A 60,948-nucleotide genomic window follows, 5' to 3' on the forward strand; every position below is an offset into this window, starting at 1 on the left:
AATGTTGAAAGTGTACAATGCAAGCATGAATGTTGATGGATCATGTTGTTGCATTGCTCAGTGGTGTCTGTGCAGAGCATGTGTTGATTATCATAGCACACCTTGCCATCGTTGTTAAACCTCAAATTTGTCTGTTGATGGTCCATTTTCACTGGTCAATTTTTCACTGTCTCTTCAGCAATAGATGGAAATCCGCTTCTCCTTATGGTCATTGATGTGCTGTTGACTGCAAATGTTCTTCTCCAGTTCCTCTGCCCTTTTTCTCCTATAGCTACAGAACAGAGCCTTAGACTGGAGTGGTGGCTCTTACTACTTCTTATATGTCACTGATTAAAATGGGTGGCCGGTCCACTTTTGTTCGGGACTGTGGAGCTAATGAGTGTTCAAATTTCAGCACCTGAGCATACAAAGGAGTGAATTTTCCACCCATTTTAATTACTTCAGGGTTAAATATTTGATCTCTATCCATATGTGTCCAAACCATTGGAAGGGTCCATGTTACTAACAGTCCCAGTGGAGTCTCATGAATTGAGAGCGCTGGTAGGTTTTGAGAAAGCACAGACCCTTTTTCAATGTACTGACACAGTCAGTCTGCTAAAACAATGGCCAGTGAAGGCAGAAATGATCACTAAACTTGCTTAACTCATGATTATGAAGTATTCTTTGCCATATCTTATATAATCATACACAGAGCTAAACTGCATCAAAATAGTCTTAAAAGCTATAATTGTCTTTGAAGGATGTCAGTTCTAAATTTCATTCAACTCCACTAAGGGATGAATTATATTAGGTCATACGTAGGATATCCCTCCTCTCCAAGTCAACTATCTGCTGATGAAAATTCCAAAAGTGTTGAAGGAATATTTAAATGAAATCAAAAACTCCATTGTCTGCCTTTTTCCATTTTGTTGTAGGAAGTTCATTCAAGGTAAGGTGAAAAAATGTGAAAAGAGTATATAATATATTAAATATAAAAAATTATAAAATATTGTACAACTGCACCAATGCTGTACATTTTTTGCCAAAATGTGCACGTGCATCTTTTGTTTACAACTTAAGCACATTTCTTTTCCTTTTATTCTTTGTCTCTTCCCCTCTATTTTCTCTTTTTTGCTTTTTTGTAAAATATGGAAATTAAACATCTTGTACATTATTATGATTATGATTATATAACTATTATTGTTTTTTCCAGCAGTGCTCTTTTAACTGATGGAAAAAAAACAGACAGTTGCACATTCTCCTGAGCATACAATTACTGCGCTACAATGAACAAAAAAGACAAAAAAAAAAAGAAGAGAAAAAAATCCAGACTATTAAATATATTAATAATTACCTGCCTGTTACTTAAGAGAAAAAGTATCTATATATGATGAAAGAACACACCTGTATACTGTAGACTAAACTGTATGGAAATCTAAGAATTTACTGGGAAAATAAGTCAACACTTTTTGTCTGTATAAAAAAAAAACAAAGTATTGTACAATAATAACTTTGACCAGTGTCTGTGGTTGTGTTTCATTGTGTGGCTGTGCTTAATTTCTTTAATAATAGGGGACACACATGCATGAAAATAATAATAATCACGCAATTGTGAAAAACTCAGAAGCAATAACATTACTGGAAAATAAATTCTAATGTCAGAGTGGTTGATTATTTTACAGTATCCTGTCACTAAACTGTAGTTTTCATTGTATACACTGATGATAACTGGCCACTCAGTACCAATTTTCAGGATACAAGAGGAGGGTATTGATGGCATGGGTTACTATCTGTGTGCAGTTTTGCAGGTTCTGCCTGTGTTCATGTAGGTTTCCTCCAGGTTCTGCAGTTTCCTCTCATTTTCAAAATCAGCATTCACATAGGTGGTTTGGCTATGTTAAATTATCTGCATATCCCTGCGATAGACTGGTATTCGAATTCCCCTGTCTTGTGCCCAGTGTTCCTGGGACATGCTCCAGATGCACCCGCACCCTTGAGTAGGATAAAGCATTTACTGAAGATAAAGTGTATACTCATTTTTAATGATGAATGAAATATATTTATTGCATTTAGCAAAGCTCCTTATTCTGAGCAACCTAAGTCCCTTATAGTCTCTCTCAAAAACATCCTCATGTTAATAGAAATATGTTAGGGTCTAAGAATACTATCAAGTTCAAACTGTCAGAGAGGAGTTAGTATGAGTTAATACAGCAACAGTACAGTACAAGTTGAGTTTTGTTTTGTTGTATTATACAAATATGTATTTGTATAGCGATGGAAAGGGGTTTATGGGTAAGCGTGGCACACAGAAACACTTATACTGGTGGCATACAGAAACACCTATACTAGGCTGCTTCCCTCCGGGGTGTAAAGGCTTAACTTGCTTTTTCCGAATTTTAAAATTCGGTAATGTTAATGGAAATGTTTCAAGAAGGTCTAAAAACTCTCTATCACCCTCTTGAGATATGAGCTTTGTAACTGCCACAATAACGCAAGAACACATGTTGAGTATTTACAACCCCAATTCCAAAAAGTTGGGACAATATGGAAAATGCAAAAAAACCAAACAAAGGAACAAAAAGAGTCATTTGAAAATTCAATTCACCCTGTTGTATATTGAAAATGCATTATTGACACATTTGATGTTTTAACTTTGTGAATTTAATTTATTTTTGAAAATATACACTCATTTCCAATCTGATGACTGCAACACACTCCAAAAAAAACTGGGACAGTTGACTGTCTACCACTGTGTAACATCACCTTTTCTTTTAATAACGCTTACTAAGTGTTTGGGCGCTGAAGACACCAGTTGGTTAAGTTTAGCAAGCGGAATTTTCCCCCATTCATCCATTATGCATTTCTTCAGCTGCGCAACTGTATGGGGCCTTCGTTGCCTTATTTTGCACATCATAATGCACCACACATTCTCAATCAGAGATGGGTCAGGACTGCAGGCAGGCCATGCTAGCACCCGCACTCTCTGCTTATGCAACCATGCGCTTGTAATCTGGGCAGAATTTGGTTTGGCGTCCTGCTCTGGATGGCAGCATATGTTGCTCCAAAATGTGTACATATATTTCTGCATTAATGGTGTCCTCACAGATATGCAAGTTACCCATGCCGTGGGCACTGACACACCCCCTTCTGGACAGTGTTGATGTATGGCTTCTGCTTTGCATAGTAAAATCTTAACTTGCATCTGTGGATGCAACGGCAAATGGTGTTGGATGACAAAGGTTTACCAAGCTATTCCTGAGCCCATGTCAGGATATCCATTACAGACTCATGACAGTTTTTAAGAAGTGACGTCTGAGGGATTGGAGATCACGTGCATTCAGAAGTGGTTTTCAGCCTTGCCCTATATGCACAGAGATTTAACTGGATTCCTTGAATTTTTTTTATTATATTATGCAGTGTAGAAGGTGAAATGCCCAAAATCGGACTAGGCCTTTTTTGGAGGCTCCTTATATACTATGATTAGACGATTGCCTCACCTGTTTCACATCACCTTCTTATTTCAACTTGTCACATTGCTATTAGTCCTAAATTGCCCCTATCCCAACTTTTTTGGAACTTGTTGCATGTATCAATTTCAAAAATAAACATTTACCTTAAAAAAAAAAAAAACTATGCAGTTGATTAGAGGAGACCTATTATGCAAAATTAACTTTTACATGGTGTTTGAACATAAATGTGTGTCGGCAGTGTGTGTACACAACCACCCTACAATAGTAAAAATCCACCCACTCCTTTTTTTATACTCCCCATAAATCATAAACAGTATCTCAAAATGAGTCGTTTTCATTTTCTCTCCAATGTGACCTCAAATTTGAACAGGCCCCTTGTAAAAAGATTCATAATAGGTGTCCATTCGGTAAAACATCAAATACCTTGTCTTTATATGTTTTTTTTGTTTGTTTGTTTAAATACAAAGTATATTTGCAAATCACTCCTCTTTGTTTAGTAGCATTTTCTATATTGTGCCAACTTTGGAGTGGTACAACAGGAGAGTGCGTTAGCGTAGTTTTTGACAGGCATTGTCATTTGCGATGCATTCACATGGTGCAATACCAGTGTAAATAATGGGAGGGGACACCCAACATTTGAAACGTACATACTAACCAGTCCCTAATTTCTGCGATTGCAGAAATGAATGCAAAATCAAGCAAACTCTGCAAAATTCTGAGGGGCTTGCAATTTTTCAAAATTACCACAGATTTTATGCAGATTTGGTCCAAGAAGCATCATGTGACATCATCACAATGCGTATTCAACCAAAGCCCTCTTTGATTCAGGTGTGTCAAACATGAGTGCAGCTAAAAGATTGCATTTACCAACAAACATCACTGCAAAAGACCATGCAAAACAATTTTGTGCAATTGCAATTTCACCAATTCAAGGAGTTTTCTGCAAAAAATAGCACAAAAATCGTAAATTTTGAAAAAAAGCTGCAGCAAAATCAAATATTTTTGGCCGCAGCAATCACAAAAAATTCAGCGAAATCCTGTACAGACTGACTTACTTATTGCATACTATTCTAGACCATTACACCGATCAGCCATAACATTAAAACCACCTGCCTAATATTGTGTAGGTCCCCTTTGTGTGCCTAAAACAGCTCTGACCCCTCGAGGCATGGACTCCACAAGACCCCTGCTGGTGTGCAGTGGTAACTGGCACCAAGAGGTTAGCAGCAGATCCTTTAAATCCTGTAATTTGCAAGGTGGGGTCTCCATGGATCAGACTTGTTCGTCCAGCACATCCCACAGATGCTCGATCGGATTGAGGTCTGGGGAATTTGGAGGCCAAGTCAACACCTTGAACACTGTTATGTTCCTTAACCCATTCCTGAACATTTTTTGGAATGTGGCAGGCCACATTATCCTGTTGAAAGAGGCCACTGTCATTAGGGAATACCACTGCCATGAAGGGGTGTACTTAGTCTGCAACAATGTTTAGGTGGGTGGTACGTGTCAAAGTAACATCCACATGAATGCCAGGACCCAATCCCAGTAGAACATTTCCTCCACCAGCTTACCTTCTGCCCATAGTGCATCCTGGTGCCATCTCTTTCCCCAGGTAAGCGTCGTACACACTATCCAAATGAAGTAAAAGAAAACATGGTTCACCAGACCAGACCGCCTTCTTCCATTGCTCCATGGTCCAGTTTTGATGCTCATGTGCCCAATGTAGGTGCTTTCGGTGGTGGACAGGAGTCAGCATGGACACTCTGACTGATCTGCCCCATACACAGGAAGCTACAATACACTGTGTTTGAAACCCTTCTATCACAGCCAGCTTGCGACAGAAACCGATAAAAATGCCTTGTAAAGAATCTCAATGTTGTATATATATATATATATATATATATATATATATATACATACAGTTGTACAGATGTACAGATGTTCCTATTACAGTGAACGGCGAGTATGTGTGTACATATATTATATATATATATATATATATATATATGTAAGCGCGGGTCATAAGCTCGCGTTGATTAAGTCCCTGCCCTTTGTACACACCGCCCGTCGCTACTACCGATCGGATGGTTTAGTGAGGTCCTCGGATCGGCCCCGCCGGGGCTCCTCGCGGGCCTTGGCGGAGCGCCGAGAAGTCGATCAAACTTGACTATCTAGAGGAAGTAAAAGTCGTAATATATATATATATATATATATATATATAAATATATATATATACACACACACACACACATACTCGCGGTTCACTGTAATAGGAACATCTGTACACGTGCTCATTTATGCAGTTAACCAATCAGTCAATCATGTGACAGCAGCACAATGCATAATCATGCAGATACAAGTCAAGAGCTTCACTTAATGTTCAGATCAAACATCAGAAGGGGCAAAAGTGTTTCTTTTCCCCTGCACTTTACAAAAGAAAGTTAGGCCAGTGCTGCATTCCGTTTATTATTCCTACAGAGAAACACGAAACACGCTAATTCCGCCCATTTGTGAAATCCCGCCTAAAGCACCGCCCTCCTCCAAAATTCTGCCTACTTGCTGCGTAAGTACCGCCCACTTGGAGGTCGCCAGGCTGCAGCGGTATATATCCTTGCTGTTATCCGCTATTTCTTTCGTTTTCTGGTAAGGATCATGCGACACTGCCCTCTAGTGGACACGTTGGCGTTAGTTCCCGAATGCGTCCATTACCCGACGTGCTCGCAGAAGTATAAATCATCCCTCAGTGCCCGTGTTTACTAATCAGAATGACTGAAACTGTTGTAATACTCGTGTAACTGTGTATTGAACTGCGCGTTAAACGTCCCACATGCCCATTTTTAAATTCATGCACTCTCGAGAACTTCCTCCAAACATTTCAAATGTCAAGAAATGTTAGAATAATAAGGAACACAAATATAAAGGTCGTCTCATCCGACGTGCTCAAAAATCCCGTCTCCGTTTCTTTTCCTCACACACGAAGGAGCTAGAAGAGAGGAAGTAAGCAGTGCTCTGAGAGAGAGAGAGAGAGAGAGAGAGAGACACACACACACACACACACACAATGGCGGGCGATTCAAAAGAACAACACCTCTCTCTAAGTGTTTACAGCAGCCTTCGGGTAATGTTAATGTTTTAAAAATTGTATATAGCTTGAACATGATGCCATATGTAGTATTGTTTTAACGTTGTAACGGTAGCTATAGTGGTTGTTGTTAATGTTAAATTATGATACTTATAGCCCAGTTAGCTAGCTAGCTGAATAGTTAACAAGGGTCCTATAACAAAACATAACCCGTGTTGCTTTATGCCCATAACTGTGATTTAGTTGACATTTACTTCGGTTTTACTGTTTACTTGCTGCTTTTATAATACGTTTAAGAATTAGCATTACTCATATGTAGCCGAGTGATGCTAGTTAGCTAGCTACCAAGACGAGCAGGCTGAATGCGGAGGTTATGTTGTTTATGTTGTGTTCAGAGGCTCTCCTGTCCCTCTGTGGACGGTCTTTACCTGAGAGAAGCGGGCAGCATGCAGGAGCTCCTCTGCACTCCTTCATTGCACCGCATGGACATACTGAAATGGATTTGTACCAGGTGTGTTAACACAAGTGAACACCGTGAACATTCTTACGAGTTATGTAAGAATGTGCATGCATCTGAAGTAAAACTACATTTGTTTTGTTTATATGTTGTAAAGAATCTGCCCATCCCTGAGAGACAAGTTCTCAACAATCAAATCGTCAGAGACAGAAGAAGTGGCAAAAGGTAAAGATATTCTGTTTATGCCTATAAAAGTGTTAAATAAGTGGTTCTTTCTATTGAGTTATATATGTTTTTTTCACACCAAACATAGAAATCACACGGTTTGGCCATGAAATGCTGTTATGTAAATCGGATGACCTGGAGTTAATCAAGGTATGTCATTTTAAGATAAAATTTTAATCAATTTCCCTTAAAAAAAAAAAAAGTTTATGCCAAGGCATGCGCTGGATAAAGGATCGTATTGCTAATGAAAAGCAATTTAAGCAAATGTCATGTTGGTGGCACTAGCTTGAAAATAGAAACGACTCTCAAGTGTTGTAGATTACTTGTTTGGTGAGAGTTTTTACACCACATAGATTTTTAAACTGGTAGTTTAGTTCCTATTTGATTGTTGTGTTGATGGTCTGTCTCCTGGGTACAGGGCTTTGCCACACCATTACGGCAGCTTTTGTTTTTGGAACAGCTTTTAATGATTGCTGGACAGCAGGACACATCATCTGAGTAAGTGCACTTTTTCAGTAGCATCATGTACATTGTAGTCATATACTGTGTATCCAGGACCATAGTGGTATACGAGTATATGACCAAATAGCGGTCCATTTCTGTAGGTTTTCACAGAACCCATCATCCAACGCATTTGCAGTCAAATTAAATTTATGTTGAATATGTTAAAAAAAAAAAAAAAAAAAGAGTTTTGAATACTGTCCCAGCAACAAGACCTACAGAAACATATAGATACATATAGCTAATACTCTCTTCCACTGCAGAGGGGGGTGTGTGGTGCGCATCAGGACCATGGCACCTAACGAAAGCACATATTAACAGTCAAAATACTGTTATTACATATGGAAATGGGGAAAAAAGATGAGTAGTATTAGTCTAAGTTTAAAGATGTAATCCTAAGTGACACTGTAACCCCTGCTGTATACAATATTTCTGAATAAACATGTTTTCCAGTGACATGTGCAGTGAGTCTTCTGGAGGTGGCAGCGTGACAAATGAGGATCTGCTGAAGGAGCTGATGTCACCTGACCACCTAACTGATCTGATCCAGCTGATGAATCCTGTGTGCAATCCTTGGTCTGCCCACATCCAGGAATACTTAAAAGCAACACAATCAACTCGGGCTAAGCCAAACAGCAGTAAAACCGATGAGTAGGTTTACATCCATCCTGTCTGGATTCAACAGTTACCGGATTATCGAACGCATATCCTGGATTTTAACGTGATTATTTGCTAGGAACACTGAAAATATAGATTGTTTTTGGAAGTTAGAGTACGTCGTTTGGACAATCAAAAATCTTTTTGCAGATAACACTAGTATTCGGAAATGAAAAATTAGGTCTTTTTCACATGAAGTAACACAGTACTACAACAAAAAAGTTCAGCGTTATTTTAGGTGGAAATTTGACTCTGAGCTGAAGACTTCACAAACATCACTTTCAAACATAATCACGAGAGAGAAAGACTTTTAATAAATCGATAACAACATTAGCCCTATTCTAGCAGCCACCGTTTAAAACTGTGTTGAAGGTTTTTTACACTCTTGCAGCGTTTGACTCAAGGATGCAACTTGTAATTTCAAATTTCCGATCAGGAACAGCCATAGGAAAGCATTAATGCATTATTTGCAATTTGCGACCAATAAAAAAAACAAACCTCCCTAATTATGAAATAAAATGTAATTTGAAATTTTGTATCAGACTGTCAGAATACATGAGGGGATGCATTGAATTGAAAGTTGACATAATTTACAGGCAGTTTGAATCATGTCTTGATTAGTTGAATGTTGATGGTCATTTACAGAGCCTGGAATTTTTTTCAACTACACCTCACTGCAGCAAAAAAAAAACCCATGGGGTAGAGTTGGATCTGATCCAGCTCTGCCTCCCTGAGGGGAGCTGGAAGGAGTCAAGCCAAAAGTCCAGGGCATAGAGTGTGTTTCAACCTGGATAAGTGTGTTTGCGTTGTACAGCGTTGTGCAGGGTAGGGTGTGGCTTATAGGAGGAGTAGGGACTTTTGGTTCTGAAGTGAGGAATGTTAAATATTTTGAATTGCTTTGAAGTACTTCTAAGCATTCCTTGTAGTTATCGCATTATTTTGTGCAGGTACTAAAAACTTAATATACACTACAAGCAATTTTAGCCACTTTTCCACTGCATGGTACGGCTCAGCTCAGCTCGCTTTACTTTTCTGAGCTTGCTTTTCCACTGCAGTGTAGTGCCGCCTCAAAGTGGGTGCCATCTTCCACTCGCCTTCACGCAGGAATAATGTCGTATTATCGAAGCTGTGTACAAATACACGATCAGGCTGTGTTCCAAATGCCTTTCCTGTTCACTGAACATGGACCCTATTAAGGATGTAAAATAACTGCGTTCTAGACCCTACATAGTGCTCGATATGACTAAGTTAGATTCAGACGTGACAGGAGTGACTTCGATAAATGCCTGCTTGGAAATCAGTAACAAGCGAGATGTAAAAAATTTAAGACAGAAACCTGTGTTGTAATTTTATCTGTAATGATATAAGTGATACATAATTTTCAATTAATAGAATATTACCTATGCAAAGTATGTATTAAAATATCATATTTATTCAGGCACAATACAGAATCACTCGTTAAGGAGAATTTCCCACTCCCTCAGTGTGTGGCTCACGTTTATTATCGGCTCAGCTCGCTTGGAACCTCGACCGAGGTGGTACTAAAAAAAGTACCAGGTACTATCCAAAAAAGCAAGTCAAGTTGAGCCTTAACATGCAGTGGAAAAGTGCCATTTGTTTGACATTTCTTGGTGGCATTGGCACAAGTAGTTTTTATTTGAGTCTGTCCTCTACCACTTTGTTATTGTACATCGGCCCCCATTTTACACTTCTTTCTACGTACATGTGCGCTAGACAAGATATCCTGACTTTCTCTTTTTGGGTTGAAGGAATCATCATCATCATGATTCAGGATGTGGTAAGCTTAGTAATGACAGCATAGCTGAAGCAACTGCTCTGCTGCAGTCCACTCGGTGTACATTGGAAGAGCTACGTAAAGAGGTGAGCTCTCAAGAAAACACGTTTTTTTTTTTTTTAATATAATAATAAATAAATTAATTAATAATGCACTTTCTGTGCCTTATCTCTTTCTTCGTACTGTTGCCATCCCTCTCTTAAACACCCTCACTAATCTTTTTCTTTAGTGTGAGTTCCTGCAGTTGGAAGCGTCAGGCCCTGCAGCCTCGCTGTCACCCTGTGCTTTAAAAGTGGCTATATCAGACATGGCTCAGCTTATGACGGCCTTCAGTCAGGTCTACAACACGGACTTCAGGGGCTACTGCCAGAGAGCACCTCCTGTCCTTAATCCGAACGCCTGTGTCTTCCAGTCTGTGCATCAGCTCCTGCACCACTGCAATATGGTACTGCTCCATATATCAGAGCACTGAATTAAGTCGTATTTAACATTCAGTCTAACTTTCTATAAAATTTTCCATTTTGATGAAGTTTCACACACGAGGATTACAATTTTCAATTTTATATGAATAACTCTATATGCATATAGTATGACTTTAAAAAAAAAAATTGGACAATGTAGATTTATATGGTCAGATTATATGTTTTTGTCATATAGGAATTAGAAGCACTTCAGCAGCTGTCCAAAACCTCATCCACTCTGACTGGGATTGTGACGCAGATACAGACAGACAGGCAATTTTGGGCCAATGGAGAGAAACATACACTACGTGAGTGCTATTCATTTCTGTGCCCGGAATGTGAGTTAATGAAGATAACCATATTACATATGACAAAAGAGAAAGAACCTGGCTTTTTATTTTTTTTAATTTTTTATACTGCTGATTGTTGAGTACTCTCTGTTTCTATTTGAGGAAGCATGTGCTTTTACCATTTAGTTTTCCCAACAAATAAGTTATTCTGCTTCATTGTATATGCACATTAATTCCATTTGAGTTTCCTGAAATGTGTGTTAATTTGTTCTTGTATTTGTTTCTTTTCAGCCAACCAACTGGAGGCCCTGAAGAATAGATTCAGTGCTTTTTTGTCTCCTCACCAGTCATGAGATTTTTATTGTTTCAGCCTGAACATGTGTTGTACACTTACTCATCTAAGGTCTCAGCTTCAGAATAGTCTTTCAGAACCTGTTTCTACAGTTTCCCCAATGTATTTCCCTCATGTAAATATTTAATATTATCTAGGCCATCTGATTTGACTAAAAACCCTAAATTTATAGTAAAATACCAAAACTCTGCTGTAAATAAAAATAAATAATTTCTAACAAATGACCATTTATGCTGTACTTTAATATTTTTTAAGTGTCCTCACTATTTCATCCCTCTGTTCCGTAAGTAGGTGTGGTGGTGGAGGGACAGACTGTTTGATTTTTGATCAACTGCAAGTTGGTTCATCTGAATACACTAGGCTAGACAGCAGAGGTTTATTCTTGGATAAATTAATCCTGGCTCTCGTTTCTGTTATATATGATATGGAGAAAGAAAGGACAATATCTAATGCAGCAGACTTTCCTTTGAACACACTGGGAACTGTGGAGGTAAGCAGACTGAAGTGTGTTGTGTGTTAGCTTTTGTCTGTTATGCCGTCAGTGCAGGGAATTTTTTTTCACCTACCAGTTTAAAGTGTGTACTGGCAATTATAAATTTTGGGGTTTTTTTTTTCTGTTGAATCTTTAACATTCAGTAGTCCTTCTGGGCAATATTCTTCCTTTTTACATACAGGACAATATTTTGTGTATGTGTATATAGTAATCCACTTATGTCATTATCTTTTAATATGTACAGTACAGTGAGAACTCAACAGCAAAGTGAAACTCCATGTATACACAAGTGTACTTGTCCAACAAAGCACATTTCTTATCCTGATTTATTCAAATGCTGCACTAAACTGAGTTGGTCTTTAATTGTTTGTGACCCATTGGCCTATTTTTTTTTTTTTGGTGGTGGTAATTTTTTCTGCTGGGATACTGACCGCCAACTCAAATATAGCACTGTGGTGACAGAATTGTTCCTGCTGAAAAGGTTCTTTCGTGTGAGCATACCAGCATGTCCTTGTTTTATTTATTTGTTTTTGGTTTTAAGTCTGAATTCATTCCACACATATGAAATGGCATTAGAATAATGCTCATAACTAATCTTTTCCTAATGTCTCAGTTCCCTCTGAAAGTATTGGAATGGCAAGGCCAGTTCTCTTGTTTTTACTATACATTTAAGATGTTTGGGTTTGAGAGCAAAAGATGAATGGGACGATAGATGAGAATTTCAGCTTTCATTTCCTAATATTTTTCCTGATATCTAGATGTGTTAAACAACTTGGAACATGACACATTTTGTTTGAACCTACCCAATTTTCAAGTGATCAGAAATATTATAACTTTTTTGGTGACTGACTGGCCTTTCTTGTTGCCCAGGTATGCCCTGTTCAATTGATTGTTTAAAGAATTACTAGCTCTGCATGTCTGCTCTTGGTTTGAACCGTGGGTTTTGCCTGTGAAGACTGCATTGTTGTAAAAAAGAATAAATAAACTTGAAGATAGAAGCAGAATGAATTCAGAAGTCTACGGAGACATTTTCTTTGCTGGTTTACAGAGAAATGCATCCAATTTAATTTGGAGGAACTTCATCATGCAGCAAGACAATGATCCAAAACACACTGCCAGTACAACAAAGGACTTCATCAGGGGGAAATAGTGGAAGGTTTTAGACTAGCCAAATCAATCACCAGACCTTAACCCAATTGAGCATGCATTTCACCTCTTGAAGAGGAGACTGATGGGAGAAACCTTCCAAAACAAACAACAACTGAAGGAAGCTTCTATAAGCCTGCAACACAGTTTGTGATGTCAGTGGGTCACCAGCTTGATGCAGTTATTACAAGCAAGGGATATGCAACCAAATATTAAGTTACTTTCTTCAACTATCTGTTCTAATACATTTGCTCACCTAATACATATGCCCAAATTCGTCTGCTACCAAATATGCAATGTTCTAAGTTGTTTAACACATCTAGATATAAAGATCAGGAAATAGAAGCTGAAATTCTGATCTATTGTCTAATATGAATCTTTTGATCTAAAGCCCAAATGTCTCCAGTGTATAGCAAAAACAAAAAATTGCTTTCGGAGAGAAATGCATGTCCAGGTTAATCCAATTTTTAGACTAAGTCTTCAAATAGGTTTTATCTGCCCAGGTTATGCTGATGTATTTGGATACAGTCTCACATTATGCCAATTAGGTTTGAGTGGACCTCCACAAAGGCACACTTATACTTTCTACACTATATGGCCAAATGTTTCTGGACATCTAACTAATCACACCCATATGTGATTTTTGACCATAACGTTACAGATTTAATCCCAACCTTTTGCTGCTATAATATTCTCCATTCTTCTGGGAAGGCCTTCACTAGATTTTGGAGTGTGGCTGTGGGGCTTTGTGCTCATGCAACCACAAAAGAATTAGTGATATCAGGCGAAAAGGCCTGGCATGCAGTCAGCAATCCAGTTCATCCAAAAGGTGTTCATTGGGGTTGGAAGTTAGGACTCTCAAGTTCTTCCATACCAATCTTGACAAACCATGTTTTTATGGACCTCTCTTTGTGCACAGGTGCATTGTCATGCAGGAACAGGTTTGGGCCTCTTTTGTTCCAGTGAGAGAAATATTCTTAATTGCTACAGCATACATTGCCATTCTAGATGATTGTGTGCTTCAAACGTTTTGGAAACAGTTTGGGGAAAGTTCACATATGGATGTTAAGGTCAGGTGTCCACATATTATTGGCCATATAGTGTATTTATACTGTAATGGCATTACTTACTTTTTTTTTTTTTACTGGAACTACTTATGCTGGGATTTGTGTCTCTAGAATTGACTCTAATTGAAATTGCCATGGAAACTTAGTCACTGAAAATCTTTAGGCCATCCTCAATAATTCCTTTAAGCCCACAATCCTTGGATTAAGGACCAGAACGAAAAGGCCTACTGGCACCTGGACATGAACCATTATGCCACTAAGAAGAGTATGGCCCAGAGCATGCTTGACATAGCTCTACTGATGGCCAATTCCTCTCAGCTAAAGACTGCACTGCAGGAGGGGCCTGAGTACCAATACCATCTCATTGTACTCATCATTCTGTCCATCACACGCCAGGTCATTGTTGGCCGCCTTCTGATCTTCATTGGTTGGTTTAGATTTTTAAAAAGAATTCAATAGTTTTATTATTATTGTTGTTTGTTATTGTTATTACACATTTCTTGCAAATCTTTGTAACCGTCTAATTTTCATTTAAGCAATCAAGTTTGGTATTTTTTCCCCCCTACTTCTTAGTGAAACATAACCTGAATGATGAAAGGAAGCAACCTAAACTGAATATGTTAAACAATGTGGCTACAGTTTTCGTCTTCATTACTCTCCTCGTCAATGTCCTCATCACTGCCTTGGGTTCTGAATCTGGTCGGTGATGGTGCACAATTATTGTTTTTAAACTAAAGTATTAGTTTGAAGACTATTTATTGGACAATGTTGGTTATCTGTTCAGGTAAATTATATACATTTGTTTAGTTATTATTAGTGGAATGTAGACAGTAGGATTTTAGCAGTATTTTAGCAGCTCATAAACTGGGTTATCTACTGTATCCCCATATTGCACTGCTTACCTGTTGTAGTGTATTTACATTTAGCTAAAATGTTACCTTTGTTCACTTTCAGGAATAATCCAATGATGGATGCTGCCAGTCCTCAGATGGACTCTCCAAGGGATGATTAATTTACATTCATACATTATATGCAGCTGATTGGAATGATGGTGGCCATTTAGACATGCAAGGAAATTCAGAACAAATTTGAAAGTGTTAGTTATTGAGGTTGCTATAGATACAATGGTAGGCAAAGAGAACAAATGGTACATATTTTGGACACAACTTTATTTTATAATAACCTGTTACTTATTTTCTTAAATTCAACAATGCTCTTTTTATATAAAATTTTGGCTATTAATAGGCTGGTGAACAACAACCATATAATTTGGATACATACTAATTAAAAAGCAAAAAAACAAAACAAATGCACAACACGCATCAGCCATGTTAATGTAAAACTACACTGCCCTCCACTAATATTGGCACCCTTGGTAAATATGAGCAAAGAAGGGTGTGAAAATTTGTCTATTGTTTAATCTTTTGATAAAAAAACATTCACAAAAATACTGTGCTCTCATGGATATCAAACATTTGCAAATGCAAAACAGGTTTATCCTAAAATATCTTTGTTAAATATAGGTGTGCAACAATTATTGGCACCCCTATGAATTCATATGAGAAAAACATATTTGAAGTATGTTTTTTAGTCCACCTGGGTGATTAGGAACAAGAAATTGTTCAACCATGACTTCTTGTTTCACAGGGGTATAAATATGAGGTAAAACATAGGCCAAATTCCCTTAGACATTCATAACAATGGGTAAGACCAAGGAATACAGCTGTGATGTGTGGCAAAAGGTTGTTGAAAGTCACAAAATGTGAAGTGGTTATTAGAAAATAGCAAAAGCATTGAAAACGCCTATTTCCTTCATCAGGGCAATAATTAAGCATTTCCAGTGAACTGGAAATGTCATAAATCAACCTGGAAGAGGACATGTGTCTATATTGTCTCAAGACAGTGAAGAGAATTGTTCGAGTGGCCAAGAAATCTCCAAGGATCACAGCTAGTTGCGTCTTGGGGTCAGAAAGTCTCCAAAACTACAATCCAAAGTCACCTACATCACCACAAATTGTTTGGAAGGGTTTCAAGAAAAAGCCTCTACTCTCATCCAAAAACAATCTCAAGAGTCTTCAGTTTGCAGACACTACTGGAACTTCAAATGGGATCTTTTTTGATGGTCAGATGAAACCAAAATAAAGCTTTTTGGCAGTAAACACCAGAGGTGGTTTTGGTACCCACAGAGCGGTAGCCATATGGATACGTACTTCATGTCCACGATTAAAAATGGTGATAGCTCTTTAATGTTTTTTGCCTGTTTTTCTGCCAGAGGACCTGTACATTTTGTTAGGATACATGGCATCATGGACTCTATCAAATATCCACAGACATTAAATGAAAACCTGACTGCCTCTGCCAGAAAGCTTAAAATGGGCAATGGTTGGATCTTCCATAAGAACAATGATCCAAAACATACATCAAAATCAACACAGAAATGGTTTACTGACCACAAAATCAAGGTCCTGCCATGGCCATCCCAGTCCCCTGACCTGAAACCCATAGAAAACCTGTGAATTCAAGAGAATCAAAAGAGAATTCAAGAGAATCCAAGAGAACCCATGTCACACCCCTCTTCATCTCCCTCCACTGGCTTCCTGTAGCTGCCCGCATCAAGTTCAAGGCCTTGATGCTCACCTACAAGACCTTGTCAGGAACAGCACCCTCCTACCTCAAGTCTCTCCTGAAGGCCTACGTTCCCTCTCGCAATCTGCGATCGATTAGCGACCGACGTTTAGCAGTTCCAACTCAGCGTGGCGCAAGGTCCCTTTCCAGAACCTTCACACTAACTGTTCCTCAGTGGTGGAATGCACTTCCAATCTCAATCCGGACCACAGAATCTCTCACCATTTTCAAAAAACAGCTAAAGACCCACCTCTTCCATGAACACCTAACCAACTCATAATAAAAAATTTTAAAAAAGCACTTACACCTCTACTCTGCACTTTGCTTCTTCTGGAATTCAATTAATAGATCTTGTATGGTAGCACTTCTTGTATTGTTCTCTGCTTGATATATCGCTTTGCTTGTATCTTTCTCATTTGTAAGTCGCTTTGGATAAAAGCGTCTGCTAAGTGAATAAATGTAAATGAATTGAACTGAAGAGGAGAGTTCACCAGCATGGAAACTAGGGTTGCAATTGTTTGATATCCATGAGAGCGAGTACTTCTGTGATTTTTTTTTTTTTTTTTTACAAAAGATCAAAAGGTTAAACAATAAAGACAAATTTTCACAGCCTTCTTTGCTCATATTTACCAATATTAGTGGAGGACACTGTATGTTCATGAGCCTAGTACACCTAATATAAAATCTGCAAATATATAAAATTCATAATAGAAAAAATTATTTGTGCTTATAATGTAATGAACACTGGAATAGATCACCTCAAGGGGAAAAAACAGAATTTTTGGCATATCTTCATATGTATGGAACAAATGATTAACTAGTTATACATCAATCTTTTTAAAAGGGTTTTCATCTGCAGATTCCATGTTTGAGTACACATAGTAAAGAAACACTGCAATGATGATGAAAACCAACACACGAAGCCACCCTGGCACACCACCGGATTTGCTCCCCTCAGATTTGACTGTTCCTGGACTAGCATCCTGCAGGCTTGACTTGCTCATGTAGGCTGTTGATCTAGCTCTGGGTGTACTCTGGTAGGCTGTGTCAGTGTAGCTGATTGTACGCCTTGTGTTTCATAGAAAAATACATAAGCAATTAAATTACCATAAAGCATTTTGGAACCTAAAAAATTTCACATGAAACAATTCCTCTGTCCAACTGACCTCCACACATGAGGAGATGGTGAAGGAGGGTAAATGCTTTATGGTTGCAGTTTTGTGAGATGGGAACTACAGCTGGAATTGTATGTTGTGGTCAGATGAGACCAAAATCAACTTTTTGGTCTGCACACCATCATGTTTGGCAACAAAAGCAGACTGCATACAAGAAAAAGCACCTGGTGCCCACTGTACTATATGGTTTCGTGCCATTTTATAGCTTAGGGGCTCTTGTGAATATTGATTCCATCATGAGTTCTGCTAAATATGGCTGCAACTTACAATTATTTTGCTATTCAATTCTATTGATTCTTTTTTGATTAATCAATCAGTTTGGGTTATTTTAAAAATACACTAAATACAAAGAAAAGGTTATTTAAAATGAGTTCCAGCATTTCAATCAACTAACACTACTACTGAACTAGGCATAATTAAATAACGGTAATTAAATAATATTACTGCCAATTATAACACATTCTGTCACTGCATAAGAAACTAATGTATTAACGTAACCTTTTTTTAAAATTTATTATTATATATAAACCTCTGCCAGGAGGTTCACACTTGGTCACAGATATAGCTTTCAACTAGATGATAAGCCAGACATACTTCCAAATCAACACAGAAGCTGCTCAAGAAACACAAAATCAGTGCTTTCAGTAATCACCTCATGCTCTAGTGAAAAAGTGTGGTTTGGATTGAAACCTATATGAATGTAAAGGAGTTTGAAATGTTCTGCTTGGGAAAGGGGATAAAAAAAAAAAATTACTTATTGCAGGTGTGGTTTTTTCCTTGAAGAGTGACATTTCTGGTGGGCATATAAACCAGTGTTAAAATGTGCAAATTAGAAGAGATAGTATTTGAGTTTTGACAAGACAACTTGTCAAAGAAATCTTACTCATTTGCAAGATCCATGTCATCAGCGTTCTCTGTGGTCCTCATTCTTCTTGTTCTACAAACATGTATTACTGTGTTATTATCTGTGCACTAGAATTAACGTTTACCAATAAAATGTTGCCTAGTTGCCTCTATTATTAGTTTAGCGTAATTATATATGTATAAAGTATACACACTGAACTTACACATCTCCAAAGTTTTCATGTTGCACCTGCAACTGACAATATGTTAGAGATTAGACGCATGTACAAATCACTAGAAGAGCTATGCAACTATACCCAAGATATTGCTACTCAAACTTACTGGTGGATGATATGTAACATACGTGATTTCTTCCTCTGTGAAAAACAAAAAAAGGATCAACCATGTCAGAGCAAGTTCCCAAAATTGGAATATGATGTTTCAATACTGTATGTTTAATAACTATTAAGCTGTTACGTTCTTCTCTGTAGAATGTCTTGTCAGAAGACGGCTTTGGGTTTTTGGCCATGGCCTCTGCCAGCTTCTTCTCATAAAGCTTCCTGGTAGAGTCTAAACAGAGAACAATGTCAGCATACATACTGTACACGTTAGAAAACGTGTACAGTATGGGCAAGGAACAAGAAACGCTCACAGGTTCAATCTCATGGAATGCTTCAAGGTCAGTTGATAGGTTACCAAAACCTGTCATACGACAGAATCTGTGGGTTGAACCACAAGGGTATGCTGGAGTTAAATGGCCACCTGCGCATGCAAGGTGAGCTTATTAGCAAGGCATACAGTTTTCCCCTCCAATTCTATTCAGCATTCTGCATGGGCTCACAAGGAGATGTCACAAGTGGGAGATGTCATTATGACCTCTCTGAAGGGAGCAAGAAGCCCCATGAATCCAGCATAAGTTTATAAGCCCCCAGTAAGACGCCATCCACAGTGCTGTAATGCACTGAAATGGGTGCCACATAAACGTTTCTTTAGCATAAATGGGGACTTCCCTGCAGGCCAGTAGTCTAGGATCTGGGCAGTACACTGGATCCCGAAAATGTGGTCCACATCATTCACAGAACATTTCCACCTGAGAACATACAAGGCCAGTATACTAGTTCGTCTTGCTTTCAGGAATGTTTCCTGGACTGCTTGGTTGTAGTTCTCAACCTGCACTTTGCTCAGAGGCACCACACAGACAACCTAGCTGAGGGTGGCGAATCTTTCCACAAATATAGGACGACAAATCTATTCCCAGCGATAGGTTTTCAGACCATTAGTGAGAATGTCAACGGAAACTAAATTCTATGGCTACTTTGGAGCAATAAAATAGGATTCTGTGGCCTGATTGCTGGGCAAGTGTGTCTTGACCAAGCAGAATGTCCAGCTACGTCAGCAAGACCCACAGCCAATGAAAGGTCAATTTGGTATTGGTGAGGGCTTCATTCTGTGTCTTGGCAAACTTTTCCCAAATCTGGTTGCAGGTGTCATTCCCCTGGGGATATGTGCCCATGGATAGGCTCACCTAAAGAGCTCTCATTCAAGGCATAGCAGACCATCCATCCTTGTGCTTCCCTGATGATTAATATAGCTGTATAGTGTCCTTTAACCCCCTCAATGAAATCTTTACACTATGGGACAGAGAAATCCTTGACCAGCACTGTTTTGGGGGGTTATGGGTTGCATGTCAGCTGCATTTGGGGACTATGGGCTGCACATCAGCATCCATTCCAATGCAGCCCACAGTCATTTTAAGGGTGCTTGTCACAGGCTGTTTAGGGCTTGACAGGGATTTGTTTTTTGGGCACTGCTGAAGCTGTGTTGAACTGTGAACATCAAAGTTTAACTGTCAATTTACTGCCAACCTGGGAATAACTCCCAGTCCTATAGCTTTCTTGGCCTCTTTCTTTGCTTATCAATTGTTGTCGGGCATAGACATTAATGACTAGAAGGCTGCTTAGGTTGTAACACTTGGGTCAGATTCAACTCTGAATCAGGGTCCAAATCTGCAAGCAGACTAAAGTACAGTGTGAGTCCTGCAGCCTGGCTCATTAGTAACTCAAAGCCTGATAGTCTTTAGATGCTAGGGGTGTGGGAGCTGGGAAAGGAATTGCTTGATTGAGAAAATGAGGGGTTATCAGAGGGAATCCAACTCCAGCCTAAACACACTAGCATTGCTGAACCACAGGTCTGCTGGTCAGCTAGACTGAGAGGCTTGTGAAAAGATTAATGGATATGCTGAGGGAGACCATTCCCAGTAGGGAAAATGATGGCATGCAGAGGGGCACCCCACTCCATCCTATGTTCAAGTGGTTCTAGTGCTCTAGTGTTTTGGCTAATGTCTCAAGCTCAGTGGGCAGTTGATATCCTCTTGACTTCATCAGCTGTGCTTAGCCACAGGCCCAGTAGTCAGAAGTCTGTGGGGATCAGTAGTCAGGACTCTTTGGGGTCTGCGACTAAGCCAAAGTACAGAGGGAGACCCAAGTTAGTGGAGATACTCAACTCTGGCCCCTGTATGAGTGTAAGCAGAGTGCAGCTAACTTTGCAAGCTCAGTGTTGGAGAGCACGCCATGAGGTGGGAAGACCATTCAACAATTAAGCAAACTCAGACCAGGGGACCAGAGGAAAACTGCACCATGTGAGGGACTGACAAACTTGGTTATCGCCACCTTTGGAGAACAGAATATCTGCATCTCCGACCATAGCCATAAGCTGCAGATAACTCCAAGGTGTATGAGGCATGAAGAAGAAAAGGAAGGTGTCCAGGTGATGTTCACTACCCCTTGTGGTTAGAAACCATAAGTCATAAGAGAATAAGTAGTAGCTTTAGTTATTTTAGAAGAAAAGTCCAGCTGCCATAATTACAACTACTAAATGTCTCATTTTAGCCTCAGAGAGTTTTAGTTAGGCTTTTTTAACCTACTTTATTTTTTAAAAAAAAATGTGGTGTGACTGAAGCAGGAAATGTATACACCACAACTTTTGACAAGTTAAGCAAAAAAAAAAAAGCATGTAAATAAGAACAAACAAAATTGAAATTTTAAGGATATATAAAAAGTAGACAACTGGTATTCTTCAAACAGTGTAAAAGAGAAAATATAGTATTAAGAGAAAATCTGATGAGCACCTACATTATCTGAACACTAGGTTTTTATCATAAACTAGTATTAAAGTATGGTTACATTTTGTATTAGAATACACATTTGTCTTACCCACAATGGGACCATGGTTAATCCCATATTCATCCAACAGTTTGCAGAGCTCATCAGAGGACTTGGAGCTTAATGAGGACATGGCTGTAACTGTAATTCACAAAAAAGATTGCGGGGAAAAAGTGAGCCACTTACATGTAACATAATAATTATTAAATGAGTTGTTTTTTTTAATGGAGCAAAAATTATCTAGCAGTTTGGCTAAAACTATGTGAGTTGCAGAGTATACCCCTGAAATTTTAATTATGTGGTTGAATTCTAACAAATAGCTAAAATATGATGAAAATATGATCAGGTTTTTATCAAAACTGGGTTTTTTTCTGGATATAACATACCTTGATATCTCTACTTTAATAAAACATAGTAGGCTATAGTTAACCAAAACAGTGTACAACTGTTTCTATTTGCATTCTAACCTTGTCTATGCTCTGGCCTGCAGAGGTAAATACATTTCAGTTCAGTAAAACCTGAATTATAGTAGTGGTTTCTTTGTTTGTTTGGTTTTGGGGTTTTTTTGTTTTCACAAAGCACAGGTGCAGTTTTACTGTAACCCAAACTGTAGTTTGACACCATCCTCACCATCTGATCTGCACATCAGCAGAAAAACATGCACACATCTTATTCTCTTAATAATGCCTTTCTTTGCATTTCATTTCCATTTGCCTTTTACACTGGCCAACCAAGAGAAAGACAAAAATTTAATCTGTAGGCTACTGTAAAATAAACAAAGTGAAATCTATATGATGACCAATTTTGTCCTTGAAATCCAAAGTCCTTAATTATGTTAATGCTGACTGAACATGGACATTTTACTTCTTTCTTTCATTCTTTCTTTCTTTTAGGTAGCTACAACGCAGGAGACAATAACCTAAATACTAAGAAATGTTAATGCCTTGTTTGGTAAAAGTGTGTACGATGTGTTTTAGGCATGTAGAGTAGCAAGCTAACTTTTAATCTTGTGTAAAATCAGGGTACGAAATAAAAACTAATCACAGCTTGGAACAACTGGATCTCCTTCCTACACATGCGCGATACGCACTGTATTAACAGACGAGGGACAGTGTCCACGGCGCTTAATAACACTGGAAGTAGAAAAGGAAACGCTGTTTATTAATCCGACACGACTTCCTAACATGTCCTGTTCACCTAGATAATAATAATAATAATAATAATAATAAAAAAACAGCTGACCTGTACGCGTGGTGGGAAAATCCCTGTCCGCAGCTGGTTTGCTAGCTAGTAGCTGTTAGCTTGCTGGCTATCTGAACTGCTCTGTGACATTCATCAAAAACCAAAGTACTGCACAAAGAAAGGTTTACCAATCATATAGTTCATAATAATTACGCCTGTTTCGTGCGTCTTAAATCGCAGTAAAGTAAATGTATGAATGTTTACACGGTGCACTCACTCACCTGTGGGCGCGTTTCTGCTGGAAATGCTAACTTTCCTAGCAAAATGCTCCCGAGCTGGGCGGCTCCCTCACGCGTTACAGGACGAAATGGGAGTGTAAATTTGAGTGAGAGCTGGAAATGTGAGCCTAAGCGATATCGAGCTTTGGAAATCGTTCACTGATTGCCATTTTATTTTAATCAGTGTACAAGCATTACGGTAAAGATCCGCGTACAGGCGCTGCTCAGTTAAAGCTTTTTGTATTAAATAATCCACACTTATCCAGATCCCTGGGTTAATAAATCAACGCTGGGTTTGTGTATCAATTTCACCTCTCTCTCTCTCTCTATATATGTGTGTGTGTGTGTGTGTGCCTTCCCCCCCTCCAGGTTCGATATTCGGTTTTGTGTGAGTGAAGTTCGGCATATTAATATGGGCAATGTACAAAAGGCTGACAAAGGGGCCTGAAAAGGGATGTTAGTGAGACTTTTGACGACAAAAGAGCCACCAGAACTGTTTCCATGCGCTTTTAACACTGATTGTGCTGCGCTGAAGAGCACATCTCGTATTCTCTCAAGTTTAATGACGATGGTGAAGAGCGCTGTGTAACACATCTGTACAAAAAATCCCATAGAGTGTGTGTGTGTGTGTGTTCATTTGGGTTGAGACCTGGTGACTAGTGCGAAGGCCATACTATCTTGATTTTAAGGTCATTGAGATCACACTTTTACCCATTCTAATGCACGATGTTAACTGAAAGCTCGCAGGATTTCATAGTCTGTAGTACAGCGCCGTTGAAAAGTAGAGTTGCGACACTCCCATAGACTTCTATAGGAATCGGGAAATGCGGAAGTGACGCGTGTCACTGGGCAGCCACTGATCTATATATACAGTAGGGGAAATAAGTATTCAACGCGTCAACATTGTTTTCAGTAAATATATGTCCAGTGAGGCTATTCACATAAAGTTTTCACCAGACATCAGTATTAACTCAAGAAATCCGGAAATATAAAGAATTCACAACATTAAAGTCCATAAATAAAGTTATGTGTAATAAAGTGGAATGACCCCTGACCCCTGACATCTGTTTGGCCACCCCAGGTGCCACTCCAAAATATAATTCGCTACTCGCAGTTTGATGCTGATTGACATCTCATTTCACCTCTTGTTGAAAGAAGCATTTATTTTGACGTTCACCTGTGCATTTTTTAAATCGTGGACGAGGAAGAGAGAATATTAAAACTAGGGGTAAAACTAGGTTACAGCTGTCAGTCTTCAGCAAGTTAACATTTAGCAATTTGAAATGTTAGCAATCATGGAGTGTGGATGATTGGATGAAAGTGATATTCAGTGATGAATCATGAATCAGGAGATGATGTTGGAACATTGGCTGGTGTCGTTCTAATGAAACATATAAAGATGACTGCCTGAAGAAAAAAACAAATTCCCCCACTCATTTATGATATGGGGTTTCATGCCAGGTAAAGGACCAGGGGAGACCTCAACAGTTAATGCACATGTGTACAGGTGACACTTTTCTCATTCCATCCATAGAAAATAGGTTTGGTGATGATGAGGTAATTTTTCAGGATGATAATGCATCTTGCCACAGAGCTAAGAGTGTTAAAGCTTTTCTTCAGGAAATACAGATCAACTCAATGACATGACCAGAAAACAGTCTGGATCTGGAAAATGTATAGTGGAAATTTAAAAAAAATCCTGCAAAGCTGATCTGTCAACAGCTATTTGAGAAAGTTGTGACCAGCTTGATGGAGAATATTGTTTTTCATTAGTGAAGTCCATGACTCGAAGAATTCAGGCCGTGATGAAAGCCTGAGGAGGAGCAGTGGCGGTTGTAGACCACAGTAATTGGGGGGGGGGGGGGGGGGGGGTGATATCAGGGGGCTTTTAACATTTATCTTAACTTGCTTAAATGATTATTTCAAGTCATTTTTCACCATCTCTAGAAGTAGGCTAATAAAACAATTTCAACTCAAATGTTTCATTTATTTGACATGTAATTTTGTATTGTAGTGTGATAAATGATAACACATTTTTAGCATCTAAGCACATCTAGGCACTTTTCTACATCTGTGAACTATATGACACGTGTAGGTATATAAACCAAACATATCCACAAATCAAAAATCATTTTAGGCAGTCATCTGAAAATGTGTTTATGATAATCAGTAACATTTTTCATGCATTCATAAAAGATTATTATAGTATTCTGTACCATCTTCTCTTCTCTCTCTTGAATGACCATGATCTTTCTTTTTCATTATGTCCTTTGGGTTTTTTCTCTCTTCATTTTAGCTACAAAGGGGGAAAGGATGAAAATGTAAATGAAAATGAAAGTCTACATGAAAAGAGAAGCTCACTCGAAAATCCACTCATTATTTACAAGCCGTTTCAAACCCATTTGACTTTCTGTAGATATAATGAAAGTAAACATAAAATAAAAGGAAATAGTGATTCTGACTGTGATGAACATGACTGAAATTAAATATTTTCATTACCGTGATCTTTTTTGTTTAGCTCTGATGAACATATGAAGCTCCTTCTCTCTGAAGCGCGCGGTCTCGCTTTGAATAATTTCCACTGGACATAAAAGTTATGGCACAATAAAATACCTTTTTCCATTACTGCCACCCACAGGACAAACTGCGCTTTGCACCCAAAAGTGTTTGGTGTGCTATGATTCCAAATTTAGGGGGGCCAGAGGAGGAACAACAAAGAACTAATTAATTTTATATATTATATATATAATTTTAACGATTCCATAATTTTCTCCTCTACTTGATCTAGAAATAAATATGCCATTAATTAAAACAATTTAATTATTTAATTTGTTTGAGGTAAGGTTTCATGATTTGTGTGAAGTTGGCCCCCCGCTCAACACAAAACATCATCAAAATAGTCTCAATCTTTTGTGCAGGTTTGTGCTGTAAAAAAAATTCGGTTCTTTAGATATTGAAAAAAAAAAATTATGAGTCATTCTGAAGGCACTCAGCCCCCCACATGCTCCAAATTAATCACAAATAGTCTCGTTTGTTTGTGCCGGTAAAACTTTTGTTTTTTGCAACTGTCTTTTTTTTTTTTTAACAATACAGTTGAAGTGACAATGTAAGATCCAAATGGCAAACCAAATCATATTAAATAGTTTCATTAACTTAATTGTTACCCATCAACTGTGCGTTTTCAACTTTTAACAGACACAGTGGATCACAGGATGTGAAATGTAACATATATATATATATATATATATATATATATATATATATATATATATATATATATATATATATATATAATGTATGTATGTATGTCTTCAAACCAAAAATACCACACAGACTAATAGACTTTAGTGCAAACACCATCAAGCCTGACTTCCTGAAAAGCAGAGATGACAAGGGTGTGTGGCATACAACAAAAATAACTGTACTTAAAACAATGCAATTACTCTTTTGTGTATAACACAGCATGTGGGCATATTTAGTTTTTTTCTGACGCTCCTGTCACTCCACTTTTCAGGTCGTCACACATCTCCCAAACACATGGAGACCTCCTGCAATAGGCCACACAATGTCCAAGAGCATCTTTGGTTAAGCCTCTCCTGAAAGCAATGACTGCACTTAAAGTAAATCTCTCTCCATGGAGCATCAGATTGGAGGGAAATTCACACAAAGGAAATTCTGTGAAGTTGCTTCCCAGGTCAGTGTCAATCTACAGAAGTTCTCCCAGACTGTAACTGTGAGAAACTTTCCCTGCACAGAGCACTTTTCCTGAGGTAGAGTCTGTCTTGAATGCAGAGGGACACTGTGATTGGATTGGCCTGAGGCAGGGGGACTCCGGAAGGTTAAGGCCTTCTTCCACCACACTCTGAAGATGAACCATGACAGAATCCTGCAGTACAGCAACAGAAGTACAAACAAATGAAATTTCTCTTGTGACTTATGTGTTGAGACTGCAATACTGTGAGGAGCACTGTGTTGTGAAGTAAACACATGCACGTTTTGTCATTGACTTTTCAATGATCGTGGAGATGTGACACTGTGCGTTGATTTAGAGAGCACCAGATTTCAAATGGACCGCTTTGAAAATTGCACTCAGCAGCTCTGCACTCTGTATGTAGGCCTGTGCATTCAGACCATTTGTGGTGATGGTTTTCACTAAGGGACTCTGGCTCAAAATCAGTGTCATCACTACTGCCACTTATTTCATGTTCACTTTAAACCCTGAAGCAGTCCAGATGTTGTGTCTGTTTAGTTGAACAAAAGTGAGCCTTTGCAGTGATCTTGTTTTCTAGCTGCTCACTAAGCTCTGTCCAGATGCTCTAATTAGGAGTAGCTATGTTGCCATTTTGGACTATGGCCTCTTTTAATGAACACAGGACTGTGAAAATGGAATCGCTGTCAACTGCGGGTTTCTTGGGCATCTGGCATAAGCAAGACATAATTACCCACTGAAATAATCCTGACACAAAAAAATGTCATACAGTATAAACTTGTTTTTATGTATTATTGTATTGGTCTGAATATAAGGATAATATAGTAATAATATATAAGGAAAATATATATTAGGACCAGTACAGTGTCGACCCCTTGATGCACAGCATATTTAAAAAAAAAAACCCGAACATGGCTCACATGTGCAACTGACACATGTAATTAGCATTTCATAGCTACATTAGCGATATTAGTATTAGCAATGAGTTTTATGTTCAATAAACATTGACCATCTTTAATCTCTTGAATGTTGTACCATTATTCTTGAAGTTAACTAATAATATTGTAACTGACCATGTTAAAACATTGTACTTTCATTGGTCAGAAATTTGATTTAGTAAGCATGTCGACTTTTCCTCCACTAACTGTACACTAATTTCCACAAGAGCATCTTGAACAGAAGTGCCACTTGCACCTAGTGGTGGCAGTGAAGTGTAGCAGATGATACTCCTTGTAAATAAATAAGAAGTTAAACCAGGAGAGACCAGTGAATGGGACTATTTGGGTGAATTTGGAGCATGTGGGGGCTGTGTGACCTCAGAATGACTTACAAATATTCTTTTTTTATATATATTTATATATATATATATATATATATAAAAACCCAGAGCAGCACAAACAATTGAGACAATTTGGAGACTTTTGCGTCGGGTGGGCGGCCAACTTCACATAGGTAGGTTGATTATTTAAGCCAGAATGTTCAGTTATTAAATAAAAATAGTCATATCTGATTTGTTTATTTGCTACAAAGTAAAAAAGCCACGAGTATTCCTCAAAGAGTGGCGATTCCATAATTTTCTGCCAGGGATTGTAGTTTAGTAATATTGTATCCCCTCACCACTTGGATCTGAAACTTTTCACAAGAACATTGGGCATGAATAAACCATGGATAGGATGCCAGATGTTTGAAGTAATATTGTGTTCCTTGAGATTAATTGATACTGGTTAACTGATCTGTATTTATGTGCTAATTACAGTAAGAAGAAAACCATCTTAAATACAAGTGATTGGTGAAGCTTCAGCATTAAGAGTTGAAAATTTTATGGTTGTGGGCCTGTCAAAGAAACGTCTAAAGCAAGATAAGCTGCAAGTTTGGATTGACAAAAATACTTAGGACAAAACTTTATTGGTTATCAAAATACTGTAACAGCCTTAAAACAGATTTTTTTTTTTTTTCATTTCTGCAATACTGGTTATACAAGGACAAAGAAATGAGTCAGATGAGTGAGAGCAAGTGCAACAGGGAGAAATCTTTCCAAAGGAAAAATGAAACCTTGAGTGAGTATTTGCATTTATAAAATCAAGAAAAATTCTTGACAAAATCCTTCTTAATTTCTTTGGCCCAATTAATCTATAATTTCCCTTTTATTTACTTTATGATTGGCACAGATGTCCTAAAACTCAGTCTGATGTGATAAGGTTATCATTGAAAGGTGACAGTGCTCAGCTCTACAAAGTGCAATGGAAAATAGAAGTCACACCAAAGAAAATGGGCAAAACCACAAAACTGGCACCAGTTCTGAACCTGTTGTGTAAAAGCCACAAGCGGTATTATTACGTACTACTGTCCTGTCACACATTGGCAAGGCAATGTGTGCTCTTTCAAAGGATGCAACACTTCCTCCTGTCTGCTGCTAATGACATTTTAGCTCTTATTCTAAAAAAAAAGCAAGCACACTGCTGCAGTGATATTAAGTCCAATCAGTAACTCACTGGTGTAGACCTTGAAGAATGAGAGCCATCATAACCTGCACCTGCTTAAACAGTACGGTTGAATGCAATGGTTGGGGGGACAGGACGGGACAGTCAGTCTGTGCTAAGAGTATGGAATCAACAAAGAAAGTAGTACAAACTAAAGAACAAAGACAGCAAGAGAATATTCAGTGTTTATGTATCTGGGATGCAGGAGTCTTGCAGTGGATGGCTGCTTCTACTTGAGGCATTGGCATTAGACAGTGATGTGGTATGGGCTCCCAGGAATATGCTCATCACCCCATTTCACCACCAGGATGTACTCGCCCTTCTCTTTCAGCTGGTAGGACACATTATAGAGCCGATTGCCAAGGTGCTTAACCAGAATCTCTTCACAGGGTACTTTAGGACCATCCACTCCAACCAGAAGCATGTTTCGTCCTGTCAAATAAGGAAAATACAGTAACTCAGTAAATGGTGAAGTTTTATTTGGCTTGTCAGACAAAAATCCATCTTTGTCAGGTTGACATACAGTAGGAATTTGTCTGTCACAAAGACATACCTGCTTTGCTACAGTCCACACTGAAGCTATTTTTCTGGTTGATGAAGCCCTTTGTGAGCCCCAGGCCCTTAGCCACCACACGGCTGGCATCGGAACTGCCCCAGCCTGGTGCTGCCTGTTGGGTGGAGGACAAGCTGCGGGTCACAGGATCAACCAATACTGAAGAGGTCTCATGCATGCTGTGGCTAGTGACCAGACGGGAACCTGAGCAAGAAAACAATCATTGAAACTACAAGTAAACATAAATGCAAAAATATAAATAAATAAAGCAATATAACACCACTAGGAGACAAATGCAACACATCCAGCAAGACAATAATTTCCAAAAAGATGTTTTATCTGCTTTAAGGGAAAACACTTTACTGGGAAAAGGTCACAGATTAAATCTACATTTCTCACCAGTAATTTTTGCTTTGAAAGGGCTGCCAACAATGTGGTAGGGTCCACCATATTTAATAGAAATTAGGTAGTTTCCAGGAGCCATTGGTGTGTAGGTGACCTTGTATCCTTCTGGGCATTCCTGACAGTCCATTTTCACCTTTGAAGGTCCATCAATAGTCACAGCCAGTGCTCCAGGACCAGCTGAGCTTGTGTTCACAATGAATTCACATGGTGATCCTACATAGGAAGTAAAAGAAGCACTTAAAAGTCCAATTTTTTACACTTCGTTACTAACGGCAAACTCAACCCGCAGGTTTCGCAGAACACAGACACAAGGTGAATATACATACCAGTGATGCCTCCCTCTAGACCAGCCCCATAAGCAGACACCATGCCTGGGTCTCCAGCCTGGCCTGTCTCTCCCACACGGATCTTGAAGGGGCTTCCAGGGATGTGAGAGCCATTGAATTTCACATCGATCAGGTACAAACCATTTTCCCTGGGAATGAACCTCACTGCATACTTATCTGTGAGAGTTAAAAAGAAAAAAATAAGATGATGGAAGGAGGGTGCAAAATCAGTTGACTGATCATCAGTAAAACATACTTTGTACTGCATGTCATGTTCATCTATTCAAAAGTGAATGATAATAGTCAATGACTAAAAGCAGTTTTAACCATTTAGCCATAAAATAAATAAATAAAAAACCTCTAAACTTTTGCATGTATGACATCGTACGGAGAATTTCATATAAACTTGGGCATGTACAAGTCCTACAGACGTGCAACAAACAGCAAGACACTTTTGCATTATAGCAGAGGTGGGCAATCTTATCTGGAAAGGGCCAGTGTGGGTGCAGGTTTTCATTCCAACAAAACAGGAGGCACACCCGATTCCACCTGTTTAATCAGTTGATCTTGGCTTTCAATAGGTGTGGCCTTCTGCTTGGTTGGAATGAAAACCTGCACCCACACTGGCCATTTCTGGAGAGGACTGCCCACCCCTGCATTATAGAATACTTTGAGTGAAATCGTTACTCTTCACTCAAGAAAGCTGAGCTACACGATTATTACCTTCATCGATCTCAGTGACGCAGCACTCTTCCAATGCCCCTGATGGGCTGTGAACTTTAGCGTCTATAACGCCCTTTGCTCCGTTCAGACTCACAGCAAAAGAAGCAGGTTGGTTCACCTTTAAACCGGACTCCTGTATTCACATAACACTTCACAAAATCAACTAGACATAGAATACACAGCACAGCAGGGTTGGTTAAGTAAAGCCCTTGGATATAACAAAGTACTAGGCTAAAAATTCTATAGCAGTATGACTAACATTGCTTACCTTCAGGCTAACAGAGTTAAAGAGAGGCTAAATGAGAACATTACAAGTCCCAATAAAGACTATTATTGCAGAAACGAGCAGACATGTAAATACACTAGGAGAAGAGAGCTCTCTTTAACTCTTTAGCCCCTGGCCTCCATCCCTGCAGGGCATGTAGGGAGGGAGTAAAACTGTTGGGAGCCTTTAGGACAAGGCACGAGAAATACAAACAGTCCTGCAGTATCCCTCAAACCCCCATCAACCCTCAACACAGCAGCAGCAAAACATTCTCACCAAGACCGTTAGATCTACATCTTCACTGAATTACCATCAACATTATAATGAATATCTGAGTGAAACAACATCTAAAAAGATTTATCAACATTCCATCTCGCTGGTTAAATGTTAAGCTAGCCATTTTTTTTCTTACAAATATGGATATGCAAGAAAGAACTCAATTCTTCTCCTGCTTACTCACATGGAATGAGTAAAAAAACAAAAACCACACAAAAAGTGTCTGATTATAGTAAACAACAAAAATTCAGAACATTTCACCCTTCTCCCCATGATTTTACTACAAGTGCTGTAGCTGAGTTTCTGTGCTGCTGTGCCGAGTGTCGCCTGGGACTTGTTTGGGGGTGGACAAATGTCTGTCTTCCTCGAAGCCTCACCTGAAGACTGGCAACAGTAAGGCGACGAGCATCATCGGAAGGTGAGGCAACAGGCACCACAAAGGGACTGTCAGGGATGTGCTCATCGTTAAACTTGATAGACACTTCATAATCTCCTGCAAAGCAAGTCCAAAAAAAAAAAAAAAAAAAAAAAAAATGAGTAAGCAATATACAAATCACTAACGGCCATTATATTGCACGTCACGAGAAAACCCAGGAGTGCAAGGTTTAAACAGGACTGCCACTCTCTCACCAGGCTCCTGGACAATGTAGGAGACACCACTGGAGCCATCCTTGCGGTCTTCGAAAGCGATCTCTGCTTTGCTGGGTCCCTCCACAGCGATGGATAAGCCTCCAGCTCCAGCCTCGCGAGTCCATATGCTGAACTCAGCTGAAGGAAGCAGGATGAGAAAAGGTCAATTTCTTTTCAATCACAAATATATAGAATCATCTTTACATTTTTAAAACGTACCAGCGTAAACTATTTTATATTAAAAACATGCAATACAGCATGTTCAAAAAAGTCAGTTTTGCAGATAAATAAATTAAACCACACTAACTGCTTGAGATGAAGTGTCCAAAAAAAAAAAAAAAAAAAAAAAAAAAAAGAACTGAAATAAACTGCAATGGCAAACGGCATTTACAGAGTTAATAATGTCAAACATGGACGCAATGCAAATGCCTCTGATGAAAACCATTACCAGTGCCAGCATGCTAAACAGTACACCCCCCCCCCCCAAGTGCAAATATACTATAATATTCACAATTTGCCTGATGATTAACCAGGCCCTACAAGGTGAGTTAATTCATCACAATAATTCAGTATCTGGATTCAGATGTGGCTAGTAGTGTGCAGTTGTATCTACCTTCTGCTAATTACATTGGTCCACCCACCTGGAACTCCAGCCTCTGCTCTCTCTAGTCCAGGGCCTCCTGCACGGACCTTGTGAGCCCCTCCTTCTCCCAGAGGACCTACAGTGAACTGGAATGGTGATCCTGGTACATGCTGCCCCTGGTACTTCACGCTAACCGTGTGAACACCCATTTCAGTTGGAACAAAACGAATGCAGTAAGTATTGTTCTCTCCTTCCATGATCTCCGCCTTGTGCACTTTCCCAGATGGACTAGTCACCTGGGCTGTCATGTCGGCAATGCTGATCTCTACAAGACAGACGTTTTATTAAAAAGTCAGATACATTCAGTAACTGAAGTAGGTGCAGTTCCAGTGGTGGCTCAGTGGTTAAGGCTCTGGGCTACTAGGTTGTGAGATCAAATCCCTGTGCCACAGTCATCTGAATTCGCAATTGTGGCTCAAGTGTATTTTTCTTTGGATAAAAAGTGTCTGACAAAAGGAGCAAACGTAAACTGGCAGCTTAAGAAAAGGTTTGATGGTGTTTACCGGGAATCTTCAGGCTCAGGTCGCACTGGCTGCCGACATTGGCGACAGATGCAGCAGTTCTCTTGCGAGTGATGCTCTCCTTCATCCTGCCTTCTCCAGTCACCTTCACTGTGAAAGCACTGCCTGTGAAACAAGGGAGAAAAAAGGGGTTAGAAATGCATATTTACTTGTACCAGTTTAACCAGTTTATAAAATATGACACACCTGGAACATGCTGGTCAGCAAACTTGATGTTAATGATATAATTTCCTGGCTCAGTGGGGCAGTATGTGACCTTGCAGGTTCCATCCTCTTGATCCTCAGTGTTGATGTCCACCTTACTTGGCCCTTCAATGGATAGGCTAAGGCCTCCATACCCTAGGCAAACAATCACATCGGTCAGTTCATGTCAAGGACTTCAATGAATCTAACCACAAGTTACCTTAAGTACTTTCAAAGAAAACATACCTGCATCTCTGGTATCAATGATGAATTCAGCTGGCTCAAATGTGCGAGCGTCGCTAAGACCCTGGCCAGATACACATACACGACTGGCATCAGCAATCTCCGACTGCTTGATCATGACGGAAATGGGACTGCTGGGAATGTGGCGGCCATTTTTCTTAATGTTCACAAGGTGCTCTCCTATCTCTTTAGGCACAAAGGAGACACCTGGGAAAGGTTGATAGAAAAACAGAAAATTAGGGCATTTATAGTTTACCACATACTGTCCATATTAAAATAGACAACAGGTGAAACCTTGAGCAGAAGAACTTTGAATTCCTGCAATTACTCCTACAGTAAATATCATAACCACACTTACCAACATGTCCATTACGGAGCATCTTGAGCAGACATGGCTCCTCACGACCAGAGGGAGTGGTGAGGGAGGCAGTTAGCTGGCTCAGGTCCAGTTCTCCAATGTCCAATGGGATATCAGCAGCAGAGCCCACCTTTAGATGGGACATGCGCATAGAGTCATCCCCTGTGGACAAACACACTGGCATGAGAACACTGTACTGATATCTCCATGGTCCTGTCATTACATCACTAAATGGGTAACACTCTTCAAGGTAGATTCTCCTTCCCTGTCTGCATAGCCGAGTTACTGACCTGTGATCTTTGCCACATAGGGACTACCAGGGATGTGCTTGTCATTATACTTGACAAGGATGTTGTAGTCTCCAGGTAGAACAGGGAGATAAGACACAGTGCAAGTACCATCCTGGTTGTCAGTGCAGCTGATATCTGCCTTTGAGGGTCCCTCGATGGCCAGAGAGAGGCCACCTGATTAAAGAGCACAGTAATTCAACACAAGCTCAGTTCCTACTATCCACAAATGTTCCACAAACAAGTTCCATGAATGTGGAAAAAAAAAAAATACCACTGTACCTTCTCCAGCATCCTTGGTGTTAACAGTGAAAACTGCAGGCTTATTGACCATGCCATGAATAAGGCCTGGACCATAAGCAGTTACATGACCACTGTTGACATAATCCACATAGAACTGCAGCGGACTTCCTGTCAGGGAAATAAAATCAGTTGGCGTTAGGCAGAGTTAATTTTCTGAATGTACTTTCTAAAGGTCCTAGTATGCATGCTGTACCTGGAATGTGTATTCCATCATATTTGATGTCCATCTCATGCAGTCCAGCCTCAGTGGGAGCGTACTTCACTGTGACCGTGCCGTCTTTGTTATCTGCGATGTCTGGCTTGGCCACTTTCCCAGATGGCATCCTTACTTCACCTGAAGATGATCAGGTATCAAAATTTAAAGACTATCCCCAGATGTGTCTCTTACATGCTGAGGCCAAAGAGTAGAATATAAAATCTTCAAAAAATTACCAGTGATCTCTCCCTTCTGGATGGTAAATGGAATGACCAAGTCGAAAGGTCTCAGTCCAGCCACGTCCAGTCCGTTCATTCCCATAGCCCTGTCTGTTGCCTGGGAGGCAGAGAGAGAGTATAAAGATCTGAGTACAAATTCTCAATTGATTTATTCAACCATAAAAGGTTCTCATTACATTTGAAATAAAATCATATTTGGTTTGAAATGTTGCTCAATTGGATAGCTAGTATCTAAATTTACAGTAAGAAATAAAAGATCAAAATATGAATACCACTGATACCTTTAATCATTTAATTCAAACAATTTTAAATGACAAATGATTTGATGTTTCCAAAAAAAAAAAAAAAAAAAGTAGTCAGAATTACATCCCCAACAAAGGAAAAGATGATGGTAATGACAAGGATGATATAGCCACCAACATGGACATCATGAGAGGAGAATAAAGGCTCAAATCATGTTTGTGATTCGCAAGTCTGGACAATAGCAGTGAAAGCCAAGCAGACAGGACAAGTGACTCATGGGGACACACCACAGGAAAGAACCAATAATCTGAACAAAACCACATTACACTCAGCAAATAGCAGCACCCGACAAACAGCATTAACGTCCGACACACATCCAGCCATTTTGTTAAATGCAGACTTCCACATTTATTGCTTTCAAAATGGCAGACACTATTTGAATGGCAACAAATTAGGAGTTAGATGAAACAGGGTAGGGCCTACACCCACAGGACGAGAATGGAGATGAGAGAGAATGTTGAGGGACAAATGAGGGTGGACATAATGGATAGGGAGGAAAGGGGGTGGTGGGGTAAGTGTCAGTACCCATGGCTGGCCCCTGTTGGGCGCGTAGGCGTACTGCGGGACCTGCGTCTGCTGCATAAGTTGGTCAGGGGAGGCACCTTCCAAAGCCTGAGACAGGATGACACAATCAAGAGTGAAATAATCCTAAAACTTAGGCATTATACTGGTAAAGATCAGGTCTGGGAAGTTGCTTATTAAGTATGAAATCTCGGACTTGGTTTGCAACCTTAAAGTCTCAGACACCAGAATACCACAAACCTTAAACTACCTGAACCCACTAAAGGTATTTAAAGCCATTTTAAAAAAAGTTCATTTAATTAAAGAAGCCTATTGTGAGTGTTTAAGAGGACTTATGTTTGAACAAGACAGGTATTCTTTCCAAAGTTAAGGTGGAAGTAAAATAATAATAAAAAAAAAATAATAATAATAAAAAAAAAAAAGTCTACATACCATGACCTGGAAGGGACTGTTGGGAATGTGTTCGCCTCCAAAGCGCACACAGATGACGTACTTCCCAGGTTGAGGCGCTGTATAAAAGATATCAAATGTTCCATCCTCATTCTCAACCACGTCCACATCCACCTCTGCACCATCTGGAGTGCACACTGTGCAGGTCACCTTCCCCTTCCCAGCAGCTTTAGCATCCACAGTGATGACAGTCTGTTCCCCAATCTGTATAGTGGGACCGACTCCAGCACCTGGTGGACACCAAAAAATTACCTTCAAAAGTCTGGTTGCAGCTGTGGGTTTTTCCTCTCGACTTAAATTGAACTATTTAACTCATCTATAGTAATATTCATTCCACCATGCATTCTGCCTCAGCATAAACCTATGACACTGTGGCAACAGACAGAGGAAGAAATGGAGGTCGAAAGGTTGAAATTCAGACTGGCTGAATGTTTTGGTGCAGCTTTCACAATTACACATCCAGAACACAATCTTGAGCTTTAATACACTAAATTTGGCAGATTTGTAAGTGAAAAAAGCAGCCCTCATTTGTGATAAACTGGAATAAAACTGCATTTACACAATTGTGCAGTCTGCTGATTTGACCAATTATTGAAAGCAGCCTTTCATGTGTCTGTTACCTCAGATGTCTAACTGGTATGAGCCTATTATAAAGATCATTAATATAGAATTTCTGTCAGAGGAAAGAAAAAAAAATCTTAATGTTTATACAAATGTTTATTTCAGTAACCTTAATGGCACATTCCACCATTCAGCCATAGGAAAATCAGGCTTAAGTTAGTTATTAGTCTGTCTTCAGTAACACAACATGCTCCGTTATGCCATTAAAAAATAAATAAATAAAAAGGCGGGGGGGTGGGGGGTGGGTTGACGAAGAGGATCGACCAAGTCCCTGACCCAAGAACAGCTGTCCTCAATGCGTGTTAAAATGCATAAATTTCTTCTCCTGTGTTAATTAGTTTTAAGGACTACTTCAGCAGACTCAAAAAACACACACTATGTATTTATAAAAACACAGTGTATGCTGTCAAAGCATTACGCTGCCATTCTGCATGCAAAAGAGTCGAGTCCGGAGCAAGACATTTATCGAAGCGCTTACCCAAACCGTGACCTCCGATTGAGACTGTGAGCCCGTGAGAAGCAGAGAGTGAAAAAGTGAAAAGTAAAAGTCAGAACAAAATACAATAAAATGTGCTCAAAAAAGAAAAAAAACAAAAAACATTTAAACCAAGTGGTGAATAGAGTGTGCTGGGAATGTGAGCAGCTCTGCACAAAAAGTGACGTGTCCAAGTGGATGACAGAACTGGGAACCACACACAGACACCAAACAGAATTATAGAAACCCATTTGTAATGGGTTTCTTAACGGTCCAGCTTGAGCACCAAGTTAAGACAATCCAAACCTCAAATGGGTGTTTAAAAAAAAAAAAAAGTGCCAAATAAGTCATTTACAATAGTTCCCCTATGGCAGAATTAATCAATCTATTGTACTCAAAATATTTTAAGCTTTTCCCATCATGATCCACAAAAGACCTTTAGTTCTGTTGTGGAAACAAACCTCTTGATTCATTATGAATATACTGCTTTGGTGTACAGACCTTAATATTTACACTGAACCCTTTCTGTACAACTACACAATCACAATGAACTAGGAAAATGTGCATAATGTCTATTAAAAAGTCTATTAAAAAACAACAATTGAAACCTTAAGTGGATCAGAGGACTGGTGTTGAAGGGCCTACCTGTGACTGTGCACTTGCTGGCATCTCCTGTAGGGAGAGCTCGAATGCGGTATGGGGAATATGGGATTTCATCACCACCATATTTAATAAGGATGGTGTAGCGACCAGTCATATCAGGCACATAGGAGACTAGGTAAGTCCCATCCTGGTTATCACGAATGTTGGCCTTCTTGGGCTTCCCTTCTGGATCCTGAAAAAAAAAAGACAGGGATGAAAATGAACTATCCAACCATCTTACATCTAGTACAATTCAAAACATTTCTTGCACTTACAGTAATCTGGACAGCTAAAAGTCCCTCTCCTGCATCCTTCGCATCAATGGTAAACTCCACTGGCAGGCTGGCAGGCACCCCAGTAGTGTTAAGACCAGGTCCACTGGCACGCACCTTACTGGCATCATGTGTGGGCAGAACCTTCAACTTATAAGGGCTATAATGGAGAAGGGATGTGTATGAGAGACAGAAAAATGGTGAAGTAGGGATAATGAAAACATTTACTCCTTGCTAAATGTCTTCCATTGAACACTAGCAAACTTGAGTTTTCCTCAGTTGTAACTATAATGTGTCATAGGTTACCTCAACTAACAAGTATCACTCGAGTCTTTTGGGAACTAAGGTGAACCAAGCAATCCTTCCCAGCCAATTAGAATGCATGACTGTGAGGCTGTGTCATGAAATGGGACATAGGGTCTGATTAAAGTGATGACTAGTCTGAATACTGAATCACTTAAATAGATGTGTACCTGCGTGGGATCTCCTCATCAGCATACAGCACATTGATGGAATATGGCCCTTCTTTGGTGGGCACATAGCTTACAGTGTGAGTCTGATCTCCATTATCGACCACCTCAACTGGTTCCACAACACCTGCACAAGACGCATGCAAAAATAAGTATATTCCAGTTAATGGTAAATAATATTCTAGGTCATGTTGAATCATTTATAATGGTGGAAACATGAAGCCCTCCCTCACCTTTGGGACCCTGCACTCGGACTTGCAGAGGAGCTACTCCTGCCTTGCTGGCATCTACAGTGAAGACCTGTGGGATATTAGCTCGTACATTGGTCCCAAGACCCTGGCCTTGGCATTTGACTTTAGTGGGATCAACAGTATCATGAACAGGCACAGAGAATGGGCTTCCTATAAGAGCAAACAGTGGAAGAAACGTGTCACTTATCAAATGGAAAAAAAAACAAAAAAAAAAACAGAACTTTTGAGAAAAAGAAAATACTAACCAGTGACAGGTTTTCCACCATAGGTAATATTAAGGTTGTAAGTCCCTGGCTCATATGGGATGTACTCTACAGAGCAGCTGCCATCTTTATTATCAGTGCAGGACATCTTTGCTTCTGATGGTCCCTCCATAGCCAGGCCCAGGCCTCCTGTACCAGCCCCACTAAACAGACATTGAGAGAGGAATCAAGTACCAGACCAAAAAACAAACAAAAAAAAAAGACCAAATTCTCCAACAGTAGAAACTACTTCAACACCAACCGGGTCTCCACAGTGAATTTGTTGGGTTTGTTGGTGATTCCAGACTGCAGTCCTGGGCCATGCACACGCACACGTGCAGGATCACAACCCTCTGTTACAGGCACACGGAATGGACTATTGGGCACTGGAGCAGAATCATAAGAAACCTCTACACTATGTGGACCTGCCCAGAGAAAATATTTATTAGGCCAACATTAAACTTGAATTAACCAAATCAAGACCCAGATATGGATTCAACTTCAATTACTTTATCATTACAAGTACACACAAGACCTAAGGCTTACCTTCTTCATAGGGAGTGTATTCTACTTTGTAGGTACCATCTCCCAGGTCTCTAATAAGAGCCTCAGTGCAGTTACCAGATGGGTTGTTGATGCAGGTCTTGATGTGATTGCCACCAGTTTTTGTTAGGGCACGAGCATCAACGGTGAAATCTGTGGTAGCCTCTCTGAAAACCCCTTCAAGACAACAATTCCAAGGAAATTAGAACCATCTTTAAAAAGGTTAGGATTTTGTCTACAATTGTATACAATTCACAATTTATGCAAATTCATAAACATACTTAAAACCTATTACACCAAGTAAGCCTACAAGATGGTGATTATGGGGAACCTCAAATGTATTTGGGTCCAGAAAACTACCTTTGCCTTCAACTCCCGGTCCAAAGACTTTCACACCACCGGTTTCAACAGCTGGCTCCACATTTAATCTTGATGGGAAGTTTGGCACATCCTGGCCACCATAGCGGATGGTAAGCGTGTATGCGCCAGGGTACAGGGGAATGTAGGTTATGGTATAAGTTCCATCTCCATTATCCTGAATGTGCACCTCTGCTTCAGTTCCATTATCAGAGATGATCTCAATGGTTAATTCGGCAGGGCCAGCATTGGTGCAGTCTACCACAAACTGGCCAGTCTCACCAACCTTAGCTCGCTCCAAACCTGGACCAGAGCAACGGACCTGCAGACACAAGCAATAAAAAGGTCAGGGAAAAAAAAGATCCATTAGTTGAAGAGTGGGTAAACATCTGAGCATTTATCTGAAATGCAACACTGCTCCACCTTAGATGGGTCAGTGGGAGCTACGGCCTCCACAGGGAAGGGGCTTCCTGGGATGGGAGCACCATCGTAAGTGAGCTCCACCTCATAAGGTCCCTTGTCTCTGGGGATGAAGCGAACTTGGCTGGTTTCTGGGCTCAACCCTGGTTCCACCTTACAGGGCACCGATTTACCACCAGGTCCAATCACCTTTGCAGCAACTTTACCTTGACCACCTGCACCCTTTGATTTGACTGTAATCTCCTGGTCTTTTCCAACAATCATCTCTGAGGTAAAAAAAAACAAGATGCAAGAGTTAACTCAGAAAAGAACTAGAGAATAACCATTTCTAGAAACGCATTTGAAAAGGTCAAAGGAAATAGGGCTGTCATGACATACTGTCGCCAAGGCCTGCAACATTAATCTTGCTCAGATCAAGGGAAGGAGCCACAGGCACAGCAAAGGGAGTTTTGGGAATGGCATCACCACCATAGGTCACATTCACACCCAAATTACCCTGAATAAAAAAAAATAAATTGACAAAATTGTATAAATGAGGGCCAAGGTTATTTATTTACTTATTTTTATATAAACTCAACTTGCTTTTGTTATTTTTCTACCACAAAGTGTACTTACCTGTTGCACTGGAGTGTATTTGACAGTATAAGTGTTGTCGTGGTTGTTGATAATATCAAAGTCCCGCACTGCCTCACCCTTGTTGGGCCCAGTAAACTGAGCATCCAGCTTGGCTTTGCCTGCACCCTTCGTATTCACAGTGAAATGAGTGGGTTTGTTCAGTTCTACACCTGAGGAGGATAAAAAGGGAGTGTAGAGCTTAAATAACCTCTTTGCACACTTGAAGGTTAAGACACTACTCAATGTGATTATATGTTTTGTTTCATTTCATCACCTGTGCGGTTAAGACCAGGTCCCTCTGCTTTGACTTTGCTGGCATCATGAGAGGGATCCACTTTAATTCTGACTGGCGACATTGGAATAGGCTAAAAGACAAAACGTACATCAGAGACAAGCAGCACCAACCTATATGCATGCCAACACATGAACACACATGTATGTGTTACCTGATCAGCAAACAGCACCATGATAGTGTAGCTGCCAGCTCCTGGAGGAGTGTATTTAACTGTGAAGGTGTCATTATCGTTTCTGATTATGTCAAAGTCAATGTCAGACTCAGCTGGTCCCACAACACCAGGAGCACACTTAATCCCAATGCTGATGTCACCTACAGAGACATGAAGTCATGTATCTTATATTACGGAGACAAAGAAGAATGAATTGATTAACCAAAAAAGTCACGAGTGCTAAAATGAATATGGTCATACCCTGACCAGCCTCTGCACAGTCCACAGTGAAGTATGTTGGTTCAAAAGCCTTCAGACCAGTCTTGGCAACACCAGGTCCAGATACTTTCACCTTATTAGGATGGCATCCAGCTCCAATAGTCATCTACAGGTTTAAAAAGAAGAATCCAGCAACATTAAACAAACAAAACCACAACAGTAATAAATTTTATTTATTTATTTATTTTTAAACCTTGTACAATTCTATCCTCTGTGTAAAAATGTCTTTGTTGATTTCCACATTGACTGACCCTGAATGGGCTTTCCGGGATATTGACTCCACCCCAGGACACCATGACTGTGTGTTTAACGGGCTTGCGAGGGGTGTAACTGCAGCTGTATGTCCCATTACCATTATCCTTTACTTGCACATCGACTGGATTTCCATCTCGGTCCTGACAGTGAAAAAAACCAAAAAAACCCCCCCAAAAAAACAAAAAAACAAACAAACAAAAAAAAACAACAAATAAACCATTATCCTTCTATATACAATTATGCTCAAACACAAAAAAAGGATACAGATACATACCTGGGCCTGAATCTTTAGAGGTGCTTTGCCCCCCAGTTTGGCATCCACTGTGAATTCTGCTGGCTTGCCAACCGCTAGACCAGTGCTCTGAAGTCCTGGGCCATAGGCCTTCACCTGAAATACAAATGAGCAAGAAGATTAGTGAAATGCCTCCCTTCCCTTCCCCAGCAGTTAGTTTGGCTAGCAGACATGGAACACATCTCTGTACCTTGTCAGGGAAGAAGTCTCTGTCTGGTGCTGGTTTGATCTCAGCCATGAAGGGGCTGTGTTGGATGTCCTCATTTTTACAAAGCACATGCACTGCGTACTCCCCTGGCTCAGTGGGCCAGTAACGCACATCGCAGGAGCCATCACCCTTATCATCACACTCAATCTTGGCTGGAGATGGGCCCTCCACAGAGAAACCTAAACAGGAAGTCAAGCATTAAATTTGAAATGGGTGAACATGCATCAGCTGACACTTAGAACTACAAAAGTGTCCTAAGAATCAGAAATACAAAGTGCTAGCGAAACTTGCCTAAAGTGCCAACATCATCTCCAACTGCCTCCACCACAAAGTCAGCAGATTTGCCAACAATGCCACCTTCCAAGCCTGGGCCCCATGCCCGCACCTGCTGTGGCCCAGCCTCACTGCTTACTTTCACCTCGAATGGACTGAAACAAGAAAGAAAAGGAAAAAAAAAAAAAACCCCAAAAAACACAGGGATAGGAAGGGAGAACAAGGAAAGACATAAGATTTAGAACATCTTTTTTTTTGCCATCTTGGAATTGGGACTAGATACAATCAATACAATTATCAAATATTCTAACCTGCGAGGAATATGCTGGCCACCCCAGGTAATGGTAATGATGTAGTTTCCAAGTGTGGTGGGGTAATACTCAAAGCTATAGACTCCATCTCCCAAGTCCTTCTTCTTACAGGGCTCCTCCAGACCCTCTGTAATATACACAGGCACAAAGATCATAATCAGTATAATCGAAAACACAATCAGGCATAGTTGCTACTCAGCTAGCACTTCACTCACTTGGCCCTTTGATGGTGACCTTCAACTCTCCAGTGCCAGCTCCTTTGGTATAGACCTTAAACTCTGCAGTCTCCTTGATCCTCAGGCCTTTGGGCTGCAAACCACGGCCTTTGGCTCTGCACAAACTGGGGTTACATGCTGCAAAGGGACATGAGACAAAGTGATTAACATATCACACTTCAAACATGCAAGTTAATGCTCTGAATGGTTGGGCTTTTAGAAGTAGTCAGGAAATTCCAGGCATGGTGCAGTGGAGATAAGGAACTGCAAGTTCCAGAGCTACATATCTGTACCAAGCATGGTTAAATGTGGCTAAAACAGCAGCATGTCATATTAGTAAAGGAAATGGGAGTTTTATTGTAATGAGCGATAAAATGTTTTATTAATATTCTGTAAAAGATAACTGCTGAAAGGGTCACCGAGTCATGGGGATGCCCCATAGTTTCAAAGCAATGGCAATAACATAATATGAACGTCGGTTTTCAAAAGGGGACAGTATGAGTGAGTTGCATGAAAAGTCACATGCAGCAGGTCAACAGCAAGCAAAGTACCCAAAAGATCCAAGGTGACAGGAAAGCACATCAGAGGTCAACAGGCTGATCCAAAAAAATAGGAAGAAAGACCAGCAACAGTTGTCCTTCAGGAGGGAGAAGAAAATAATAGACCAGGAAATATAAGAAAGAGAAAAACACAAAGATGGACCATGTGTAGTAAAAGACAAATGTATTTTCTAGGACTCTTTGCTCTTTGTCTCTGCAACCCACACTCCTGCTACCTTTTCCCTACTGGCTCCTCACCTTCTCCAACGCTGACCGTGTAGGGGCTCTTCGAGATCTGGCCCCCAGCAAATGTTATGTAAATTGTGTGCTGGCCCTCCTGGGTGGGTTTGTAGGTGCAACGGTAGCTGCTATTGCCTTTATCCTCAATGTGGCACTCCACTGTGTCCTTCTTGCCACTGGGGTCAATAATGACCACCTCAACTTCTCCCATTCCAGCACCTGAAAATGAAAGTGAATCTTCTGTAAATATAATTTCTCTTCAACGCTACAACCCCAAACTGATTGTTGAGAGCCATTTAACACAAGTCTGACATAAATGACCTAAAGTGCTTAAATCTGCATTTCTGTTATTACCAGCAGTGTATACATCAAAGTAGGTGGTTTTGTTGGCAATGTTGCCCACAGCCTCAAGACCTGGTCCCTGGGCAGTAACCTTGCTGGAGTCACCCTGAGCCATCCCCACCTCCACCTCAAATGGGCTCTTTGAAATATGCAGGCCTGCAAACAGCACCGTTACCTATAATACAAGATAAAGGTCACAGATTAAGAATGTAATGGGTAAAAAATCATCCTATAATGCACATCTACTAGACAATGACCATTATCAAGCCTCCATTATATTCAGATAGGACCCAATTACCTTATGTGGCCCAGTTACTTTAGGAACATAGACTACTGAGAAAGTGCGATTCTTGTCATTGTTGGGAGTGACTTTAGCCTCCTCACGATGGCCTGCGGGGTCTTCTACATAAACCAGCACCTCTCCTTGGCCTGCGCTGATTGTCTCCACAGTGAACACAGCCTTTTTCATCACTACGTTACCAGTAGGCTCAATGCCTAAAAAGAGGAAGAGAGTTCTATGCAACGCCTATGGATATCTATTGAATAACCCAACAGTTGTTTTCTACGAGCTTTATACTCGGAAAATAAAATGACAAATGTCAGTGTACCTGGTCCATAGGCACGAGCCTTTTTGGGGTTGAGTTTGGGGCGTAGTGGGGCGCCAGGCTTCAGCTTTGCCTTAGGGAACTGTGACAGGTATGTCATAACCGAGTGTTCGTCCACATTGGGATCAACAATTTCTTCTGGAGTGATGACCTGGTAGAGAGAAACAGGTGTAAGCAGATGAATCAACACCGCCCCCCCCCCAAAAAAAAACAAAAAAACCCCACACCCCAAAAAAACAAAAACGGCCTGTACAAAATGAGTCATAACATAGACTGTCACCTTGGAGACAGGCACCTTAGAGACCACATGCCAGTCTGTGGCATTAGTTGGTTGGCACATGACATGCGACAGCAGGAAACTTTACCAACCACACTTGTAACTGACAGCACGCAATGCGCCACAGATGGTTAAAAAAAAGAAGCCTATTTCAAAACTTCATTGGTTTCATTTCTGTAGTAGCAAAAATCAGTTTAAAAAAAATCAACCCAATTTTTTTTTTAACCAGGTACTGCATTAAAACCTTTGTAGAAAGCAAAGAGTAATGAAAATACAGTGGTTGTTTATTTACTTTGCTAGGCATAAGGGTTTTCCAATGGGTATCAGCATTAAAAATCATACAAATTGAAAACATCCAATTTTACTCTGAATTTTTTTTTTTTTTTTTTTTTAAATGACAGAAAAGTAAGGTCCCTTGTACCCAGTAATGTTATCCTGAATTTCAGGAACATAGGGATGATTTTTCCTCTCAATGAAGCTATAAGGTTTTTAAAATGACTCTGTAGAAGAGGAGCATAAAATGTAATCAAAACTTTTTTTAAAAAAAAGGTTAACTCTTTTCTGTAGGAAAAGTATGAAAGCCAAAGTGAGCGTTTCTGCAATAGTAATTATAGTCTGAGCAGGCCACTGCATAGACCACATACACATCCTATAAAAAGAAGCTTGGAAGCAGAGAATTTTAATAAATTATTTGCATTCAAATTACTTGAATCATTTTAGCCCTAGTGATATGTAGGATTATCCTCAGACAATGAAAAATTAGTCACCTGAGGAACACCGAGCCACTCGTCAGCCTGCTGCATTGCCTCACGTGCATTGTCCACAGGCTTTGTCTGATCCCAGGAGTCCCAGTCCGGACACAGACCTGAAGAGTTAACGACATTTTCATATATGGTTACTCTAAATCATTAACTAGCAATTAGATTAGTGTTTACATTGTTGATTGTTAACTTCTTATTAGATGTTTTGTAAACACTTCATTGTAATGCTGTCTTCTTTCCAATATCACTGCTTTTGAATGATTTGTAATTGCTGTATTTTTAATTCTCTCTACACCATCAACTCAAATAACGGAACTACGCAAACTCTCTCAAAAATGTAAACATTAGTTGACTGAGGTGTCAGATAGCCAGATGTCTGAACCAAGATAGCTTTTAATTCCTCCAATCTCCCCCACCCACCTCAGTGACCTACCTGGGGCACAACTGTCCACCAATGCTCCCAGAGCTTTGCCTGACTGCCAGTCGCGGCTGAAATTGGTTATTGGAAGCTCGGGCAGCTTGTTCTGGATCCAGCCCAGGAGCCTCTGCTTTGGTGTTTTCTGCTTGGCGTCGTCTGTGTCCTCTTCCTCGTCCCACATGGGCATGGAGATAGAGTAGTGCAGAATGAGGGTCCATATCAACCCTAGGATGAGCTTCAGGTTCCCGTCCACAATGGCTTTACTGTCTGGGAGTGGGGTGGGGGGATGGGGGGGTTAGTCAAAGAGAAAGAAGTGATTACATATACTAAGCAAATATTTAAAAATAAATAAATAAAATTTTTTTATATATGATATATATATATATATATATATATATATATATATATATATATATATAAAGCTAGACATTATAGACAAAGCTGTGTCATTTTCCCTCATGGCCTTTTCCAAAGATGAAATCATTTTATATTTTATAAAGTAGTGTAATTTATTTTAATGACAAATCTCTCATTCAAAAATGCTTTTAAAGAAGGGAAGTCTTCACCATCTGCACATTTTTCTCAAAATCCACCATGATTTCAGTTAAACTGCATAGATTGTTTTAGATGATGCATAGATGCAGATTTTTGGCATGAAACTACCTGCAGATTGTTTTAATGCAAAATGCCTTTTCTCATCTTTGTGAGAAATCATGCAACAGTGGCCACCAGCAAGGTCAACATATGTACCAGCAGAGAAGCAAAACTTGTTACCCTTCTCCACCCAGTTTTAAAATAAACACACAAAGATCTAAACCCAGCAAAGACTGGCCATGAGAACCATTAGTCATACTTCTCCATTTCTCTGAACCAAATGAAGCACACACCCATCAGAGCGCAAACAGCCACAATGTTCCCCAGTTGCAAGCACTAATGCAGAATTACAATAATTTTATATATATATATATATATATATATATATATATATATATATATATATATATATATAAAGCCACAACAATCTACTCTTGGCCGAGATGCATATAGCCCAAGCTTCTTAGATAGTGCGAGTCATTATCAGATTTTAGTGCAGCAATACTTTTGGAGTGGGCTGAGGTCTTGATTCAACTGAACATGTTTGCTTGAGAACACTTAAATCTATATAGATGAGGCCCTTTCAGTACTCCACATTATTGCTTCCCCTCCCCAAAGAGTAATAAATGGAGCTCGAATCAATTCATCATTGTTGTGGAATTGTAGCAGAGTGGACAACACATTGGTCCACAGCTACATGCCAGCCCATGCATATGTGCCCTAGGGTAGGGCTCTGAAGATTTGCATAGCTTCCTTTGATCAGTAAATGCCGTTTCACTCCAAACCCATTACCCAACAGCAATGTTCACCAAGCTGAACCAAAAGCACCCTTAACCGATTAGCACATAAGAAAAATCGTAGACAAAACAGCCTTAAATAGACACCTAAACGAACTGTATATTTTTAAGATCTCAGAACATTTCATCCTGCTCATGACCCTCACTACTTATTCAACACTCTTGCTGCCATGTTAAACAATACATTTGAATTTGCCTTCTCCAGAGTGTGTTCTAGAAACCACAATAACCTCTCCAAAGTTTGCAGGAATTCAGCTTGGTTTCTGGCAAATTAAACTGGACTATTGAAGAATCTTCGATCCATTTTCTTTCAGAGTGAAAAACAGATTGTAGAATACCAAAAAAAGAAGCTCCATTATTCACAGAGCCCTGTGGGGACAGTGGTTAAGAGAGGGGCCATTTCTAGTTAACATTTCCAATAGGTATGACTGTGCTCCTAAGAAGGAGAACTTGACAGTTTTGTCTCTCTTTATTGTACATAAGAAGGTGGTCAAGGGGGAAAAAGTGAAACAGCCTAGTCAGGCTCCTATGACTCCTCTAACTGACAAATCTTCATGAGATTATTCATTAGGGACAAAGTTATATTGAGACAGAAAAAGTGTGTTTTGAGAGGGTGATCTGTGTTAAACAGGTCAGCACTTGTTAGAGGAATCAGAGGCATTTATATGATGAGCTGTTGAGTACAGAGGGTGTGGCCACCCACACACCCAGCAACCATCGCACATGTAAAAGCACAGCAAAAAATGGAAACACCAAGCTGCTCTTCAATCACCGAGCTTACAACACACTACATTGCTTAAATTGTAAAATTACTTCATTCTTTTTTTGAGCTAATTCACACATCAGCAAATTTGTGAGAGGTGGGAGAAAACCAGAGGCCCTGTAGGAAACCCACGCGTACATGGGGAGAACATGCAAAACTCTACACAGACAGTAACCCGAGGTCAGGATCATACTAAAGACCAGGAGCTGCGAGGAGGCAATGCTACTCTCTGTGCCACCATATCACTCCTGATCAAACCAGCTTTGGCCATATATCTCTGCCTCATACATCTTGGCCGAAACCACCAACAGCCCCAATTGCAGGTGAAATGAAGTGATTAAAAAAATTAAATAACACTAGGTGTGATATTAGCATTACTGTGGTCTCAGCAGAAATTCATAAAGGTACACATGGAAACCTTCTCTAAAATCACTTTTCTCTTACTAACCAACTAGACTGCTCTTTTTTGAAGAATCCTGGGAACCACTATGATGCAAAAAAAGTGTGCGTGTGCATGCTACAGAAACTCTTGGGTCACCGGCTCTCCAACCCTCATGCCAAAACACATCACAGACTAGCAAACATAAAACATGACAGGAATCTGTAACAACCTCTCCACTACACTCAGGCCTTTTTTGGACATGATCAGGGCTAGCCATGAAATTCCCAAACCAGGCATCTTATTGCTAAGAAAATGCCAAGTCCAGTACATATGAGAACAAGGAAAACAGAGAGACTGACAGAGGTGGAGTATTTGGGGCATAATAAACAAGTTATTTCAGAAGGCAGAGTTATCAGTTTTGGATATGAGCACAGATAATCCAGACCACACATTCCCATGACTCACCGTCTCTCTGGGTTCAATAAACAACAGCACCTGACGTCAGCACTCCCCTCTGACCCCCACACCCAGACCGCTGATGCACCATGACATGTACCACGACTGCAGACACACTCACACTGCCTACTAATCCTGTAGGAATGACCCATCAACCAAGATCAGTTAAGGGCTGGAATGTGGTAAAACCCATATAGGTCCCAGTCAATTTAAATGTTGTCTATACTCACTTTCAGAATCATTAGAATCCCAATTTAAACTTAGTGAGGGGGCAGTAAGGGCAACAGCACGGCAGCAGGGGAGAATCCAAGTAGGAAATTGCACACATTCCAGTAAGTCTTATCACCAAATCTTGACCTGAAATCTGGACAAACACCCACATGGCTATTTAATGAGTCAGAGAGAATATGTTTATACCCCAAGGGGAGCTTATACCCCTCAGGCCCCAGCCCAGGTGATTGATGTAGCCTTCAGTGTGCACCCAGATTTAATACCACGTTAACCTATATTTCAGCCTATCAGATAGATAAGACTCAAAAATCTCAAAGAACTGTTGCATCAACAGCTCTAATTAAAAAAAAAAAAAAAAAAAAAAGTGCAGCAGCAACACTGACGGGTGCTATATTACCACATATAGGAAATCTATACAACATAGATCCTTAAGCACATGAACATTGTGAGTAAACTTCCTCTTTCTTTCATTTCTGCTACTTCCAATGTTCCGTCCCTCCTCCTCAGCCTGCCTCCATCCCTCCCTCTCTTTTGGAAATGTTCCCCCTGGTTTTTTAGCCTTAAAAGGGCAGAAGCAAACTTGATCCTGGCAGGCCACCCATTTCCTTGCACAGCGGTTTCTGATTACAAGGAGGGAGGGAACAGAGGGAGGAGGGAGGGAATGGCAGGGAGCAAAAAGCCTTGAACAGAGAAAACTGCTGTGTTCAGACTTTTGTAAAACCCTATATTGACAGAGCTGGATTGTCATTTGGCTCCTCTTGTTCTGTGGCTAACGGGTCCATGCCAAGCTCCATCACTAGATCCTCACATATCCATCTCCCACTCTCTCTCTCTCTCTCACACACACACACACACACACACACACACACACACACACTCCAGCCACATGAAAAATATACAATCCACATGCTTATATAGAAGTGAAGAGTTGATGTTCATGTACTTTAGTCTACACTTTAAAACGAGGCAACTATAATGAACTTAAACATATTGCAAACACAATACGTTTTGAGATTAACCCAACTGCATTTGCACATCAATTAACAGAAGCTAGAGACAACCTGACTATCTCAGCAGAATCATTTACTCAGCAGAGTCAAAGTATGATTTTATATATATGTTTTAGCTGTTTGAGATGACGCACTAACATTTTTTGGCGCCTAGTAGCGCAGGACACGACTACATACCATAAAACCCAAGGGTACCCTAATCATTCCGTTGCATCTCAAGTACATATGGATGCAATTGACCACGTCTCTCATAAAAGTAATATGTACGCATGTACTAATTCTTCACGATTGCTTAGAGACTTTCTATTCAGTTGTTTCATACATTAGGCAACACCTCCATTCCAGAAAATACTTTCATTCCTCCGTTCTAAACTCGCACCTCTCCCTCACTGACCCTCCACACCACCCTCCCCTCAAACTGTACAAAGAGGAGGAAAATTGCAGGCTCAATCTGGAGGCTTTGCAAAAGCATACTATCCCTAACCACTATGTTAAGTAGTGCCAGAGCAAATTATCTTATCTGCTGAGATGGATCACCAAAAATTGAAACATTGAGGTCCCAGCAGAACAGAGGAAGACCACAATCAAGTGTCCTTTTGCTAGTCTTAACACCAGCTCACATCCTGCCCCTGTGCAGACACATCTCCACTAAAACTGAGTGAGGTTTAAAGATTCACATTCTTTATAAAGCTTTTCAGAAAAATGATAGGCATGCCGTGGTCTTCATGTGGTTTATGCAGCTGCTGTCATGGTGAATCACAGCATCCTTAAAGAAACCTTTTATTAAAAAAAACAAAAGGTTTCCCCTAAAAATTGCCACTGTTGCATTTGAGTCACCGTGGAAGACATTCGTGCCAAATCCCTATTTTACCAAGTATTCAAATGACTGATTCTGCAACTCTAGACTGTTTTCAAAGTAATCTTTAGGGGGCAGAGGAAAGTTCTTGGGTATCACACAAGGTTCTTCCCCTGTGTGGTTGGTACAGGATGCCATGCACTCGCACAGAAACACACAACTTTTTTTTGACAATTATCTGCATGATAACCTAAAAACACTAAAACATACTAACCACTACACGCCACACTCATTTTGCTGCATTATTCCAATTTACTTATGCCAGCCCTTCTTTCACAACTGCAATAGTTCCCTGCTGTGAATAAGCAGGAAATCCTGGCATTAGCAAGGGGAGACTCTAGGAGACTCAGAAGACTGCACCCAAAAGGCATTAGGCATCGGGAGGGGCATCATCCAACAAGTTAAAATGTGCACATCACTTTGAAACAATCCTGAAACCTATAGTGCTGACAGAGAAACAAATATCACTAAAGGAAAGATATTGGTAACAAGAAAACAATATAAACTACCCAATTTAATGGGGGGTGGCGGAGAAAGGAGAAAATAGTCTCCACAAATCCAATAGAAGGCCAAAAGAAGAAGAGAAGCACCTAAACAGATAAACACATGAATAATAATAATAATAATAATAATAATAATAATCATCCTCCTACACACTCAGAGAAAAAGCTGTCCTACAAAGGCAAACCACAGTAACATCAACACTGGGGCTAAAAATGTCTAACATTTTCAAGGTTTTATTTGGCCTAATAAGTGTATTTTAGGTCTATTTGACAGCATATTTTCTTCAAAACAGAGTTTGAATCTGGTCACTGTCACATCAACGAAAACAGACCTAGTTTGACCCAACTGTAGTTGTTTTACATTTTCCTCTGTAAGGCAAAAACATAGCTTTTTTTGGAAAACTTTATTTAAAAATAATAATTAACAAACAAAACAATTAAAAAGGCACCACCGCTGGGCTTGGAGGGAACATCTACATTCTTAGGAACCAAAAACACACATTTATAGTGCCTTTTTCAATAGTGTAAATCCCTTCTTCCTGTCCAGTTCCCTCTTCCTAATATCACTGTGTGCAAGTAAATTATTTTAAATGCTAACAGTTAGCAGTAAATCAATTTTGAGCTGTATTTACTTCTAATCCTGTTAATCATTTAACCATTAAAGCTGCCTGTAATGACTTTAGGTCTATTCAAATATTATGAAAGACATATGCTCCACAAGTGATTATATTTCTTTAGACAAATGTTTCCTTCTGTTTAGAGATGAGCATGCCTGACTCAAGTCCTGTCCTGACTTATGCACTAGCACTAGAATGAAGATTGAGCAATGCAATACCAAAACATAGCACATCATGGAGAACCACACCCAAGATGCGTGTCTTCAACCCTTTCACTACCTGACCTCCATCAATGCTGCATCTGTAACAGCAACTACAAATGAAAGCTGTCAAGCCAGGAGGAACACACCCCACCACCACTTTATGTACATCTCCAAACTCTCCATTAGCCAGGTGCTCCCTGAGAAAAGAAAAACCTTCACATGAACTAGCCAAATGCCATCACTCCATTAGAGTGATAACCCAAAGAATATTGTTCCAGTTATCATTATAGCTGAGGTTCTGGATATACCTGTACATGTTTAAAAGGCCATCACATCAGACAATATATATAACCAAACATCTAACTCAAATCTTAGGTCAATATTGGTGAAATCAAGCCAGTATTGAGCCGAATACTACCGCCAATTGCAATCCTTACTGTGATAAGTGCAAGCAGATGGAAAAAAAAAAAAAAAAAAAGTTCTGAATCACCTGAGGGTTTATTACCCAATTTCATTGTACTCCCTGGCTCCCTTGGCTTGCAACACCTCAAATAAATATGCTACATTCATTCCTTTAGGGCATCTTGAGAAACACTGCCATGCAGAGACAGATCCTTTCAGAATCCTTTCTCAACTAGATGGAGTATATCTAATTACCAGCAATGCAGACCACAAATATACCATGTACTGAACATACAAGTATCCTCCCTTGATGGACGCATCTCTACAGACGTATCGCTGTTAACCAGGAGGTGGTGTAAAACAGTTAATTTCAGCCCTGGTTTAAATTTAATATAATGTTTGCCCAAACACACCTAATTTAACCTTGTTAATCAGTTGATGAGATGAATAAAAGTGCTTCGGAAACATGGAAAGCACTAAAACGTGGAGGACAAATGGTACTAGAGAATCAAGATTGAGAACAGTAGTCCAAGATATCTTATTAACATTTAGAAGTGTGAATGGTTTATGTGAAAATGGGATATGGCTTTAAGATAGGAGGCAATCAACTGGCCAACCGCTCCCAAGGGACACACTGCACCATACAGACATGACCTTCAAATTCTCTGCATACTTAAGTCTGATTAAAGCCTTAAGGAAATTTTATTTTATAGTACTGTAAGCTAAACACCTACTTTACAAAGGCAAACATGCACTGCTGCCTTATCATTCTTCAAGCCCAGTATTATATTTAAAATATAAAAATAAAAAGTCCCTTATAATCAAGAAAACTACAGCTGGTTCACTCACTGGATTTACAAGTTCATCAGCATATTCTGAGTACTCACTAGCCAATCTGATCTGGGAGGTGTGCACTAGAGGTATTGCTATGAATTAAAATTATCCATCCCTTCTCAAAGATATCAGGGACTTGGTCAACAATATTTTGTAAAAAATGACCGTAGAAGCAGGGTTTGCATGAGGCCATATAGGATTGATTGTTTTTCGTTGTAGATCTTCCAAGCTTGATCAATAACACACACACATGCACAAAAACAATTTATGTGGACACAGCTTTACATGGATTAAAACTGGGCTGTATATGTGGATTGCCCTGAAGCTGCATGGATAACTGAGATGATGCCAATAATCTTGCCAACAGAACTTTGTTCCACACCCTCCACATAAGCGTCCACAAAACCTACTTGTTGCGCCTCAAGGCTTGCCAAGATCCGGTTGTTAAATCCAACGTGGACATTCGGCGTTTGGTTGTGAAAGGAAGAAAAATAAAATAAATAAAAAAACACCAGTCAACCGGTCAATAATAAATAAGTCGGCCAAGACGAGTTACTCACATCTTTACTCGGAATTCTCGCTTTCAAAACCCGGGAATGAAGAGAGAACGTGTTTAGCCGCTTCAACTTTAAATGCGGTTTGAGTATCAAATGCTTACACACATAGTGGAAGATTCCAGCTAGGCCCAACTTTAGCGACAATACCCACTTTCCCGTTATCCTGTGGCCTACAGTGTGTGTGGTGCCTTCAGCATATGTAATTAAACGCATCATGTTTTAAAGCTGAATATACGACCGAGAACATTTTTCATTCATTACTGCAGAATTTCATCGATACAAACCGTTTCAGAGGTAAACATACTCAAAGACTGGAATATCAAACAAATGAAAACAGCCGGTGAAGCAGGTTGTGCTGTGGAAACTAGCCGACTTCAGGATTCAGTTGGGAAAAAAAAAAACTTTTGGAAAGTTAGCGGTCAAGGCAGAAAGGAAACATACTGTAATAGAGGGAAGTGGGGGGGGTGGGGGGGGGGGGCGCATACCTATGGACACGAGTTTAATATTCTCCCTGTCGAGAAACTCCAGCGCCACGGACACGTTCTCCAGCTGCATCTGCCTGAAGGTGGGCCGCTGGTTGTACTTGCGGAACATCTTCTTCTGGCTGAGCACCTCAAGCAGCCCGATTAGGCGCAGACCATCGCTCAGGTCCGTCTGCAGGTTTGCGATGCGCTTGTTCACGCACTTCAGATGCTCATTGCACCAGCGAGTGAACGTATTCTGCTGGATCTTCTTCCATGGCGCGTCCTCGGCCAGATCTTTCTCCGTGGCGGGCATGTCGGCGTCCTTGTCCGGGGCGAGAGAGGCGTTGGATGTGGCTGAGGCAGCGCTCGACTGGTGCAGGCGTGGGTGTTGACTCATTCTTATGCTCTCCGCTCGGCCTCGCTAGGGTTCTCAACTTTTTTTTTTTTTTTGGGTGGAGTCTTGGGGAGAGATCTATGCTCTTGTATTGAGTTCTTTTAACTGCAAAAGAAGATAAATTGAGAAATAAGCTCAAGAAAAAAGGGTGTCTAGTAGCCTACTATATATAAGGTTATATATATATATATATATATATATATATATATATATATATATATATATATATTTATTTACATGCCACTGGGAGAATTGTAGAACTGATATTTAAATAAGAACACTGGAGCATGAAATGAATTTATAAGAAAGTCACCCTAGTGTTTGAAGAGATTATAAGATTAAAGAGAATGCTGTGTGGGTCTTGGGCGTGTCTGGGACACAGCCTAGAACTTAATGTGGCTTAAGGCGAGCCGATTCCCAAGTGTATTTAAACAGTAAATTGACTCCACTCATTTACACGATTGCAAAAAATAGACATAAATAATCGCTCTAAATTTCTTCTCAAAACTTGATGGCTTTACCAATGTGGTAAACCAGGAAATTCACCCAAGACGGAATAAACAAGCCATGTAGTTATTATTATTATTATTATTATTATTATTATTATTATTATTATTATTCAACACAAATCTCATGCCCTCGATGTTTGATAGTTTGTTTCTCATCAGACGCATCAAATCATGTCGCTGAAAACTACGCCAATGAATTCAACAAACACACACACACACACACACACACAAAGAAAAAAAAGAAAAAAAAGAGGTTATGAATTACAGATGATCTGGCGAAAATATGCCATGTCTTTCATATCCAAGTAGGTTGGAGTTAGCACTTGGTTTGCTTGAAGACATTCATCATACACTTCGCTATGAATCTGATGTGAGTCACTATGTAGAGACATTGTATAGTCTACTTACTTCATTTCATTATATGTTGGGGAATGCATTTGTAGGAGGGAATGTGAGCAGATATAGACCCATTTTCTTAGAGAAACAACACACAGTGAATCAGTAGGGGACTTGCACATTATGTTAAGTTGAATACGCAAAGTATAGGCTATATCATAAAATCCTTGGTAGAGTTTTAAAAATCATGATTGTATCATTCAAATGAGCAAACAGTAGACTACTGAATTAACGCAGACTATTTTGTAAGTATGGCCAAAACTGTGGTAAAGGATGTTAAGCATAAAGAATGTTTCCATTCGTCCTTTTTTCAGACCTTTCCTCTCTAGAAAATCTGAAGAATGCCCTCCATCTAACTACTGATGCCCCTTGACCCCACGAATCCCCATACCCCTCCATAAAACAACAGCATTAAACATTTCATTCTTTTTGTCTCCCCATTTCAATCTCTCTCTCTCTCTCTCTCTCTCTCTCTCTCTCTCACGCATAAAAACAAATATAAAAATAAAGGACTTTAAAACATGCATATAAGCATTGTCCAAAAATATCAATTTAAACACATAGTTTGTTTAGTAATTCAACACTAGGTATATAATAACTATATCACTACAACAATGTTTTCACTTGTGTCTGATGCCACAAGCGAAATGCTTTTAACTTCATGCATAAAGTGTAACTCGAAGATCTGCTCGAAACAACAAGCAAGTCCTGTAACTTTATCATGCCAATCTCATTTCGTACTTTGGCGCCATCTACAGGACTTCGACCTAATAGTATAGACAAGAAGTAGAATTTCTTACCATAATGTTAGAAGCTATGAGTCACTGTTATAGTAATGCTAAATTATGATGTACTTCAGATATTAGTCCGATTGATACATACTTCAGTTCACTTTAGTTTTGTACACGCTAGCATGTGCAATCTGTTTCCGATGTGAAACTGCAAATGGGATAAATAACTTCGAAAAGCTTTCTAATTGTCTGTTTAACAGGTGATAAAGGTATTGGAAAAGTAAGTCCCTGCGCGGATACTTTCACATCATGTGAAAAACCAACAGGATGTATGCAGCAGAAGTGCCATGCACGAACATTGGGCACACAGCGTGCACTGTCCGCGCATGCGCACCACCACTGGTCTAAGGAGCCTTGTTGTTAACCCATATAATATAGCTGTCAACCGCAGAGCGCGCTATCTTCAGCAGGCGAATGAAAAACACAGATTGCAGTACCAGAAAAGTATAGATGTTTTTTCCGGTTACTTTGAGAATGTGCAAGATGTATCTATGCAAGATATCAAAACAAATTAATATGCACCAAGTAGGCTATCTTGAGCACTAAATGGGTCTATAGGCCCTACAAGGTTATCTTAGAAGACGTCTTAAAAGTAATGTTCAAACAGTTGTTTTTATAAAGTAAGTTCTTTTTTCTACAGTTATACGTATTACACGAGATACGAGGTGTTAGGGACATCGAAAACACTCAACTGTGTTAAAGTCATGTCCTCCAGGACCACAAGATGTGCAACTCTGCTTCCAACGACTACTGAGCAGTGATCTTGATCATTAGGAGCTGTTGGTCCGCTCAGGTGAGATTTCCCAGTGTACACTGCGCTGTGAGCAGAGGGGGGCGCACGCCACCATCAAAGTTACACAGTGATATACAGGCGAGAAAGCAGGAGTTTTCCATAGTTTGCCTTATTTGGTGAGGAGGGCTTAATTAGGTTACGACATGTTTAAACCCCCATAGAGAGCCGCTGGGCTTGTGTATGTCGACGCACCAGCTAAAGTACAGGAAATATGCACGAGGAGAGAGTGAGCGTGTGTGAAAGGAATGGGAGCTGGTACAGTGTACAGAACAGTGTAAAGAAGAGCAGAAGTTCATCTACAGCGGTTATCATCTGGCTCTGTTCAGACACGCCTTATCTTCATGTGGGCCCCGAGTTTGATGCCTTTTTAACCAACTGTAAATAACAACTATGCACATCTGAATGTACATCAGATGTGCAGCTCATAACATAACATTTCAATTCATCCTATCATAAACCCAAATCACAAATCCTAGGACTGAAATCACAGTACTGTGTACCACCAAGTGTGGTTTTATAATCCGTAAAGCAGACAGTAATGATGATGCACACAAATCTTAGTAACTACATACAGTAGCCTACACTGAGCATCAGAGCTCGTCCGTTAATACATTCGCGCACTCCTCTGAATGCTACAGCTTGTTTGCCACAGCTGCCTGAAGCAAAAGGTTAACCAAGTATGGCTTAATAGCAGTGCAAACATTTACATCTGCACTGGAGCTGTTTCAGGCTACAGCTATCAGCGTATTGTAACTGTACACTTTGCATAGCCTACAGTTTGAGTTGCACAACTTCTTATGAAGGTGGAATGAAAAACGAAAACTTTCCAACTTACTTTTTTTTTTTTTTTTTGCGTTGTTTCCCGAACGGCCTTAAGATGGTACCTTCTGTGTGCTTCACGCCGTTACACGGAGAAAAGTGCGCTATCTTCTCAGTGACCCTCCCTGCCGGACTGAAGTCTCCCTACAGGGGAAAACGCGAGCTCGGTGAACTCCAGAAAGAACGCGAGTGACACCCTCTTGTTCTTTTCTATCTCCTTTTCTCCTCTCCTAACACGAGAACCTTAATTGGTAAAGTATCAAAGAGGTGGAGGAGAAGGAGGAGGGCAACCCTTTTCTATCTAAGCGCTCTCAGTGAAAAAGAGCTGACGTTATACGGCGATGCGACCGCGCCTTCGGATTTTAAAGGTATGATGTCACCCTGGCTGCGCGCGCCCGTATCCGCTCCGTGCGTGTGTGTGTGTGTGTGTGTGTGTGTGTGTGTGCGCGCGCGCGCGCGCTGTGCTGCTCACTCTCAGGTCGAAGAACTTTTTGAATAGAAGCATTCCCAAAGTCTAATCGGCTAGGTCCCAATTAAATCACATGCTCCCGTATAGTGCACCGCCACAGGTTAGTCAGCACAGGTGGAGTACTCCATTTCGACATGCTGTTTAGCAGGCTACAGTAGAATGCCTAATTTTCAACCGGTTTTTATTATGGACTGCACTGATCCTTGCTGTACTATAAACCTGTCCCTTAAACTTTAAAATGCTAAGAATGTCTGTGCAGAGCTTTCAGGTAACTCACTCTAATCTATGGCCTAGTTGTGTTAGGCCGGTAGGATTAGTAGGCTAATCACAGATTCATTTGACCAAAAACATGACCCAAATATGTCCTGAAATCCTCCGCACTGATTAGATCAATTGGGCGTGTGTGTGTGTGTGTGTGTGTGTGCGCGCGCGCTTGTATATCTGAGAGTGAAAGCGTGAAAGAATCATTCATACTTACACTGTGTATAATTCAACTGTTCGAAGATTGGTTTATATTATCATATACCTTTTATTGTGAAATCACTGTTCTGCTGCACTAATACAATTATAAATATATTAACGTAACCAATATTTTATGAGACATTGCCATCCTCTCTCTGAACTGGAGAGCAGTGCTGTAAAACCTGAATAACCAAGAGAGCAGCAGTCTTTAACAGACATATAAAACAGAAAACAGAGCAGTCCAAGGGCTGAAACTGCCCTGTATTAACGGTTCTACCTTTTGTTTCACTTTGTTTTTACTGCCTCACTAACAAGATCACACCAAAAAGCCTTGCCATCAAGCCAGCAACTATTTCTGTGTTAAAGTAATGGCTGAGATAGACATGACATCCAAGCTCTTTGTAAGTCAAGTCAAAAACTTTT

At 39.9% G+C, this 60,948-nt stretch overlaps 4 protein-coding genes across 12 annotated transcripts; 2 read left to right on the plus strand and 2 right to left on the minus strand.

Moving 5' to 3' along the window:
- Positions 1-6,393: 6,393 nt before the first annotated feature.
- On the plus strand, positions 6,394-13,396 carry haus7 (HAUS augmin-like complex, subunit 7). Its single transcript, XM_053643498.1, has 10 exons — positions 6,394-6,567; positions 6,927-7,042; positions 7,146-7,213; positions 7,302-7,363; positions 7,632-7,711; positions 8,168-8,365; positions 10,141-10,252; positions 10,396-10,611; positions 10,824-10,935; positions 11,209-13,396. Exons 1-10 carry the CDS (start codon positions 6,511-6,513, stop codon positions 11,268-11,270), a joined length of 1,083 nt encoding a protein of 360 aa, XP_053499473.1. The 5' UTR covers positions 6,394-6,510; the 3' UTR covers positions 11,271-13,396.
- A 261-nt stretch (positions 13,397-13,657) lies between these two features.
- On the plus strand, positions 13,658-14,844 carry si:dkey-93l1.9 (uncharacterized protein LOC562339 homolog). Its single transcript, XM_053643508.1, has 2 exons — positions 13,658-14,402; positions 14,549-14,844. The coding sequence occupies exons 1-2, from the start codon at positions 14,216-14,218 to the stop codon at positions 14,680-14,682; spliced, it is 321 nt and encodes a 106-aa protein (XP_053499483.1). The 5' UTR covers positions 13,658-14,215; the 3' UTR covers positions 14,683-14,844.
- A 281-nt stretch (positions 14,845-15,125) lies between these two features.
- Positions 15,126-24,041, minus strand: emd (emerin). Of its 8 annotated transcripts, none has more exons than XM_053643505.1 (9): positions 23,243-23,921; positions 23,022-23,102; positions 21,831-21,920; positions 19,096-19,188; positions 18,961-18,995; positions 18,843-18,874; positions 18,659-18,712; positions 18,530-18,568; positions 15,126-17,668 (listed from the first exon to the last, which is right to left on the minus strand). In XM_053643505.1, exons 3-9 carry the CDS (start codon positions 21,910-21,912, stop codon positions 17,422-17,424), a joined length of 582 nt encoding a protein of 193 aa, XP_053499480.1. In that variant the 5' UTR covers positions 21,913-21,920; positions 23,022-23,102; positions 23,243-23,921; the 3' UTR covers positions 15,126-17,421. The 8 variants fall into 8 exon arrangements, with proteins under 8 accessions (XP_053499480.1, XP_053499476.1, XP_053499475.1 ...); XM_053643501.1 differs by having other exon boundaries at positions 23,022-23,129; XM_053643500.1 differs by lacking the exons at positions 23,022-23,102; positions 23,243-23,921 and adding an exon at positions 23,951-24,041 and having other exon boundaries at positions 18,843-18,868.
- A 4,777-nt stretch (positions 24,042-28,818) lies between these two features.
- On the minus strand, positions 28,819-59,923 carry flna (filamin A, alpha (actin binding protein 280)). Of its 2 annotated transcripts, XM_053642936.1 has the most exons (47): positions 59,611-59,923; positions 55,914-56,391; positions 47,239-47,490; positions 46,812-46,909; positions 45,771-45,918; positions 45,461-45,657; positions 45,175-45,337; positions 44,839-45,039; positions 44,042-44,179; positions 43,827-43,953; positions 43,534-43,670; positions 43,225-43,421; positions 43,017-43,130; positions 42,739-42,882; positions 42,470-42,593; positions 42,209-42,369; positions 42,037-42,127; positions 41,763-41,932; positions 41,526-41,643; positions 41,151-41,413; positions 40,731-41,049; positions 40,374-40,547; positions 40,090-40,252; positions 39,831-39,991; positions 39,568-39,735; positions 39,338-39,461; positions 38,868-39,024; positions 38,596-38,785; positions 37,954-37,977; positions 36,837-37,084; positions 36,408-36,494; positions 35,577-35,676; positions 35,338-35,478; positions 35,124-35,252; positions 34,845-35,018; positions 34,555-34,716; positions 34,200-34,403; positions 33,957-34,109; positions 33,753-33,875; positions 33,248-33,514; positions 32,607-32,744; positions 32,354-32,469; positions 31,436-31,568; positions 30,713-30,889; positions 30,381-30,599; positions 29,982-30,185; positions 28,819-29,860 (listed from the first exon to the last, which is right to left on the minus strand). In XM_053642936.1, the coding sequence occupies exons 2-47, from the start codon at positions 56,287-56,289 to the stop codon at positions 29,676-29,678; spliced, it is 7,659 nt and encodes a 2,552-aa protein (XP_053498911.1). In that variant the 5' UTR covers positions 56,290-56,391; positions 59,611-59,923; the 3' UTR covers positions 28,819-29,675. The 2 variants fall into 2 exon arrangements, with proteins under 2 accessions (XP_053498911.1, XP_053498913.1); XM_053642938.1 differs by lacking the exons at positions 36,408-36,494; positions 37,954-37,977.
- Positions 59,924-60,948: the final 1,025 nt, after the last annotated feature.

Source organism: Ictalurus furcatus, chromosome 15 (assembly GCF_023375685.1).
Source record: "Ictalurus furcatus strain D&B chromosome 15, Billie_1.0, whole genome shotgun sequence".
Taxonomy (NCBI): Eukaryota; Metazoa; Chordata; class Actinopteri; order Siluriformes; family Ictaluridae; genus Ictalurus; species Ictalurus furcatus.

What these genes read in the sequence shown, in the direction of transcription:
- haus7 (XM_053643498.1), top strand. Translation starts at nt 6,511, where the DNA reads ATGGCGGGCGATTCAAAAGAACAACACCTCTCTCTAAGTGTTTACAGC. An exon ending in CAGCAGGACACATCATCTGA is followed by an intron (nt 7,712 to 8,167) that starts GTAAGTGCACTT and finishes CATGTTTTCCAG; the next exon opens with TGACATGTGCAGTGAGTCTT. An exon ending in AACAGCAGTAAAACCGATGA is followed by an intron (nt 8,366 to 10,140) that starts GTAGGTTTACAT and finishes TTTGGGTTGAAG; the next exon opens with GAATCATCATCATCATGATT.
- emd (XM_053643499.1), bottom strand. An exon ending in ATGTTACATATCATCCACCA is followed by an intron (nt 18,875 to 18,960) that starts GTAAGTTTGAGT and finishes ACATATTGTCAG; the next exon opens with TTGCAGGTGCAACATGAAAA. An exon ending in CATGAAAACTTTGGAGATGT is followed by an intron (nt 18,713 to 18,842) that starts GTAAGTTCAGTG and finishes ACATGTTTGTAG; the next exon opens with AACAAGAAGAATGAGGACCA.
- flna (XM_053642936.1), bottom strand. Translation starts at nt 56,289, where the DNA reads ATGAGTCAACACCCACGCCTGCACCAGTCGAGCGCTGCCTCAGCCACA. An exon ending in GGCCAGCATATTCCTCGCAG is followed by an intron (nt 43,671 to 43,826) that starts GTTAGAATATTT and finishes TTCTTGTTTCAG; the next exon opens with TCCATTCGAGGTGAAAGTAA. An exon ending in ACCTGGTCTTAACCGCACAG is followed by an intron (nt 41,933 to 42,036) that starts GTGATGAAATGA and finishes TATCCTCCTCAG; the next exon opens with GTGTAGAACTGAACAAACCC.
- si:dkey-93l1.9 (XM_053643508.1), top strand. Translation starts at nt 14,216, where the DNA reads ATGAACCATTATGCCACTAAGAAGAGTATGGCCCAGAGCATGCTTGAC. An exon ending in CCGCCTTCTGATCTTCATTG is followed by an intron (nt 14,403 to 14,548) that starts GTTGGTTTAGAT and finishes CCTACTTCTTAG; the next exon opens with TGAAACATAACCTGAATGAT.